This window comes from Amblyraja radiata, chromosome 32 (genome assembly GCF_010909765.2).
Source record: "Amblyraja radiata isolate CabotCenter1 chromosome 32, sAmbRad1.1.pri, whole genome shotgun sequence".
In the NCBI taxonomy this organism is placed as follows: Eukaryota; Metazoa; Chordata; class Chondrichthyes; order Rajiformes; family Rajidae; genus Amblyraja; species Amblyraja radiata.
The window spans coordinates 17531395-17603483 of record NC_045987.1 but is presented as its reverse complement, the minus strand read 5'-3'; the positions used below and the strand labels follow the sequence as shown (position 1 = coordinate 17603483).

At 45.4% G+C, this 72089-nt stretch overlaps 2 protein-coding genes across 2 annotated transcripts; one reads left to right on the top strand and one right to left on the bottom strand.

Annotated features, from left to right (window-relative positions):
• Positions 1-31409: 31409 nt before the first annotated feature.
• LOC116990704 (V-type proton ATPase subunit G 1-like) lies at positions 31410-36961 on the bottom strand. The gene is made up of 3 exons (XM_033048632.1): positions 36837-36961; positions 34585-34685; positions 31410-32604 (listed from the first exon to the last, which is right to left on the bottom strand). Exons 1-3 carry the CDS (start codon positions 36916-36918, stop codon positions 32431-32433), a joined length of 357 nt encoding a protein of 118 aa, XP_032904523.1. The 5' UTR covers positions 36919-36961; the 3' UTR covers positions 31410-32430.
• Positions 36962-42031: 5070 nt separating this feature from the next.
• LOC116990936 (1-acyl-sn-glycerol-3-phosphate acyltransferase alpha-like) lies at positions 42032-60596 on the top strand. Its single transcript, XM_033049106.1, has 6 exons — positions 42032-42358; positions 50787-50920; positions 54623-54798; positions 56865-56960; positions 57758-57830; positions 58903-60596. Exons 1-6 carry the CDS (start codon positions 42183-42185, stop codon positions 59052-59054), a joined length of 807 nt encoding a protein of 268 aa, XP_032904997.1. The 5' UTR covers positions 42032-42182; the 3' UTR covers positions 59055-60596.
• The last annotated feature ends 11493 nt before the right edge of the window (positions 60597-72089 follow it).

Sequence of the window (72089 nt, the reverse complement as noted above, 5' to 3'; positions counted from 1 at the left end):
TTTTTTTATTTTTATTTTCTCTTTTTCGTCTCTTTCTCCTTCTATTTCTTCTTCTTTCTTCTTTCTTCTTTTGGACTATCTTTCTATCTCACGCACCACTTATGTCTTCTTTTCTACTCCTTTCTTCCTTATTCCTGTTTTGCTATTAAATTAAAAAATAAGAAGTTGTATATGAAATGTAATATGTCAACAAGTATTAGGTACTGAGGTACCACAGTATTGTACTTACTTCTAACAGTTTGGAAACAGGCCTTTCGGCCACCGAGTCCATGCCAGCCAGCGATCCCCCGTACACTTGTTCTACACACTAGGGACAATATACAGAAGCTAATTAACCTACAAACCTGCTCATTTTTGGATTGCAGGAGGAAACCGAAGCACCCGGAGAAAACCCATGCAGTCACAGAGAGAATGTACAAACTCCACCCGAGGTCAGGATCGAACTCAGGTCTCTGGTGCTGTAATGCCCCTGTCCCACTTAGGAAACCTGAACGGAAACCTCTGGAGACTTTGCGCCCCACCCAAGGTTTCCGTGCAGTTCCCAGAGGTTGCAGGGGGTTGCCGGAGGTTACAGGTAGTGGAAGCAGGTAGGGAGACTGACAAAAACCTCTGGGAACCTCCGGGAACCGCACGGAAACCGTGGGTGGGGCGCAAAGTCTCCAGAGATTTCCGTTCAGGTTTCCTAAGTGGGACAGGGATATAATAAGGCAGCAACTCTACCGCTGTGCAGCCTCAAATGGCGCAAAGTCCGTCCTTTCTGTGGACTCCATTGTCCCTGAACTTTCACGTTACCAAACCAGGCCGTGATACAGCCAGTCTGTATACTCCCCATTGTACATCGGTGGAAGTTTTATAAAGTATTTGGCAACATATCGAATCTCCTCAAACTTCTGTCGATGTGTTGGTGAGGTTTCTTTATGATTGCATCAATATGCTGGACCCAGGGCAGATCTCCAGAGATATGCACGCCCAGGAACTTGAAGCTGTTGACTTTCTCCACCGACAAACCATCGATGAAGTCAGGTCCGTGGATCCTCAGCTTTCCCATTCTAAAGTTAACAATCAGCTACTTGATCTTGCTGAGGTTGAGAGCAAGATTGTTGCCCTGCCACTTGTCAACCACATTATCGATCTCCGTACTCATCATTACCCGTTATTGGGTCAATGATATCAACGGCAAATTTAAATATGTACTAGACCAAGTGCAGACCCGTTGGGTCTGCTCCCCCAACGCAGCCGTTCCATCCCCGTAGCCCCCACGGGAGACGTGGTCCTCCAACTGAAGATTCGAGCACTCAGCAGTGCGGCTGTTTTTAAATGGCGTCTTTGAGGCGAGAGGCGGGCGCCAGCAGCCGTTATGGTCGCTGGCCAGCAGGAGGCGACAAAATGAGTGAGTGGGGGGGGGGGGGGGAGAAGGATTTTATTAAAAATGTGTACATAAACACGACAAAATTTAATGAGGAGTGGATACGGAATGAAAAGCGAAATATCTACCGAAATGGAAGAAATCTGGGCGTTTGTGGGTCTGGTGTTGGCGTAGCAACGAATCAAAGGCAGACACCCACAGGCTGGCAACCACAAGACAGGCAGAAACACACACACACACACACACAGAGTTTTAAATATAGATAGATGACATGAAGATACAGTGGGGAATGGGTCTAAGGGTGAGCGAGGGGGGGGGGAGGGGGGGGGGAGGGGGGGGGGGGGGGAGTGCTCCCATCTGTGTCTGTAAGAAAGATGATGGTGACTGGAGATGAGATGTGAGCTGTCGTGTGGTCTAGATGATGAGCCTGTTCAGGATGTGGGGATGGGCTCCCAAGGATGGGCTTGAGGTGAAGTGGAGGGGGAGCTCATGGGGACTCTGGGACAAGTGGAGTTCAGGCAACATTTGATCTGGGCATTCCATGGTGTGATGTGGCCAGCTGGGGATTTGTTGGGCACAAGGTCTCTCAGACTTCAGTGTACCAGTCTGGTGTGCAAGGTTCCGTGGGACAATCAAAGTACTAGATATTGGGTGAAGGAAATCAATCTATCTGATGCCCCCCTACATGTGAGTCATAGGCCTCCTTCCTCTTGCCTGGTGGCTTTCATTAAATAGTTTCTTGTGAACCTTGGCCCTCTGCCAAAGTCTTCAACCTGCCTGACCACGTGGCCAACTCCTGACCAACCAACGTTGCTCACCACTCTGGACTCAAGCAGCAGCCCCATGCACAAAATCTACATTTTAAATTAGAAAGATTCTTGCCCAGAAGCTTTCCTTCCTTGTGGACACATGGAACTGCTGTTGCTGGAATCAGGCTATGACACAAAGTGTTAGAACACCTCAGCGGGTCAGGCAGCATCTATGCAAGACATAGATAGGTGACAATCCATGTCAGGACCCATCTTCAGACTGATTATAGTTGGGGAGAGAAAGCTGGAAAAAGAATGGAGTTGGGCCAAAGCCTGGCAAGTGATAGTTGGACAATAGGACACAAAGTGCTGGAGCAAATCAGCAGGTCTGGCAGTATCTCTGGAGAACTTGGAAAGGTAACATTTCGGGATGGGACCTTACACGCCCATGTCCTCCAGAGATGCCATCTGACCTGTTGAGTTAGTTTGTGTGTCCTTTTGTGTATTAACCAGCATCTGCAGTTCCTTGTTTCAACAAGTGATAGTCGGATACAGGTGAGGGAGTGTTTTGCTTGGCAGATGGGTGGACAGAGACTAGGGTGAAAGCGAGACAAAGGGGAACTAAAGGAGACAAAAAGGAGAAGTAGACAAAAGATTGTTGATAAGGAGAGAAGGGCTTTCCTTCCTTCATTAGTTGCTCCAGCAACAGACACTTGAAGATGCTCACCGTCAGATGTGGGACATGAGCCAGATTTACTGATGTTGACTCACACTTTATCTAACCAGCTTGCCCCAAAATCATTTAAGTCCAGATAAGTAATTTTCAAGCAGAACAACACAGCAAACTCCCAGAAGCAATAACGTGGGTCATTGATATCAGCAATCTGGAAGAGAATGTACAAGGTTTTGTTAGTATGTTTACAGATGGCATTAGAAAAGGTAGTATCATAGGCAGTGAAAATGGTTATCAACAAAGTCAATGAGGTATTGCTCATTTGGGCTTGAGTGGGCTGAGGAATGGCAAATGGATTTATTTCAGATACGTGTGAGATGTGGCATTGTGGCAACTCGAACCAGGACAGAACCTTCACAGTGAAGGTAGCTGAGGCATGTACGGAATCAAGGGATATGACCATTCAATATGATCATGGCTGATCATCCAACATCAGGAACGGGGTCTTTTAATTATGTTATTGTACCTGCTTCAAATGCCTCCTCTGGCAGTGCGATTTTGGGGGGGTGGTGTTAACTAAAACTGGAGAATTCAATGTTCATACCGTTGGGTTGTAAATGACCTTAGCGGAATATGAGGTGCTGTTCCTCCAGTTTGCATGTGGCCTGGCTCTGGCAATGCAGGAGGCCCAGGACAGAAAGGTTGGTATGGGAATGGGAGGTGGGTTAAAATGGTAAGCAAGGAGAGTATCAGGAGATCCGGCAGACCTTCATGGACCAAGCACAAGTGTTGAATGAATTGGTTGCCTGGTCTACGTTAGGCCTCGCCAATGTAAAGGAGATCTCATCGGGAACAGCAAATGCAGTAGATGAGGTTAATGAAGGTGCATGTGAGCCTCTGTCAACCATTTCTCCCACTACCCAGCCCTCCTTTTTCCCATTCTTTCCACCTATATCCCTTCCTCCGGCTTCACGTTTCACACCTCTTATTTCCTTATCTCATGGCCAATTTGTCTTATTTTCATCTCTGGCCTTTGTCCACCCACTTACCTGTACTCCGCTCACCTGTATCCACCTATCACTTGCCAGCCTTTGTCCCTCCACCATTTCTCTTCCAGCCTCGATACGATACGATAAGACTTACAGTATGTGTCCCAGGAGGGAAATTGATCTGCCAACAGTCATAAAAACACAAAATCCATGAAACATGAAATTAAAGTGTCGAGTGCAAAGGATTGGGGATGTGCAAAGATTGGGGAGAGGAGGGGAGGGGAGTCAGTCTCGGTCTACCCCACGACAGAAGGGGGAGGAGTTGTACAGTTTGATAGCCACAGGGAAGAAGGATCTCCTGTGGCGTTCTGTACTGCATCTTGGTGGAACCAGTCTGTTGCTGAAGGTGCTCCTCAGGTTTGTAGTCAGATCAGGCTCCACTGACACTTGTTCCTCCTATTACAATAGAAAGCAAGTCCACGATAATGCAGGAGGTGGTCTTTAGTGTTCTGTTGCTGAGATAGGACGAGGCTGAAATAGGGTCCTGACCCAAAGTGTCACCTACCCATGTCTTCCAGAGATGCTGCCTGACCTGCTCACCTTCTACAGCACTTTATATAGTTTTTCGTAAACCCAGCGCCTTCAGTTCCTTGTGCCTACTTAACCGACCATGCAACGATGATGTGCATTTTCGACAGGCAGGCAAGCTTTTCTCCAGCACTGGGTGAACCTGCAACCCATTGATCAACCTATGCTGATCAGTACACGGGCACCTCCGCACCCACTGAAATGTTGCATGTCTTGCACGAGTCAGCCAGTCTCACCCCGGCCATTCCCTCTTTTCCCCCTTCCCATTGGCAAAAAGGTATAGAAGTGTGCAAACGCACACCTCCAGATTCAGGGACAGTTTCTTCCTAGCTGTTATCAGGCAACAGAACCATCCTCCCACAACTAGAGAGCAGTCCTGAACTACTATCTACATCATTGGTGACCCTCGGACTATCTTTGATTGGACTTTACAGGCTTTATCTTGCAAGTTATTCACGTTGTTCCCTCTATCATGTGTCTGTACACCACAAATGGCTCGATTGTAATCATGCCATAGAGGGAGTACAGGGAAGGTTCACCAGACTGATTCCTGGCATGGCAGGATTTTCATATGAAGAAAGACTGGATAGACTCGGCTTGTACTCGCGAGAATTTAGAAGATTGAGGGGGGATCTTATAGAAACTTACAAAATTCTTAAGGGGTTGGACAGGCTAGATGCAGGAAGATTGTTCCCGATGTTGGGGAAGTCCAGAACAAGGGGTCACAGTTTAAGGATAAGGGGGGAAATCTTTTAGGACCGAGATGAGAAAATCATTTTTTACACAGAGAGTGGTGAATCTGTGAAATTCTCTGCCACAGAAGGTAGTTGAGGCCAGTTCATTGGCTATATTTAAGAGGGAGTTAGATGTGGCCCTTGTGGCCAAAGGGATCAGGGGGTATGGAGAGAAGGCAGGTACAGGATACTGAGTTGGATGATCAGCCATGATCATATTGAATGGCGGTGCAGGCTCGAAGGGCCAAATGGCCTACTCCTGCACCTATTTTCTATGTTTCTATGTTTCTATGTATAGTCTTTCCACTGACTGGTTAGTACGCAACAAAAGCTTTTCACTGTAACTCGGTACAAGTGACAATAAACTCAAGCTCAAACTTTGCTGGTACCACCTGTTTGGACGCTGTGTATGGCAAATATCTCTAATACAGATGTGCAGTGCTGGTTGCCCTTGAACCAGAAGTGGCTCCAGTGGTTTGTCGCCATTGTCAGGAGGGGTTGGTCGTCAGATCGGGTTCCACTGACACTCAGTTTCAATTCACCAGCCGGAAAGGGTATTGCCAACAATGTCAAAGTAACCGGACAGGTTTAGCAATCTCTGTGTTTCAGTCCCCGGTCAGCTTTATCTCTCAAGTACAGGGTTGCTGAGGTAACGAAGGTTGAGTCACTTCCTCCCAATAAAAACCTGTGAACCAGAAAGATCGGAGCGAGTGCAGGGTGTTTGCACCAAGGTAAGTGGGAGCAGCACTGGGGATGGTCTTTGGGGGAGTTGAGAGCATGCGTGTGGGAAGACCCAGTTCACAGCTACAGCTCGTGACATGGAGTTTTCACCTGTTTCTCTGTCCACAGATGCTGCCCGATCGGATGAGAATCGTCATGTTTTCTGTGTTATTATCCACATATTGAGTGCAGGGTGATCTTTTTGTTTTGGGGAATGTCTGATGTGATTCAGGAAGCTGCCACAGGCTCCGGTGTGTCTGCAGCTGAGGACAAAACTATGCTGCTGGTGTTGCTCTTGAGGCGTTTGTTGCGGGAGGTTTGTATAGTTATGAGGAGGCGTGACAGACTGCAGATGTTGCAACCTGGAGCAATAATCCACATCTGCAGGGGAATGGAATTGTTAATGTTCCTGGTCAAAAGTCAGCAACAGGACTGAGTGGAGATGGGAGATGGCCGGTGTAGAGAGGAGAGGGGGAGTGGTGCGACAAGGACGATAGGTGATTGGTGCACTGAGGTGACACAAGGGACTGCAGATGCTGGCTTTAAAAAAAGGACACAAAGTGCAGGAGTAGCATCTCTGGAGACCCTTCTTCACACCTGAACCAAAATGTCACCTATCCACGTTCTCCAGAGAAGCTGCCTGATCTGCTGAGTTAGGGTTGCTCCTCAGGTTCCTATAAAATTTGACGTGGCGCAGTGGTAGAGTTGCTGCCTTACAGTGCTTCCGGAGCCAGAGACGCGGGTTAGATCCTGGCTACGGGTGTTTGTCTGTACGGAGTTTGTACGTTCTAGCCCATGACCTGCATGGGTTTTCTCCGAGAACTTCGCTTCGGCTTCCTCCCACACTCGAGAGATGTACAGGTTTGTAGGTTAATTGGCTTGGTATAAATGTAAAAAGTGTCCCTAGTGTCAGATAGTATTAACGTACAGGGATTGCTGGTTGGTGCGGACTCGGTTGGCCGAAGGGCCTGTTTCCACACTGAATCTTTAAACTAAACTAAATGAAACTAAATGAAACTAAATGAAACTAAACTAAAACTAAACTAAACTAAACTGCTGGGAAGAAATTGTCCCTGAATCTGGAATATATTGAAGGTGGATATATATATATATATATATATATGTGTGTGAATATACTGAAGGTGGAGACTGACAGACATTGACACAGAAGTGTGGTGAGCAGGATAGAGTGGATCGGTTGTGATGTGATTGGGTGGAGGACTGACTTTCCCACTCCAGTTCCTGCCCCCTAGTTTTGTGTTGGATTAAACAACGCTGAGCTTATGTTGTGCTTCTGATTTCACGGCTGCAGCACAGGTGTAAGCATCACTGAGGAAGGGACGGACCACGCAGTGAAACCTTCATTATCTGTGAGTGAGAGGGTACTTTGGGGGCGTGTGTGACAGATCATTAATGGCAGCTTCTTTGCGTTTGAACTTTCCCATTCAGTCTGAGGCAGGACGGAGCTGAAGGGATTTCATGCAACTTGTCAGACGATATCCAGTCAGGTGCTGAGACACACAAAGAAGTTGTTCTATTCATAATTACACTCCCAGCTCTTTCTAACAAAGTGCTTCGAGCTCATTTCTTTAGTCAAACATTTAGATTAATTGATACAAATTTAGACTAATTCCTTTTGCCAGAGGGTGGTGAATCAGCGGAATTATTTGCCACTGAAGGCTGTGGAGGCCAAGTCAGTGGATATATTTAAGGCGGAGGTAGATAGAATCTTGATTAGTACGGGTGTCGGGGGTTATGGGGGGAAGGCAGGAGAATGGGGTTAGGAGGGAGAGATAGATCAGCCATGATTGAATGGCGTAGACCTGATGGACCGAATGGTCTAATTCTGCTCCTGTTAGTTATGAACTTTGGGTCAGTATGGTGTTGTTGTTCAAAGGTGTTGGCGTGGAATGTACCAAGCTGTTGATGCAATGATCAGTTCTGTGCAGTCACTGTGCTGACACCAGTATAGGTGCACTGGCCCAGAGGGAGTTGACACTGGCAGTGATATCTATTGTCCTGAATCATAGTCCCTGGCACAGCAATTGTTCATGTTAAAAACCAGACCTGAATTAACATGCTGTTCAGATGCTGATAACTCCACAGTAGCTAATTTGGTCATAGAGTCGTAGAGCTACACTGCACAGAAACCGGCCCTTAGGCCCAACTCACACCGGCACGATGGCAGCGTTGCTGCCTTACAGTGCCAGAGACCCGGGTTCGATCCTGACTACGGATACTGTCTGCTCGGAGTTTGTACGTTCTCCCTGTGACCTCAAGGGTTTTCTCCAGGTGTTCCGGTTTCCTCCCACATTCCACATTCCAAAGACATTTGCACGTTATAATTGGCTTTGGTAAAATTGTGAATTGTCCAGAGTGTGTAGGATAGTTCTAGTGTACGGGATGATGGCTGGTCGGCATGGACTCAGTGGGCCGAAGGGCCTGTTTCCGCACTGTATCTCTAAAGGATAAAGTAAAGTCTAATAGTCATCCATGCCTCTATCACTTCCTCTGTCAGCTCATTTCATACACCCATCACCCTCTGTACAGAATGTTGGCCTCTCAGGTTCCTATCCTTCTTTCCACTCTCGCCTTGAACAATGACTTCTAGTTTAGACTCCCCTAGCCTGGAGAAAAGCTGATCTACGCCCTTCATGATTTTATAAACCTCTATAAGCTCTCCCCTTAGCCTCCTACATTCCGTGGAAAACAGACCCAGTCTGTCCCACCTCTCTTTATGATTCAAACCCTGCACACCCAGTAACATCGTTTGGGACCCGTACCAATTTAGTAACATCTTTTCTATAGTAGGATGACCAGAACTGTACACTGTACTCCAAACCGTGTCCTTACCACCATCTTGTGCAGCCCTAACTTAACGTCCAGACTCCGGTACCAATGAAGGCCAGCGTGTGAAATAGCTCGGTCTACCTGTTTCTCCCCACCCTGTCTACCTGTGACACTACCTTCATGGAACCACGTATCTGAATCCCGAAATGTCTCTGTTTCACAACACTCCCCGGGGCACCACCATTTACTACGCAAGTCCTGCCCTGGTTTGTGCTCACAAAATGAAACACCTTGCATTATCCGATTTAAACTCCATTCCTCTGCCCATTTGGCCTCGTTGATTACAATCCCACTGCAATCCTAGATAGGTTTCACTGCTTACAATACCACCGGATTTAGTGTCATCTGCAAACTTACAAGCTTACACTCATTACAAGGCTCCTGTTAACCCCCTCTTTCCTCACCCCACCTAGATTTCTTCCCTCCCCGCCCCATTCCACCTACATTCCATCATCAAGCTTCAACTCTTGAATCCTTTTATCTCACCTTCTGTCTTTTCATCTCTGGCCTTTGTCCACCAAATGCGTATAGAAAACCCTCCGCACCTGTACCAACCAATTTAAAATTGTTACAGGCTTTGTCCTGCCCCCCACCCCTCTTCCAGTGATCCCCCCCCCCACCCCACAACAAACAGTCTGTAAATTGGTATCGACCTAAAAGATCACCTCTCCATGTTTTCCGGAGATGCTGTCTCCAGAGAGGCTGAGTTCCTCCAGCATTTTGTGTCTTTCCTTGATTACACTAGATCAGGTTCGAGGGATTTATCTGCCTTTCTGGATTGTAACACGCCAGACCGAGTGCACGACGACCATCGATCACCCGTACAGTAGTTCCATGTCCTATATTGGAATGTGTGAGGATACCTAAGGATCTGGAGAAAACCCACGCAGTCCCAGGGAGAACGTACAAACTCCGCACAGACAGCACCCGCAGTCGAGATCGAACCTGGGTCTCTGTTGCTGAGGCAGCAGCTATATTGCTCCCCACTAACACTGTCGTCCCCTGCCATGTCACCTGCCCTGTTTTGTTTCCCGAAAGGAGGTTGGATTTCTCTAGTCGAAACATCTATTTATAGATTGAGAATAATGTCCTGAATACACGTCACAAACTCCACCCCATCCAACCCAGGGGCACTCTGGCAGTCCCAGTCAACATTGGGAAGGTCAAATAACTTGCTGTGAAACGTGACGGAGCTCACATCCTCTTTTGATTTCAAAATAGATTTTATTCAAGTAAATAAATTTATACAATAAAAAATACAGGAACCGTGCAAAAAATTCATCCAACATTCTCGGAGGCTATACAAACATTCAATACTGCTTACCCAAACGCAATTTTACCCCCACACCTTTGCCACTCATGTGGTCCACTGGCGTGAAATCCCTTCCTTTATTTTGAGGGGCGTCTCCACCACACCCTGCCCTGCCCCCCATGTCCAGCAGCGGAAAGGGCCCTAGACTGTGCTCCTCCCCCACAGAGCCTTGGCGTTGGCTGCACCAAGCTTGCGTCCCTCGGCACGTACTCCTGCAGTCTGCAGCGGGCAAGTCGGCAACATTCCTGTTCACGGTGCCAACATCTGGCCATCTGCACCAGGAGCTCATTCCAGATGTTTGCTGCAGCTCCACGGTACTCACGGACATGGACTGCAGGGCACTGCCGTGGACTCACACACCAGGCGACGTGCCTGTTGGTGTCACATGCACAAGGCCAGGGACACAGTGGGTCCACCACCGTGAATAAGGTTTGTGGGGCTGCTTCAAACAGCGCTACTGAGCTTGGGTGGTTCCTGCGCTGAACTCACTGCAGGAGAGGGTGAGACTTCCCCTGTTGACTCAGTGTTCCCACCAACCATCCTGAGTGCCCCTGGTCCTTAACTTTCATCTCTGTGTGAGAATCACCATCCAAGACTCGTTCAAGGTGCACGGGCCTTGGGCTTGGTGGAACTCACTGCTGCCGGCAGTAGTTCTCTTGGCTCAGCTCAATCCAACCTTCCGGTGCTGTATGGTGCCCAGCCCAGCAAGGTTTACATCCGAGGAATATTTGTAGGGGTATGGAGAGAAGGCAGGTACAGGATACTGAGTTGGATGATCAGCCATGATCATATTGAATGGCGGTGCAGGCTCGAAGGGCCGAATAGCCTACTCCTGCACCTATTTTCTATGTTTCTATGTTTCTATAGAAACAAGGAACTGCAGGTGCTGGTTTACAAACAAAGACACATAGTGCTGGAACGTCTAGGCATCCAGACCCTCAGACTATCCTTGATCGGATTTTACTGGCTTTACCTTGCACTAAACGTTATTCCCTTTCCATGTATCTACACACTGTAAATGGATCGACTATAATCATGTATTGTCTTTCTGCTTAAGAAAGAACTGCAGATGCTGAAAAAAAATCGAAGGTAGACAAAAAATGCTGAAGAAACTCAGCGGGTGAGGCAGCATCTATGGAGCGAAGGAATAGGCGAGGTTTCGGGTCGAGACCCTTCTTCAGACTGATGACGGGGTGGTGGGGAAAAGAAAGGAAGTAGGCGGAGACAGTAGGGCGTGGGAGAACTGGGAAGTGGGAGGGGAAGGAGGGAGAAAGCAAGGGCTATCTAAAATTAGAGAAGTCAATGTTCACACCGCTGGGGTGTAAACTACCCAAGCAAAATACGAGGTGCTGTTATTCCAAGCGAGCTACCCACCCAGAATACGAGGAACATTTATAAATCTATGGTTCGGATAACTTGTGACACAAAACTGGTTGCGAGTTGCAGGCTATATCCCCTTTATAAGTTTACAAGTTCATGAGCAGAATAAGGCCATTTGGCCCATCAAGTCTACTCCGCCATTCAATCATGGCTGATCTATCTTTCCCTCTCAACCCCATTCTCTTGCCTTCACCCCATTCACCCACAGCCTTCCATGATCAGGCTTTGTTTGCGAAGCACACTCAATCAGCATCTGTTGTGCGGTGGATGAATGACATCAATATAGCTCCTACAATAATGTGCAAACCCATTTTTCTTTGATCTCATTCCCACAGGCACATGGGACAGAAGATCGGCGGGCTCTGTGGGGGGAAGGAGGACGATGGCGTGCCGTATGGGAAATCGTCAACTGGTGGGACCAAGTGTACGTACGCTGAGACCTTCATAAGTTCATGTGATAAGAGCAGAATTAGGCCATTTGGCCCATAAAGTCTACTCTGTCATTTAATCATGGCTGATCTATCACTCCTTCTCAAACCCATTCTCCCCATAACCCCTGACACCCGTACTAATCAAAAATCTAACAATCTCTGCCTTAAAAATATCCATTGACATCCACAGCCTTCTGTGGCAAAGAATTCCACAGATTCATCATCCTCCCACTACAGAAATCCCTCCTCATCTCCTTCCTAAAGGAACGTCCTTTAGTTCTGAGGCTAAGACCACTGGTCCTCGACTCTCCCACTAGTGGAATCATCCTCGCCTCTTGTCTCTCCTGCAGCTCTGAACATCTCCATGCCTGGTCCCATCCCACATCTCCCTCAACATCTCCCACCCCTCCGGATCTCCGCCCTGCCGACAGACAATTCAGCCACGGAGAGATTTGTTTTCCCAGTGAATTCTGAGCAAGGTCTCTCGAAATATTTCTTGGCCATGTTGTCAGCGTGACATTGCAGGTTCAGTCGCTGTTGACAAATTGCTGATTGATTGAAGAACAATGGTGGAGCCGGCGTGGGGGGAGAGAGAGAGAGAGGGAGGGGGAGAACAAAGGTGGACATGGCACGGGATACCTTGTAACATTGCCGGCGCTCTTTATGTGTTGACTATCAAAGATCCTATAGCGGAGCAAGATAGACCACTCCTGCTAAATGCAATGGGCTGACGTGTAGTGCGCAACGGAACGGAACGTGGGCCTTTTTTTCATCCATTTCCGTAACCGGACCCGACCCGACGCAACTCGCAGTGTAATCAACGTTACGGGGGAACAGTTTGTGTTCATAAATTTAAAATTCTGAAAATGAGGAGAAGAGTTTTACCAAATAACTTTGGTAAGCCGGTTACGGAAATGGGGCCTTAAATTACCCATGAATCTGCCCATGACCGTACTACGTCTTTTTCGTCGAGTAGACTATCGTGCTCGCTGTAGGATCTTTGGTGACTATTGTGTACTTTGGGTCTGCAAGCAAAGGATTTCACCGTGACTTGTCACATGTGGCAACAAAGTATACATAAAGTTAAATCATTTTATTTCCTCTTTTCGTTTTCTTTGGAACGGCGGCAAAATATGGTGACTGTGCATTCGTGGCTGTGCAAGAGAATGTCTCTGTGCTGTGCATAGGTGACAATTGAACCAATAGATTGGGTCAAAGAATCAGAATGAAAAGTGAGAGCTGGCATCACAAGAGGGGGGAATTGTCGGCAGTCTTCCCATATTCAATTCCTGCAATCAGTCTTGATTAAGGGGGGGGCTGTTCAGGAAGTCCAATGCAATTTTTAAAAAATTATTTACTTTTTGTGCGCGGAGCATCAGTGCTGGGGCCGGCATTCATTGCCCATCCCGACATCCCCTTGAGAAGGTGGAGGTATGTGCCACCTTGTACTGCCGCCGTCCCTCCAGTGAGGAAGCTCCCACAGTGTTGCTGGGCAGGGAGCACCAGGATTCAGACCCAGCTACCTTGAAGGAACGATGATATATTTCCAAATCAGGATGGCGTGCAACATGGTGGGGCCAGACCTACTGGGAGAGGTTGGGTAGGCTAGGACTTTGTTACTCACAGTGCAGGAGGCCGAGGGGTGATCTTATATATAATATCATGAGAGGAATAGATAGGATGGATGTACAGAGTCTTTTACCCAGAGTCGGGGAATCACGAACCAAAGGCTTGAAGGTGAGGTGGGAAAGGCTTAATGGGAAACTAAGAGGCAACCTTTTCACATGGAGAGTGATGGGTATATGGAATGAGCTGCAGAGGTAGCTAAGGCAGGGACACTATTAACATTCTAAAGACGTTCGGGCAGGTACATGGATAGGAAGGATTTTGTGTGGTTTGGGCCAAATGCAGGCAAATGGCATTGTCTTAGATGGGGCATCTTGGTCAACGTGGAAGAGTTGGGCCGCAGGCCCTGTCTCCGCGCTGTATGACTCCATGAGTCCAAAGGTTTGTTCAGGATTGGGTCACGTTGGGTTGGAGATGAAAAGATCTCATTGCCCAATGGTACCCGGACAAATACAGATGTGGATGTGTGAGATGTGATCACATTGGGAAAAGCCTAACTTGACTCTGCCTTTCACTTCTGTCTAGACCCCAACGGCAATGATGGGAGATCTGTAACCAAGCCTGTCCACAAGGACCCATCGCATAAGGCGCTGTGTGGGCCCTGAGGGTAGTGGGAGCACTGAGGGTGAGTGGGGGGGCTCCTCCTCTGCTCCTCCCTCAGTGCTGCCCGACCAACAATGAACCAACCTTTGCTTTGAGTCCAGGATCCATGACGACTTGTTCACAACCTCTCAGCGCAGAACCGAACTTGTCCGAAAGATTATTGCCTGCGGCACGGAAACAAAAGCAAAAACAAGGATTAGTCTGAAATTAAATGCGTCAGTGTATCTGTAACTGTACCAATAAATGTGTGCCTTCCATTCACTGGCTCGTTCGGTTTTATTTGTACATTGATCCTCTTTGTTTGCTCAGTGTCTTTACCGTTCACCAGCTGATGAATGACTGAGGTTCAATGGTGCCTCATTCTACCGACATCATACCATCCAACTCCCCTGGAATCACACCTCAGGCAGCAGCAACGATTTGTTTACTAATCAACACTATTTCCCCTTCCACCTTCTCTGACTTCACATTCGTGCCTCTTCTAATCTCACATAAGAGATAGGATTAGAATTAGGCCATTCGGCCCATCAATTCTACTCCGCCATTCAATTATGGCTGGTCCATCTCACCCTCCTAACCCCGTACTCCTGCCTTCTCCCCATAACCTCTATCACCTGTACTAATCAAGAATCTATCTATCTCTGCCTTAAATATATCCACTGACTTTGCCTCTAGAAATGATCGGCCAGTCTGCTTACCGCAGATTCAGCACCCTTCCTTCTTCTTATTCCCATCTCTGGCCTTTGTCCACCCATCTGCGAAGCAACCGTCTGAGCAACCCCCTACCTGTGCATCCACCTATCACTAGTCTGGGGATTTCAAGTCTGAAGAAGGGTCTCGACCCAGAACGTCACCCATTCCTTCTCTCCAGAGACGCTGCCTGTCCCACTGAGTTACTCCAGCTTTTAGTATCTATCACTTGTCAGGCTTGATTCCACCTCACCGCTCTTGTAGCTTTCTCCCCCACTTCTACGATCAGTCTGCAGAAGGGTATCAACTTGAAACGTTGCCCATCAAGGTCCTCCAGAGAGACCGTCTGATCCACTCAGTTACTCCAGCACTTTGAGGCTTTTTGTTTTGTAAACCAGCATGTGCAGTTGCTTTTGCTGAGCAAAGATTTTACCGCCTTTCTCTCCTCTTACAATCCTCCATTGGTCTGGCGGAAGCACATTGGAATGAGACGGAACTCGTTCCCATGGCCGCGCACAGTTTTGTATCGTCGCCTGAACTTCAATTCATTTCTAATTGATGTTCCGTGCTTTTGAGGGCTGTACTGTCACTGGCAGGGATTGGACCCGGCAGTTCTGTGAGCACCAGTGTTTCCGGTGAGCGAACAATTGCAGTTACTGAGCCCCAGCTCCTCGCTCCAGGTTTGCCCACTGTCTCACAACTTCAAAAAGTGCAGCAGGAAAGAACTGCAGATGCTGGATTAAATCGAAGCCCGTTCCTGTGCTGCACTGTTTCATCGAAGATAGACACAAAATGCTGGAGTAACTCAGCGGGACAGGCAGCGTCTCGGGAGAGAAGGAATGGGTGACATCTCCCCATAGATGCTGCCTGTCCCGCTGAGTTACTCCAGCATTTTGTGTCTATCTTCGATGAAACAGTGCAGCACAGGAACGGGCCCTTCGGCCCACAATGTCTGATGCCAAGTTCAACTGATCTCATCTGCCTGCATGTGATCCATGTCCCTCTACTCCCCGCATATCCATGTGCCTATCCAAAGGCACCTTAAACACCAGTGTCTGCCTCCACTACCACCCCAGGCAATGCAAACCAGGCTCCCACTACTGTCTGTGTAAAAAACTTCACCAGTGCATAGGCTGCAGAAACAAAAGATAGACATAAAAAGCTGGAGTAACTCAGCGAGACAGGCAGCATCTCTGGAGAGAAGGAATGGGTGACATTTCGGGTCGAGACCTTTCTTCAGACTGGTTAGGGATAAGGCAAACAAGAGATATAGACAATGATGTAGAGAGATAAAGAACAAGAATGAAAGAAATGCAAAAAAGTAACGATGATATAGGAAACAGGCCATTGTTAGCTGTTTGTTGGGTGAAAACGAGAAGCTGGTGTGACTTGGGTGAGGGAGGGATAGAGAGAGAGGGAATGCCGGGACTACTTGAAGTTAGCGAAATATGAGATGCTGTTCCTCCAATTTGCGTTTAGCCTCACTCTGACAATGGAGGAGACCTAGGGCAGAAAGTCAGTGTGGGATTGGGAAGGGGAATTAAAGTGTTTAGCAACTGGGAGATCAGGTGGGTTCAGGCGGACTGAACGAAGGTGTTCAGCGAAATGATCGCCCAGTCTAATGTGTGCACTGAATGCGGTCAGTCGCAACACCAGCAGCCTGGCTACACAGCATTGCCATACTGCCCCACCTGGGCCGAAGGGCCTGTTTTCATGCTGCATGACTCCGTGGAAGATGTCCATCCTCGAATAGCTGCCTCGTCAGACTCTGACAGAAATGAACAAAGTCTCTTCCCCACAAACTTCAGGGTTGGTTAGTTCAGTGCCCTGGAGAGACGGAGACACTGAGAGGGTTGATTTTACCGAATGTGTCAGGTACTATGGGACCATGTAGCAGCTCCAACCCTATCATCCATGACTATCTCCCTGATTTGATTCATGGACACCCCGTCTCAGGTCAGCCTTCACTGACGCCCAGTTTAAACTGTGTTGCAGGGTGTTGCCAAAATATCTCAAAGTAACCGGACAGGTTTAGCAATCGACGGAGGAGCTGTACCTCCCTGGGTCCCAGTCACTGCCGGCTCTATCTCTCACGTACAGGGTTGCTGGGGTAACGAAGGATGAGTCACTGCCTCCCAATAAAATCCGGCAACTCGGAAAATCGGAGTGAGTTTGGGTGTTTGCATCAAGGTAAGTGGGAGCAGCACTGGGGGTGTTCTTTGGGGGAGTTGAGAGCAGGCGTGTGGGGCTCCTGCAGGTTTCCTGTTCTCCAGCTTGTGACAAGGAGCCTTCGTCCGTTTCTCTATCCAGAGATGCTGCCCGACCAGCTGAGAATCATTACGTTTTCTGTGTTATTATCCACATATTTTGTGCAGGTTGATCGTTTTGTTTTGGGGAATGTCTGATGCGATTCAGGAAGCTGCCAGAGCCTAAAGTGTGTCTGCAGCTGGAGTTGCTCGTGAGGCTTTTGATTGTGAGAAGCTTGTATAGTTATGAGGAGACGTGAAAGACTGCAGATGCTATAATTTGGAGCAATAATCCACAGGAGGAATTTAGAGAGGCGAGCAACATCTATGCAGTGTTGCGAAAGGAATAGTCAATGTTTCTGGTCAAAAGCCTGCAATAGGATCGAGAATGGAGAAGGATGATGGCCGGTATAGAGAGGAGAGGGGGAGAGGTGAGACAGGGATCAGAGGTGATTGGTGCACTGAGGTGCCAAGAGGAACTGCAGGTGGTGGCTTACAAAAAAAAAGATACAAAGTACAGGAGTAACTCAGTGGGTCAGGCAACATCTCTGGCGAGAGGTCAAGCCAAATTGAGTTGAAATACTGTCATGGGCACACGTACAGTGAGGTTCTTGCAGCAGCATCACAAGCACATGGACTTAGACAACACTAAATATAGATTACACATAGATTACACGTAACATTTCTAAAAGAAAGTAGACTGCGCAAAACACAAGACATTACTTTAAAAACATAATTAGAAAAATAAACCAGTCCATAATGGTGCTAGAGGTGGTCCCTGGTCGTGATAGGATTAAGGGTGTGGACCAACAAGGAACTGCAGAAGGTACACAAAAATGCTGGAGAAACTCAGCGGGTGCAGCAGCATCTATGGAGCGAAGGAAATAGGCGACGTTTCGGGCCGAAACCCTTCTTCAGACCTTCTTCAGGAACTGCAGATGCTGGTTTGCATGGGAGGACACAAAGTGATGGAGTAACTCAACGGGTCTGGCAGCATCTCTGGAGAACATGGACAGGTGACGTTTCGGGTCATTTTGTGGAGGTTGGTTTGGGATCTTGATAGTAAATGGAAAATAGGTGATTGGTGGACCGAAGATGGATGAAAGATGATGGGTTTGCAAAGTCTTCGCCTGTTCCTCTCTCCACAGATGCTGCCTGATCTGCTGAGAATTTCCACATTTTCGGATTTCATCCACAAATTGAGTGCAGGGTGATAATGTTGTTTTGGGAACGTCCTATATGACCAATAGCTACCAGAGTCTCCAGTGTGTCTGTAGCTGATAATGAAACCACGGTGCTGGTGTCACTGACAGGGTTTTTCATTGTAGTACTACCGTATTTTTACGAAGTGCGTGCAGACAGACTGTTCTCAGGTAACGTGACGCTTTTTTTAATCTCCACCTTCCCACAAAGGATCAGAGGCTGTGGACATTGCCTGGGACACGGCAACTGAAACATTCGTTCTGTCTGAGTGGGGGAACAAAGATAACCATGGTGTGACTGATCATTAATGGTGAGTTTGAACTTTCTTATTTAGCCTGAGACAGGGTGAAGGTGCAGGGAGTTCGCTCAGTGTGAAACGTTAACCAGTCGGCTGCTGAGTCACCCAAGGAAGTCGATGTTTTATCAATACTCACACTCCTCTGCACTTTCTAATAAAGACGTAAGCTGTGCTTCTGACTTTGTGCAGCGATGTTGTTGATTGTAACAAGTTGTTATAGAAAACATAGAAAATAGGTGCAGGAGGAGGCCATTCAGCCCTTCGAGCCATCAGATCATGAACTGGTCCAGGAACGCTGAGGCCCTTTATAAGAAGGGATCAAGCCGGCTGTACTTTTTGAGAAGGCTCCTCTCCTTCAACATCTGCAGTAAGTTGCTGCAGATGTTCTTCCAATCGGTGGTAGCCAGTGCCATCTTCTTCATTGCCGTGTGCTAGGGTAAATTTAATTAAATTACATTTACACTGTGTTTTCTCAAGAAACCAAATTAGAACAAGTATCCGGAGACACAAGCGACTGCAGATGTTGGAATCTTCAGCAAAAAGCCTTGCCTGTCCATTTACCTCCACAGATGTTACCTGGTCTGTTGAGTTACTCCAGCACTTTGTTTCTTGCTGAACAAGTATCTGCCAGTGTGTAGTGGATGAATTACATCTTATTCTAGCTCCTAAAATGATGTGCAAACCCCATCTTTTTTTTGCTCTCAAGCCTGCAGGTACGTGGGACAGAAGATCGCCGCTCTCTGTGGGAGGAAGAGAAATGATGGAGCGGTGCCCACAAAACCTGCAGCTTCAGTCAGTCAGACTAAGTGTACGTACGCTGAGATCTTGACTCCCCTGCAGCTCTGCACACCTTCATGCCTGGCCGATCTCTCTCAATCCCCTTGATCCCTTCCCTGGGAGGTTCCCCGACAGGCAGTCGGTCACAGAAGGTCTGGTTTTCTCAGAAACCTCAGGGCAGGCTCTCATGGTCACCCAGCTATAGGATGGATCTCGTTAAGCTGGAAAGGGTAGAGAAGAGATTCACCATGTTACCTGGGCATGTGGGCTTCAGTTACCGGCTGATGTTATCTGAGCTGAGACTATTTACTTTAGAACGTAGGAGGTTGAAGGGTGTCTTTATAGAGTGTACAAGATCATGAGGGGCATGGATAAAGAGAACACTCACAGTGTGTTTCCCGGGGTAGTGGATACTAAAACTAGAGGGCATAAGTTTGTTTAGTTTAGTTTAGTTAGTTAAAGCGGGAGAGGAGAAAATTAAGAAGGACCTCAGGGGAAACCTTTACTCTCAGAGGGTAGTCCATATCTGGAATGAGCTGCCAGGCGAAAGTATAGAAGCAGACACAATTACGACTTTTAAAAGTCATTTGGATAGATGTATGAATAGGAAGGGTTTAGAGGCCCATCGGTCAAATGCAGGCAACAGGGACTAGCCCAGTATGCCAACTTGGTCGACATGGACAAGGAAGGGCTGTAGGGCCTGTTCCGTGCATTTCATCTCAATGACTCTCAGACCAATTTGGGAGCAGAAAAGGTAGAGTTGTGGAACTGGTTCTGCAATGCTGTTGTCAGCATGACTTAGCAAGTTCTGACACTATTGACAGATTGCAGCTTCGGGGAGGTTGAATGCTTCTGCTAGTGATATCATTATCTTTTAAATGCTGTTATTGCACCTCCCTCAACAGGTAGAGGCAGGTACAATAACAATATTTAAAGGATATTTAGACAGGTACATGGATAGGAAAGATTTTGAGTTATTTGGGTCAAACCTGTGTAAACAGGCGTAACTTACTGTAGATGAGGAATCTTGGTCGGAATGGAAGGAATGGGCCAGGGGGCCTGTTTCCATGCTGTGTCACTCCATGACTCGAAACGTTTCCTCATGGGTGGGTCACGTGGAGTTGGAGATGTAAACCTCTCACAGTTATCCGGACAAATAGAGAAGTGGATGAGAGAGAAGTGATCACATTGAGAAAAGCCTCACCTGACTCTGCCTTTCTCTTCTGTCTAGACCCCAACGGCATCAATGATGGGAGATCTGTAACCAAGCCTGTCCACAACGACACATCACGTGATGTGCAGTGTGGGCCCTGAGGGTAGAGGGGGCACTGAGGGTGAGGGGAGGGGGCTCCACTTCTGTCCCTCCCTCAGTGCTGCCCGTCCAACAATGAACCAACCTTTGTTTTGGGTCCAGGAACCATGACGACTTGTTCACAACCTCTCAGCGCAGAACCGAACTTGTCCGAAAATCTATTCCCTGCGACACAGAAACAAAATCAAAAGCAAGGAGCAATCCGAAATTAAACGCTTCAGTGTATCTGTAACTGACACTAGTAAACTGGTTATACTCCGTTCACTGGCTGGTTCTGCTTTATTTGTGTATTGTTCCTCTTTGTTTCAGCTGTGCTTTCCCCCGTTGACTACTTGCTGATTAATGGCGAGGTTCAGTGGTGCTTCATTCCCCTTGTGACCATGCCCTTTAACACCCCGACTGGTGGTCATAGGGTCATAGAGTGATACAGCATGGAAACAGGCCCTTATCCCCAATGTGCCCACACTCTGCCCACACCTACCAACATGTTCCAGCTACACTAGTCCCACCTGCCTGCGTTTGGTCCATATCCCTCCAAACCTGTCCTACCCATGTACCTGGAGAACCGCATGATGGTACACTGGGTCTCACTGCCTCACTAGTTTTCAAACTCCATTCCACGTTTTAACAAAGACCAGTCAAGCATAATCTCCCCACTCACCCCACCCCACCCCTAACACTGGCATTGGTGTAGGTCTGCTCACCTGGAACAGATCCTGTGGTCATTCCCTTGACTTGACATCTGCTAAGTCAGAGAGACGTGCATTTAGGAGGGTTTGTTATACTGTCACAGACTGCAAGGCACTCTCTGTCCTCCTAGGTTGGGTCATGGAGTCCTACAGCATGGAAACAGGCCTTTCGACCCAACTTGACCATGCTGACCAAGACGTCCCATCTACACTAGTCCCACCTGCCCACGTTATCTAAATCAACATGTAGAGGAACCAACGAGAGAGCAGGCTATTTTAGACTGGGTATTAAGTAATGAGGAAGGGTTAGTTAGCAGTCTTGTTGTACGTGCCCCTTTGGGCAAGAGTGACCATAATATGGTTGAGTTCTTCATTAGGATGGAGAGTGACATTGTTAATTCAGAAACAATGGTTCTGAACTTAAAGAAAGGTAACTTTGAGGGTATGAGACGTGAATTGGCCAAGATTGACTGGCAATTAATTCTAAAAGGGTTGACGGTGGATATGCAATGGAAGACATTTAAAGACTGCATGGATGAACTACAAAAACTGTTCATCCCAGTTTGGCAAAAGAATAAATCAGGGAAGGTAGTGCATCCGTGGATAACAAGGGAAATCAGGGATAGTATCAAAGCGAAGGATGATGCGTACAAATTAGCCAGAAAAAGCAGCATACCGGAGGACTGGGAGAAATTCAGAGACCAGCAGAGGAGGACAAAGGGCTTAATTAGGAAAGGAAAAATAGATTATGAAAGAAAACTGGCAGGGAACATAAAAACTGACTGCAAAAGTTTTTATAGATATGTGAAAAGAAAGAGATTAGCTAAAACAAATGTAGGTCCCTTGCAGTCAGAAACAGGTGAGTTGATCATGGGGAACAAGGATATGGCGGACCAATTGAATAACTACTTTGGTTCCGTCTTCACTAAGGAAGACATAAATAATCTGCCGGAAATAGCAGGGGACCGCGGGTCAAAGGAGTTGGAGGAATTGAGTGAAATCCAGGTTAGCCGGGAAGTGGTGTTGGGTAAATTAAATGGATTAAAGGCCGATAAATCCCCAGGGCCAGATAGGCTGCATCCCAGAGTACTTAAGGAAGTAGCTCCAGAAATAGTGGATGCATTAGTAATAATCTTTCAAAACTCTTTAGATTCTGGAGTAGTTCCTGAGGATTGGCGGGTAGCAAACGTAACCCCACTTTTTAAGAAGGGAGGGAGAGAGAAAACGGGGAATTACAGACCAGTTAGTCTAACATCGGTAGTGGGGAAACTGCTAGAGTCAGTTATTAAAGATGGGATAGCAGTACATTTGGAAAGTGGTGAAATCATTGGACAAAGTCAGCATGGATTTACAAAAGGTAAATCATGTCTGACGAATCTTATAGAATTTTTCGAGGATGTAACTAGTAGCGTGGATAGGGGAGAACCAGTGGATGTGGTGTATCTGGACTTCCAGAAGGCTTTCGACAAGGTCCCACATAAGAGATTAGTTTACAAACTTAAAGCACATGGCATTGGGGGTTCAGTATTGATGTGGATAGAGAACTGGCTGGCAAACAGGAAGCAAAGAGTAGGAGTAAACGGGTCCTTTTCACAATGGCAGGCAGTGACTAGTGGGGTACCGCAAGGCTCAGTGCTGGGACCCCAGCTATTTACAATATATATTAATGATCTGGATGAGGGAATTGAAGGCAACATCTCCAAGTTTGCGGATGACACTAAGCTGAGGGGCAGTGTTAGCTGTGAGGAGGATGCTAGGAGACTGCAAGGTGACTTGGATAGGCTGGGTGAGTGGGCAAATGTTTGGCAGATGCAGTATAATGTGGATAAATGTGAGGTTATCCATTTTGGTGGCAAAAACAGGAAAGCAGACTATTATCTAAATGGTGGCCGACTAGGAAAAGGGGAGATGCAGCGAGACCTGGGTGTCATGGTACACCCGTCATTGAAAGTGGGCATGCAGGTGCAGCAGGCAGTGAAGAAAGCGAATGGTATGTTAGCTTTCATAGCAAAAGGATTTGAGTATAGGAGCAGGGAGGTTCTACTGCAGTTGTACAGGGTCTTGGTGAGACCACACCTGGAGTATTGCGTACAGTTTTGGTCTCCAAATCTGAGGAAGGACATTATTGCCATAGAGGGAGTGCAGAGAAGGTTCACCAGACTGATTCCTGGGATGTCAGGACTGTCTTATGAAGAAAGACTGGATAGACTTGGTTTATACTCTCTAGAATTTAGGAGATTGAGAGGGGATCTTATAGAAACTTACAAAATTCTTAAGGGGTTGGACAGGCTAGATGCCGGAAGATTGCTCCCGATGTTGGGGAATTCCAGGACAAGGGGTCACAGCTTAAGGATAAGGGGGAAATCCTTTAAAACCGAGATGAGAAGAACTTTTTTCACACAGAGAGTGGTGAATCTCTGGAACTCCCTGCCACAAAGGGTAGTCGAGGCCAGTTCATTGGCTATATTTAAGAGGGAGTTAGATGTGGCCCTTGTGGCTAAGGGGATCAGAGGGTATGGAGAGAAGGCAGGTACAGGATACTGAGTTGGATGATCAGCCATGATCATATTGAATGGCGGTGCAGGCTCGAAGGGCCGAATGGCCTACTCCTGCACCTAATTTCTATGTTTCTATGTTTGGACCACACTCCTCTCAACCTTTCCTGCCCAAATGTCTCTTAACTTTTGTTATAGTATCTGTCTCAACTACCTCCTCTGGTAGCTCGCTCTATATACCCAGCAGCCTCTATCTGTAAAAGTTGACCCTCAGGTTCCTATTAAATCTTTCTCCTCTCACCTTAACCTTAGGTCCTCTGTTTCATGATTCCACTACTCTGCACATTCAACCCATCTATACTCCCCAGTCTCCTGTGCTCCAAGGAATAAAGCCCTAGCCTGCCCAACCTCTCCCAAGAGCTCAGGTCCTTGAGTTCTGGCAACACCTTCATGAGTCCTCTGCGTTCTTTCCAGCTTAATGATGTCCTTCCTGTAGCAGGATCACCTAAACTGACCACAATTTTCCAAATGCGACCTCACTATTTGTTGTACCACTGCAACTTAACATCTCAACTTCTTTACTAAGAACCCTGACCAATAAAAGCCTTCTTGACCACCCTGTCTGCCTGTGTTGCCACTTTCAGGGAACTGTACCTGTACTCCTAAATCCATCTCCTCAACAACAATTCCCTGTGCCCTACCATTCACTGTGAAAAAGATAGAAAATGTTGCACATTCCATGACTTTAGACTTTAGAGATACAGTGTAGAAACAGGCCCTTCGGTCCACCGAGCCCATGCCAAACTGCAATCACCCCGTGCACTAGCATTATCCTACACACTAGGGATCATTTACAATTTTTAACATGCAAACCTGTGGAGTGTGGAAGGAAACCGAAGCACCCAGAGAAATCCCACGCAGGTCACGGTGAGAACGTACACACTCCGTATGGACAGCACCTGTAATCAGGATCGAACCCGGGGCTCTTGCACTGTAATCAATGGAATGACCGCAGACTAATGTTCATAAAACACAATGTGTTTAACCCTTTCAATCCATGCCCATTGCAGATCACTGAACACTAGTCCAACTTCTTGCAAAGCAAAGGTGGGGAGTTGAAGCCCCTGAAGCTCCACGGCTTAGGTAGAAGTAAGGAACTGCAGACGCTGGTTTATATAAAGATAGACATAACGTGCTGGAGTAACTCAGCGGACAAGGCAGCATCTCTGGCGAAAAAGGACAGGTGACGTTTCAGGTTAAACATCCCTACCCGAAACGTCACCCAGAATCCAGAATGTGTGAAGATAAAGCTCTAGATGTAAAAGGGGCAAAAACGGAAAGGAAGGGTAGTAAAAATCATCTGAAAGTGCTTTATCTAAATGCACGGAGTATTCGAAATAAGATAAATGAATTAACGGTGCAATTAAGTATATATAGTTATGATATCGTGGCCATTACGGAGACATGGCTGCAAGGGGATCAGGACTGGGAGTTAAATATAGAGGGGTACTCGACAATTAGAAAAGATAGACAGGAAAGAAAGGGAGGAGGGGTGGCCCTTTTAATAAGGGAGGGAATAATGGCAATAGAGAGGAAGGATATTGCGTTGAAGGATCAGGATAGTGAAACAGCTTGGGTACAGATAGAGAATAACAAGGGGAAAAAAACACTAGTGGGTGTAATTTATAGACCTCCAAATAGCTGTGACGCTGTTAGTCAGAACATAAATCTGCAAATAGTTGACGCATGTAAAAAGGGAACTGCTGTAATCATGGGGGACTTCAATTTTCATATTAATTGGGCAAACCAAACTGGGCAGGGTAGACTAGAGGAAGAGTTTATAGAATGTATTAGAGACGGGTTCCTAGAACAGTATGTCACAGAACCGACAAGGGGGGAGGCAATCTTGGATCTGGTCCTGTGTAATGAAGCAGGATTAATTAAAAATGTCATAGTTAGGGACTCGTTGGGAACAAGTGACCACAATATGGTCGAATTCCATATTCAAATAGAAGGGGAGCAGGTTGAAACTCAGGCTAGGGTGCTTAGTCTAAATAAGGGGGATTATGAAGGTATGAGGACTGAGCTGATCAAAGTTGACTGGGATAGCAGACTCAAGAATAAGACGGTACATGAGCAGTGGTGTACGTTTAAGGATCTACTGTATAACCTTCAAGAAAAATTTATTCCTATGAAGAAAAAAAGGGGTAAGGGTAAGAACAGTCAGCCATGGCTCAGTAAAACTATAAAGGATAGTATTCGGCTGAAGGCAAGGGCATATAAGGTAGCCAGAGATAGTGGGAGGGTAGAGGATTGGGAAGCATTTAAAGGTCAGCAAAAAATAACTAAGAGATTAATTAAGACGGGGAAAATAGATTATGAAAGGAATTTAGCGAACAACATAAAAACTAATAGTAAGAGTTTTTATAGCTATATAAAAAGAAAAAGGGTGGCTAAGGTGAACGTTGGTCCATTGGAGGGTGAGACTGGAGAGTTGTTGGTGGGGAACATGGAAATGGCAAAGGCATTAAACGAGTATTTTGTATCAGTCTTCACCATAGAAGACACAAAAAATATTCCAACGCTGGATAAACAGGGGGCGGTAGGAATGGAGGAGCTAAATACTATTAAGATCACCAAGGAGGTGGTATTAGGGAAATTAATGAGACTGAAGGAGGATAAATCCCCTGGGCCTGATGGATTACATCCAAGGGTCTTGAGGGAGATAGCGGTGGGGATTGTGGATGCATTGGTGATAATTTTCCAAAACTCCCTGGAGGCAGGAACGGTCCCAGTGGATTGGAAAATGGCCAATGTAACACCTATATTTAAAAAAGGAAGTAAACAGAAGGCGGGTAACTATAGACCGGTTAGTCTAACATCGGTGGTGGGTAAAATGTTAGAGACAATTATTAAAGAAACACTAACGGGGCACTTGGATAAACATGACTTCATCGGACAGAACCAGCATGGTTTTGTGAAGGGGAAGTCCTGTTTAACGAATCTGCTCGAATTCTTTGAGGAAGTAACAACCCGGGTGGATAAAGGGGAACCGGTGGATGTGGTATACTTGGACTTCCAAAAGGCTTTTGACAAGGTGCCACATAAGAGACTGTTGCTAAAAATAAAAAATTATGGGATTGGGGGTAATATATTAGCATGGGTAGAGGATTGGCTAACAAATAGGAAGCAGAGAGTGGGGATAAATGGTTCATACTCGGGATGGCAACCGGTAACTAGCGGGGTTCCGCAAGGGTCGGTGCTGGGACCCCAGTTGTTCACAATTTATATAAATGATTTGGAGGAGGGAACCAAGTGTAATATATCAAAATTTGCGGACGATACAAAAATGGGAGGAAAAGTAGGGGATGAGGAGGATAGGAAGAGTCTGCAAAAGGATATAGATAAGCTAGGTGAGTGGGCAACAACTTGGCAGATGAAATTTAATACTAATAAATGTGAAGTCATTCACTTTGGGAAAAAAAATGATAGGGCAAGTTATTTTCTAAATGAGGAGGAGCTGCGTTGTAATGCAACGCAAAGGGATCTAGGGGTATTAGTACATGAATCACTAAAAGTTAGTATGCAGGTGCAGCAAGCAATCAGGAAGGCCAATGGAGTTTTGGCCTTTATTGCTAGGGGGATTGAGTATAAAAACACGGAGGTCTTGCTGCAGCTGTACACAGTATTAGTGAGACCACATTTGGAATACTGTGTACAGTTCTGGGGTCCATACTTAAGAAAGGATGTACTAGCCCTGGAGGCAGTGCAGCGAAGGTTTACAAGATTAATTCCTGCAATGAGGGGATTGACATATGAGGAAAGGTTAAGTAGGCTGGAACTCTACTCTTTGGAGTTTAGAAGAATGAGAGGCGATCTCATTGAAACATATAAGATCGTGAGGGGCCTTGATCGGGTGGATGCACCGAGGATGTTCCCAATGATCGGGGAAACTAGAACTAGGGGACATAGTTACAGAATAAGGGGGGGCTCTTTTAAAACTGAGATGAGGAAGAACTTCTTCACCCAGAGGGTGGTTAATTTATGGAATTCACTGCCCCAGGGAGCAGTGGAAGCAGAAACGTTAAATATATTTAAGTCTAAAATAGATGTTTTTTTAGCTGCCAAGGGGATAAGGGGCTACGGGGAGAGGGCAGGGATATGGACCTAGGTATGGTTAGTATAGTAAGACCTGAGTGATCTCCTGGACAAGTGTCGATCGCCTGGATTGGGGTCGGAGAGGAATTTCCCGGATTTTTTTCCCGAATTGGACCTGGGTTTTTATCCGGTTTTTTGCCTCCCCCAGGAGATCACGAGGTTCTTGGGGTGGAGAGGGGTGATAGCGGTATAAAGGGGAGGGTAGTGTCTTGTGTTCTGTGTCTTGTGTCTACTGTTTGTGGGTAAGTGTGTCTGTTTAGTGTTCAGCCATGAGCGAATGGCGGTGCGGGCTCGACGGACCTGGTGGTCTACTCTCGCACCTACTTTCTATGTTTCTATGTTTCTATGTTTCCATCCGTTTTGCAGTAGTACAACTCTCTCTTCCATTGCACGAGGCAAGTGTGTTTGAAGGGAGTGCAGGAAATGGAGCCAGGGTGAACCGAAAGGGAGTGCATGAAACAGACCAGGTGAATCAAATGCCATATCATTGGGATTTTTGAAGAATAGGATGGAATATTGCTGGAGTTTTATTGTAGAGATTCAGTCTTTTCAGTCAATTGGTGCGGTGGCGCCCTCTACTGGTCCATCTCCTCTACTGCCTGTTTGCTCCTTTCCTTTGTCCACTTGCTGAGGCAGTTTACTTTTACTTTAGAGATACAGCGTGGAAACAGGCCCTTTGGCCCACTGAGTCCGCGTAGACCAGCGATCACCCCGTACACTAGTACTATCCTACACAGTAGGGATAATTCGCAATTTTTACCAAAGCCAATGAACCTACAAACCTCTACGTCTTAGGAATGTGGGAGCAGCTACAGGCACATGGGAAAAAAAGGTGGTCTTAGGGAGAACGTACAAACTATGTTACGTGCTATACAGTCAGCAGACAGACAATACATGATTACAATCGAGCCACTTACAACGTATTGATACATGATAAGAGAATAACGTTTAGTGCAAGGTCTTACGAAAATACATCAAGATCACACTATACTTTACCTGTAAAGAGATGAGGCTAACTGTGTGGATAAGGAGGGCTAGAGGAGGTTTTTGTGCAAAGGTTTTGATGTATTAATAGGATGCCATGAGTTATGACAGGTGGTGCAGTGGCAGAGTTGTTGCCTTACAGCGCCAAAGACCCGGGTTTTATCCTGACTATGGGTGGTATTTCCACCATCATTATGTGCCTGACAAGTGCAGGGCGAATGTGGCGTGGTCCATATGTAACACCTCTGGCCTAAGAGAATGCAAAGGAGCAAGTAAGTTCCGAGCCAGGACAGCTTCAGTTCTATGTGAATTTAGGGCGGCATGGTGGCGCACAGAGGGCAAAATCAAACCTGGGACTGCGCCACCATGCCGCCCTAGATTCACCAGGCAAATTCCTGGAATGACTCATCACTGGCAGCTAAAGGTTTGATCTATACGCTTCAAAGTTTGGAAGAATGAGGAACTGAGTTAATCTGAGATTGGGTAGGCTGGTTCTATTTTATCTGGAGCAAAAGAGTCTGAGAGGTGACATGAGAGATGTCTATAAAATGTTGAAAGACATGGATTGGTTAGGTAGCTGGTATCTGCTTCCGTGTTAGAGACATACAAAACTAGTGGGTAAAGATTTAAGGTAGGAGTGAGGAGCTTCAAAGGTCTGAGGGGTAAATTTTCACATGATCAGTAGCATTTTTTGTCTGGAATGAGCTGCCGGAGGAAATGGTGGCGGATGGAACAGTAACAATGTGTAAGAGGCATCTGGAGAAATGAGCAGAGCGTTGAGGAATGTGGAATTCATGCAGGCAAAAGTAGGATCAGTAAAGATCGGCATGATGACACAAGAAACTGCAGGTGCTGGAATCTTGCATAGAACATGAAGTGCTGGAGTAACTCAACGGGTCAGGCAGCATCGCTGGAGGATGTAGATATTTCACAGTAGTGTTTGTCCGTGATGTAGGATGTGATCCTGAGGTAGGATTAATAATTTCAAGGAAGTATGAAGAACCACTGTGTGCAGACAAAAGCAGGGAAGGTAATGGGCTGCTCCAGTACTCACCAACACAAGGCAGGCAGCAGGCTGAGTCATGGCAACCTTTAGCAACTGTGAAGGAGAGATTTCACTCAATCTTCATAAGTACTTTCAAGTGAAATAGTCTGCCTGAATTTGATCCCAACACTAGACATAGAAGCAATTATCGAGACACTGCAAAAAGGCTCTGAATTCTTCATCTCCTCCACTGACAAGTTTTCACAGCCACCTTTGTGAAAATGTCTATCTGGTTTCATTAGTCACACTAAGTTGGCATGGAGGTACATTTAGTACAGCAAAGTGGCACAGCTGGTAGAGTTGCTGCCTTACAGTGCCAGAGACCCTGACCTCGAGTGCCTTCTATGTGGAGTTGGCACGTTCTCCCTGCGACCATGTAGGTTTCCTCCGTGTGTTCCAGTCTCTTCCCATGTTCCAGACATGCAGATTTGTCGATTAAAACGTTGGAATTTGTAAATGGTCCCCAGTATGTAGGGAGTGGATGCAAAAGTGGGATAATGTAGAACTAGTGTGAATCGGTGATCAATGGTCAGCGTGGACTCGGTGAACTGAGTTTCCATGCTGTATCTTTCAATAAATCAAGTCGGATGCAAACTTTTGACTATCACAAGAAAGTTTTATTAAACACCCTGTTTTTGATTCTATGTGTAGGGATGACAAATAACTTGCATTTACATACCATCCCGATATTGGGACACTTCAAGAACGGTGCGTTATAGCTAAAGGTTGAGGTGCAAGGGCAGAGGCAGCAATGTGCCCCATTGATTAGAATCGCTGCCAATGCTCTCCCCACATTCACATCTGCACACAGTGACGGGTCGGTGGGATATCATTGGATCTCTTACCTGTTCCTCTGGTTTGAGATTCAGAACAATACAGCACAGGAACAGATTGCTAGACCAACAAAGTCGGTTCAGCTTGTTGAATGCTTTACCAAAGGCCATGCGCACAATATCCACTGCCCTACTCTCATCAATCATCTTCACCTAAAAATACTCAATTAAGTTTGTAAGACGTTTTATACTAACTGATCCGTATCATCCTGCAGCTTAAGGCTAGTCTCCTTGCTCACCACTAATGTTCATGCCATCTATAAACTTACTAATCATACTGTCTACATTCATATCCAAACCATTAATGCATAAAGTTTCCCGACCCTAATCCAAAGTACATCATTGGTCACATGCTTCCAATTACAAAACCACGCCACACACCTCTCATCATCGTCGATTTTGGATCCAATTTGCCTGCTTGGCCTGGACCTATGGGCTCTCACCCCATGCAGGAAGCTGTCCTGATACTGATTGAATTCAGGTAATTAAAAGCAAGGCAACGCAGTTGATGCACCACATTAAGGCAACAAGGCAAGAGAACCAGACCGCCCTGAAAATGCATGATCATGTCCTGCTGTTTCTCACCAGACGCAGCCAGCAGCTTGTGAGTAAAATCCCATGAAACGCATGTGTAACAAAAAAAAACATGTACATGATGTGAAGGCAGCAACAGATTTATTACCAGATTAAGACAGAAGTATTATGGTGAACAGTAATGTTAACAAAAACAAAGATTTTTAATTGCCAGCAGTTTCAAGTAAAAGAATAGACTACTCTGTCGCACACTAGGATGGTACTACACAACACTAATTCAAACACCAAGCTGGAATCTCATTACAATAATCAGCTGTTACACAGCTTAGATTCTGAAAATAATCACTTAATTATCCAAGTTTCCTTTTTATATATTAGACTTTAATGGCACTCGGACATCTGTTCCAACAGGTGCATTTATACCAACCATGCAGAGTCTGAACTGTTTATAATTGCTCAAGGCCATTTTGTTACAATGGGATCCGAATCTAAGATGGATCCAATTGCCAATGTCCCATATTTCTATTTAGAACATTAATAAAGCATTTTCATCCCAAAATATTTTAAGTGGACAGAGTTCAGTGCATTCTTTGCCTCCCTCAATTATTCGCAGTTTGATAAAGATATCTTGGATCACTACATCAGTTTATATTGTCAGACTGACCACGTTTGTGCAACAACAACAAAAAATCAGTAATCACACAAGCTCCAATGATCTGAATGCAAGTATCTACTTGTGTCAAGCACAATTTTATATTTTAATTATGTCTACTGTTAAAATGCACCCTTAATTCAAAATATAATCTAAGCAATTGTTTTATTCGAGTGTGATTAATATTGCGCGCATTTATATCACTTAATATCTGAATTCCTCACTTTTAAAATGGAAAATCATTGTTGAAACACCTTCAGTTTTGCCTGGGAAAATCTAGTGGAAATCAGGAACATGTAAAAGTTTCAACATCAGAGGAAACTTCACAAGAGAAACTCAAACTGCCCTTTTTTTTTAAATTCATCTGATTTTTATTTTATTTGAAAGTAGAAATGTTGCACAAATAAGAGTTTGCATAAGCATAGTAATATCACAAAATATTGCTATCCCAGTGGTTCTTTGGTATTGTTCAATGCAAAACTACAATCCAGTTCTAACCATTAATGCGAAAGTTGACATGAATTTCTGGTTTGATGTCACAGATCAAGTTGAGGAGGTTATTCAAAACCATTTCCTTGTGCTGCTCATAGCTTGCCCCAATTATTTTGATTTTCTCAAGAGTGTCTTTGTCAACTTCAGTGGCCGAATTACCATGTGAACCAAGTGCCTGAAAAGGAATGTAAAATTGTCAACGGTGTGTTCAATTCTACACACGAATTATGCCTTTTGCACAACACCCACAGAAGCCTTTGTCCAGCATTTTAAACATTCATGTAGCGATACTGTTCATTAAATATTAAACCAGTAACCAAGCACTGGTCCGAATTCCATGCATACATTAAGACAAAAGAATCTCAAATGCACACTGGGTCATCGCTAGTTCCCTGCAAACATTCCTTCTATTTGCAACTTTTAAGAACTCAGGAATTGGCCTTACGGGCATGGCTTCACAGAGCATTACATTTTAACTCTTGCATATCCAGCTACAGCTCCATCATCAAAATTAATTTGTCACATTTTATTTCTGAACACAAATTCAGAACCATACTTTCCTGCCAAAAATCAGTGATGCCAATAGCCACCACACTCCCCACGGAAATGGTGAGCAGAGGGAGGCTGCTCGATTTACACGATATAAACTTAAAATGATGTCCATTTCTTTTCAAGCCATCATCATCTGACCACAAGAATCAATTACTGCCAATCTCCGACATTGACATTTCTTGCAAGCGAGTCAGCGTTCAGAGTTGAGCTATGGATTTCTAAGAAGGAGCCCTCATCATAATAATTTCAGCATTTATGTTACCTTGCCTTGCCCTCTCGCAATCCAGGCACGTTCTCTCCCTTGAGTAGGAAGGAACTGTAGATGCTGGTTGACACCAAAGACGGATACAAAATGCTGGAGTCAATCAGCGGGTCAGGCAGCATTTTCGGAATGGGTGACTTTTTGGGTCGAGACCTTTCTTCAGACGTCTCTTCCCTCGATTTCTTTATACAGACTCCTCTATTTCTTCAGTGCCTTAATTTCACATTTACTTCTCCATTTTAATTTACACTTCCTCTTCATGAGTTACACTTTTCTCCAATTTAATCTTTCAACCGTCGGCCACATCAATTTGATTATCATAACCTCACACTGAGCATAAAATATTCTCTGACAAAGAGAACCTACCAAGTCTAATCTATGCAGAGTGCCATAGATATTTAAAAAAGGTGAAAACTCCATGATTATTTGAAAGCTGCTGAATCAAGGATACTGCAGCTATTAGATGCACAAAATGACATAATGTTGAGATACTGGATCTACTAAAAACTGATGGAAATGTTAGCTGCACATAAAATGGACAAACCACGGATAGGGTGCATCGTCAGTGACAAGAGATGTAAAGGAAGGAAATTACAGGGAGGGGCTCCTTCCATTCGGACTGTAATTATCAATGGAATCATTCATCTAATCAGTTTTCCCAGCTCCATTGGCCTGTCTGCGCCATCCAGTCATCACCCGTACACTAGTTCTATCATTCACACTAAGGACAATTTACAGAAGCCAATTATCCTACAAACCTGCATGTCTTTGGAATGCGGGAGGAAACCAGAGCATCAGGAGAAAACCCACCCGGTCACAAGGAGAACGTACAAACTCCATACAGACAGCACTTATAGTAAGGATCAAACCCGAGTCTCTTGTGCTGTAACACAGTAACTTTACCACTGCGCCACCCTTCAGATTAGTTCTTCTGATTATCAATCACATTAGGGACAACGTCGGCACATTTTCAATTTTAAATCGACCTAAATTAACGCAGAACATCCACAAAAGGTAGGCACAAGGAAATCCAGACTAAAAGATAAAGTGCCGAGTTACTCCAGCACTTTGAATCAATTTTCCACAAAAAGTCACTGTTAAAAACAATCATTAACTGAAGATCAATGATCTGCTACTCTAGAGAGATCAGCAGCACTTAACAAGAAAGTTCCTGATTTCATAAAATCATCACTTCTAACGGGATTCCTGCAAACAGACCACGCACGGGTGCACATAAAATGCACAATCAGGAGCAACTCAATCCTCTAAGTATGTGTTTAAGACTGGAAGCCAAGCCTTTAAAGCATTCTCTGAGGTTTACTGTGCACTTTTACCACGTACAGCATCTTCCTTATTTTTGAACTCCTTCTCCCGCTGGAGGCGGTACTGCTCGATCTCAGCCTGGGCCTCCTCCTTCGCTTGCTTCAACCGACGATGCTTTCCTGCAAAGGAGAAAAGTCAGAGACATTCAGCAAAGCACATTTACAATATAAAGTCTGCATGTTTGCTATCAAACATCTATTTTAATCGAACCCGATGCCAGGTTTGCTTCCTCACAGTGTTTATCATTCTTGAAAGTGAACTCAGCAATATCGTTATTCATTAGATTAATAGGAAATGTAATGGCTCACTGAACTAAGAGGCACCCCCTCTCCCCACCCACCATTGTAAAATAAATGCACAGCACACAATATGGTTACAGAAATGGCTTCATTATAGGAAGCAGAGGGTGGTGGTGGAAGGTTGTTTTACGGACTGGAGACCTGTGCGTCAGGGATTGATGCTGGGCCTATTACTATTTGTCATTTATATCAATGATTTGGATGAGAATGTACATGTACAAGGCATGATTGGTAAGTACAAGGCATAAGTTTGCAAATGACACTGAAATAGGTGGTCTCGTACACAGTGAAGATGGTTATCAACAATTACAACAGGACATTTTAGTTTAAGACATTAGTCAGCTGGGCAAATGGGCCGAGGAGTGGCTAATAGGGTTAAATTCAGATAGGTGCGTAGGAAGGAACTGCAGATGCTGGTTTAAACCAAAGATAGACACAAAATGCTGGAGTAACTCAGCGAGACAGGCAGCATCTCTGGAGAGAAGGAATTATGTTTGTTTTGTTTAGAGTCAAGACCTTTTTTTCAGACGGTCTCTTCCCTTTATTTCTTCATACAGATCTCTCTATTTCTTCAGTGCCTTCATTTCACATTCACTTCTCCAATCTAATGGATCTGAAGAAGCGTCACGACCTGAAACATCACCCATTCCTTATCTCCAGACATGTGCTTTAACTGTAGGACCAGCTAACACAAATAAAATGAAAGTTAAGTAACTTCCCAAAATATTCTGCAATTTTTATAATGGATATCCATAGATCCGCAGACCAGTTTCAAAGGCGTAAATTCAAGAGCCATTGCACAATAACTTTAACCCTTTTACACAAAGCGCCCACATTGTTGTAAGCAATGCAGAAAAAGCAGAAATCAGATTTCAAATTCTGGAACAAAGTAAAACAGGAAATATTGAGCATACTCAGCAAGTCAACCCACATCCAGCAATTTCTGCTTTTGGTTTGGGGGGAAGGGAGGGGGGAAAAGGAGGAGAGAAGGGGAGAGGGAGGGGAGGGGAGGTGGAGAGTGGGGGGGGGGGGGGGGGGGGGGGAGGGAGGGGGGCGGAGAGTGGAGAATGGATGGGGGAGAGAGGAGTGGGGGAGGGTGGAGGAGGGAGGAGGGAGGGAGGGAGGGAGGGAGGGGGTGGAGGGAGGGAGGACGTGGGCGAGGGTGGAGAATGGAGGGGATGGAGAGTGAGGGAGGAGGGAGGGAGAAGGGGGGGAGGGGAGGGAGGAGTGGGGGAGGGTGGAGAATGGAGGGGGTGGAGATTGAGGGAGGGGGGGAGGGTGGAGAGTGAGGGAGGGGGTGGAGAGTGAGGGAGGTGAGGGGGAGGGTGGAGAATGGAGGGGGTGGAGAATGGAGAGGGAGGGAGGGAGGGGGAGAGGAGTGGGGGAGGGTGGAGAATGGAGGGGGTGGAGAGTGAGGGAGGGGGAGGGTGGTGAGGGGGAGGGGGGTGAGGGGGAGGGTGGAGAATGGAGGGGGTGGAGAGTGAGGGAGGGAGGGGGAGAGGAGTGGGGGAGGGTGGAGAGTGAGGGGGTGGAGACTGGAGGGGGTGGAGAGCGGGGGAGGGGGAGGGTGGAGAGTGAGGGGGTGGAGAGTGAGGGAGGGGGTGGGGGGGGTGGAGACTGGAGGGGTGGAGAGCGGGGGAGGGGGAGGGTGGAGAGTGAGGGAGGGGGTGAGGGGGGGGGGTGGAGAATGGAGAGGGAGGGAGGGAGGGGGAGAGGAGTGGGGGAGGGTGGAGAATGGAGGGGGTGGAGAGTGAGGGAGGGAGGGGGAGAGGAGTGGGGGAGGTTGGAGAGTGAGGGGGTGGAGAGTGAGGGAGGGGGTGAGGGGGGGGGGTGGAGAATGGAGGGGGTGGAGAGCGAGGGAGGGAGGGGGGGGGGGTGAGGGGGAGGGGAAATATGGGGGAGTCGGGAGGGTTGTCGCGGAGAGGACAGGCGGTGGGGATGGAGAGGCGGCTCCCCCGGATCCGCACTCACGTTTGCGGGCCTCGGTCACCCGCTCGGCCGCGCGTTTCTCCGCCTGCAGCAGCTGCTGGATCCCCTGCGACTGGCTCGCCATCGCCCTCCGTCCGCGCCTGCGCACCCCACTCGATTCCGCCCGCGCCTGCGCACCCCGCCGCCAGCACCGCCCTCTGCAGGCCGAACGCTGACGGTGCAGGGAGGACGGGACAGTGGGGAGCAGGGAGTGGGGATGGGACAGGGGGGATGGGGCAGTGGGGATTGGGCAGGGGGGATGGGGCAGGGGGGAGCAGAGAGGGATGGGACAGGGGGACGGGGCAGGGGGGATGGGGCAGGGGGGAGCAGAGAGTGGGGATGGGACAGGGGGGATGGGGCAGGGGGGGATGGGACGGGGGGGGTGGGACGGGGGGATGGGGCAGGGGGGGATGGGGCAGGGGGGGATGGGGCAGGGGGGGATGGGACGGGGGGGTGGGACGGGGAGATGGGGCAGGGGGGGATGGGGCAGGGGGGGATGGGGCAGGGGGGATGGGACGGGGAGATAGGGCATGTGAGGACGGGGCAGGTGAGCAGCTGGGGATGGGGAGGATTGAGCAAGTGAGGTTAGGCTATGGGGAAGGAGGGGTGGGAGTGGATCAGAGATTGTGTGTTGAGGGTAGAGAGGCAGATAGTGGGGAATGACATTACATAATTGCTCTGCACTTTACGGGCGACAGTTTCGTAGCTGGTAGTGCTGTTACATCACAGCTCCAGAGACCCTGGGTTCGATCCCGACCTCCAATGCTATCTGTGTGGAGTTTGCTCATTCTCTCTGTGACTGCATGGGTTTCCTCCCACATCCCAAAGATGTGTGCGTTTATAGCTTACTTAGTTTCTGTACATTTCCCGTGATGTGTAGGGAGTGGATGAGAAAGCGGGATAACATGGAAATAGAGTGAATGGATGATCGATGGTGGACATGGATTCAGTTAAGTGCACAGATGGAGCTGAGCATCAAGCACTTTGACAATGTAACCACTAATGAGAGATACCACCCCCTTCGCTATGTTTGACAGATTGCCATGCCAAACACAAAGAGTCCAATCTCACCTCTGAGCATACAACCCTCAGCTCACTCAGCAACAAACCCAACATTATTGTTCTACTCTGGCAGACTGACCTCTACCATGCTGAGGCCAGGCGTCAGCTCTCGGATACCTCCTCACACCTACCCCTCTCCTCCACAGCATCCAACCTTGTAGTTCCCCGAATCCACACTGCCCTTTCCTATCTCCTTCCCAAAGTCCACAAACAGGACTGGTAGATCCGTCGTCTCTGCCTGCTCTTGCCGCACAGAACTCCTTTCTTAATAACTTGATTCCATCATATTCCCGCTTGTCCGGGATACCTCACAAGCAACGGTAGAGTTGCCGCCTTACAGCGAACGCAGCGCCAGGCCCGGGTTTGATCCTGACTACGGGTGCTGTCTGAACGGAGATTGTACGTTCTCCCCGTGACCTGCGTGGGTTTTCTCTGAGATCTTTGGTTTCCTCCCACAATCCAAAGACGTCCAGGTATGTAGGTTAATTGGCTTGGTAAATGTAAATGTAAAAAAAAATTGTCCCTAGTGGGTATAGGATAGTATTAATGAGCGGGGATCACTGTATCTCTAAACTAAACTATGGGCCTCAATTACCCTACAAACAGCAAACAATGGCCTTGTTTCCTTTATCATCGTTACTTTTTTGCATATCTTTTATTCATTGTTCTTTATCTCCCATCGTGTATATCTCTCGTTTCCCTTATCCCTAATCAGTCTGAAGAAGGGTCTCGACCCGAAACGTCACCCATTCCTTCTCTCCAGAGATGCTTCCTGTCTTGCTGAGTTACTCCAGCTTTTTGTGTCTATCCTCAATTGCCTGATCTTTACCATAGACATTCAGCCTCTTTACACCTCCAATCCCCACCAGGAAGGTCTCATGGCCCTCCATCAGTTTCCCTCTACTAACACTCGCCACCGCCTGGCAAAAGTTGTCCTCACCCTTGACAACCTCTTCTGACTCCTCTCATTTTCTTCAGGCCAGGGGCAAACTATTTCGCCAAACACTTGCACACAGTCTGTCAGGATTTACTGGAACTCCCGGTTGCTAAATATTTTAACTCCTTATCCCATTCCCATTTTAACCTTTCCATTGCCAATCTGTGTGACATTCCTCCAGGCTAGATGCAAACTGGAAGAACAGCACATCATATTCTGTTTGAGAGACTGACAACCCAACGGTATGAACATTGAATTTTCCAACTTGCTGACTAACCTGCCCAAACATCCTCTTTTATCCCTCGCCCCCTTTTCAATACCCCCCTCCCCATTTATCTGTGCCCCACCTAGACTGGCATCCAATTCTCCCCTCCCCCCATTCCTTCCTCTGGCTTTGCAATTCGCACTTATATCATTATATCATTGCTATATTTAAGAGGGAGTTAGATGTGGCCCTTGTGGCTAAAGGGTCAGGGGGTATGGAGAGAAGGCAGGTACGGGATACTGAGTTGGATGATCAGCCATGAACATATTGAATGGCGGTGCAGGCTCGAAGGTGTATCTATTATCTCACTTCTTCTTTTCATCTTTGGCCTTTATCAAACCATAGAGCTACAGTGCCCTCCATAATGTTCGGGACAAAGATCCATCATTAATTTATTTGCCTCTGTACTCCACAATTTGAGATTTGTAATAGAAAAAAAATCTCATGTGGTTAAAGTGCACGTTGTCAGATTTTAATAAAGGCCACTTTTATACATTTTGGTTTCACCATGTAGAAATTAAGGCAGTGTTTATACATAGTCCCCCCACTTCAGGGCACCATAATGTGTGGGACACAGCAATGTCATGTAAATGAAAGTAGTCATGTTTAGTATTTTGTTACATATCCTTTGCATGCAATGACCACATGAAGTCTGCGATTCAAGGACATCACCAGTTGCTGGGTGGCTTCTTTGGTGATGCTCTGCCAGGCCTGTATTGCAGCCATATTTAGCTTATGCTTGTTTTGGGGGCTAGTACCCTTCAGTTTTCTCTTCAGCATATAAAAGGCATACTCAATTGGGTTCAGATCGGGTGATTGGCTTGGCCACTCAAGAATTGACAATTTTTTAGCTTGAAAAACTCATTTGTTGCTTTAGCAGTATGTTTGGGATTATTGTCTTGCTGTAGAATGAATCGCCGGCCAATGGGTTTTGAGGCATTGAGCAGATAGGATGTGTCTACACACTTCAGAATTCATTATGCTACTACCATCATGCTACTATCTTCATTGTATCATCAATGATGATAAGTGAGCCAGTACCTTCAGTACCTGAGCCCAGGCCATAACCCACCACTGTGTTTCACAGATGAGGTGATATGCTTTGCAACTTGGGCAGTTCCTTCTCTCCTCCATACTTTGCTCTTGCCATCACTCTGATATGCTAATCTTCATCTCATCTGTCCACAAGACCTTTTTTCAGAACTGTGGTTGATCTTTTAAGTACTTCTTGGCAAACTGTAACCCGACCATCCTATTTTTGTGGCTAGCCAGTGGTTTACATTGTGCAGTGTAGCCTCTGTATTTCTATTCATGAAGTCTTTTGCGGACAATGGTCACTGACAAATCCACACCTGATTACTGAAGAGTGTTTCTGATCTGTCAGACGGGTGTTAGAGGATTTTTCTTAATTATATAGAGAATTCTTCTGTCATCAGCTATGGAGGTCTTCCTTGGCATGGTAGTCCCTTTGCGATTAGTAAGCTCATTGGTCTCTTTCTTCTTAATGATGTTCCAAACAGTTGATTTTGATAAGCCTAAGGTTTGGCTGGTGTCTCTAAGTTTTATTCTTGTTTCTCAGTCTCATAATGGCTTCTTTGACTTTCATTGGCACAACTTTGGGCCTCATGTTGATAAACAATAATAAAAGTTTCCGAAGGTGATGGAAAGACTGGAGGAAAGACTAGGTACTGAGAGCTCTCTTATACCTGCATTAAGGAAGCATTTAAACACACCTGAGCAATTACACACACCTGTGAAGCCATGTGTTCCTAACATTATGGTGTCCTGAGATGGGGGACTATGTATAAACACTGCTGTAATTTTTACATGGTGAAACCAAAATGTATAAAAATGGCCTTTAATAACACCTGACAATGTGCACTTGAACCACATGTGATTTGTTCTATTACAAATCTCAAATTGTGGATTACAGGGGCAAATAAATAAATGATGGGTCCCCAACATTATGGAGGGCACTGTAGAAAACAAGCTCTCATCTGTATCCACCTATTACACATGGATTAGGATCTGTAATATGCAGCCCTGCCAACTCTCGGCATTGAGCGTGAGACTCACGCATTTCACGCAATTCTCACTCTCTCATGCTGATCACAGAATCTGACGTCTTCAGTTGTCGTTGACAGAGGTCGTAAGTTGCTGTAGGTGGACTTCCCAATACGCAAGGAATTGTGTCGCTGATCGACGTAGCTTGACGTTAACTAGGTGGTAGCTTGTCGTAGGCATTGTCGTTGGGTGAGTCCAGATTTCTCAATCTCAACTCTCACCCAATGTTGGCAGCCCTGAATATGTATATTAATGTCTGTAATTAATAGACATTAATGTTTGCACTCCACCTTTCTCCAGCAGACACCACAACCAGTGTGCAGGAGGGTCTCAACCGTAAATATCACCTATCCATGTTCTCCAGAGATGCTGCCTGACCTGTTGGGTTACTCCAGCACTTTGTGTCTTTTTGAGTATGAACCTGCAGTTCCTGGTGTGTGGAGCATCATCACGTGGTTGAGATAAGCCCCGCCCTCCTTCGCTGTGATCGACAGGAGTAGCAACGGCGGTGGCGCTGTCATCACGTGGGTGCGAGGAGCCCCGCCCCCTCACTGGAGCAAAGTCCATGGGGCACTGACGGTCACGTGATGGATCACGTGACTGGTTGGTGCCTACGCCCCTCCTCCCCCCGCCCCAGTGATGGACAGGTGGATCGTGAGAAGCTCCGCCTCTTCCCACTGAGGAGCACTTGATTGACGACGGGCCCCGCCCCGTCCTGTGATGGACAGGCGGGGCAGATCTTTGGGCGGGGCAGCGGCGCTTGGGTCACGTGGGCGGAGATGACCCCGCCCCTTCGCTATGATCGGCCGCTGAGGCGACGCTGGAGGAAGCAGCGCCAGTGTAGACCAAAGATCTTATAGCGGTTCTTTGGTGTAGACGGTGACCGCGGGCAGCTGAACACGCAGCGCCGCACAGCACAGCACAGCGCAGCGGCTGGGAGGTGTGTAGGAGGCGAGTGGAGTCGGGGCCGCAGGGCGGAAGGAGTAGTTCCCCCCACCCGGCGGAGGCGCAGGCCCCGAGCATGGCCCCGCTCTGGCTACTACTGGCCGTCCCGCTGCTGCTGCTCCCCCTCTGGCTGCTGAGCGTCAACTTCCGCTACTACTGCAAGATGGCCTTCTACTATTCGTGGATCATGGCGCTGGCCGTGCCCGTCATCCCCCTCTGCCTGTGGAGGGGCCGCGATGTGGACAACATGAGGTGGGGCCCTTTGCCATGAGGGAGAGGGCGAGGGGGCGACGGGGGAACTAGCCGGGCTGGAGGGAGGGAGACGGTGTGAGGGGATGGAGCAATTGGGGCGCAGGCATGTCGTCCGGGGGGGGGGGGGGGGGGGGGGTGTGGGGTGACTAGGAGTGATGGGATGAAGCAATTGGGATGCACATCTGTCGACGGGGGAGTGAGATGGCATGGGGCGTCTCGGGAGGGAGAATGGGGGGATGGAGCAATTGGAGAGGGGGGGGGCAGGTATGAGCATTGAGATGAAACAACTGGGGTGCAAATGATGGGGATGTGGAGGAGAATGAATGGGTAAGGATAGGTGGAGGGGGTTGAGAATGGGGGGGGGGGGATAACAACGAAGGCAGGGGGTGGATAATTGGATGGAGGAAGGTGGACCTTGGGTGAGCTATGTGGGGTGGGGGTAGTAGGAGGAGAGACTGGTCTGATGGAGGGTGTGTTTCTTTGTGTGGGAAAGCAACTAGTATATCTCCAAGGAGGTGAATTGAGCAAAGCAAATTAGAGACAGTAATTGGATGGGTATGTTTAATCGGGTCATGTTGGATTGTTAATGTCTTTAGGGCAAATAGGTATGCATAATAACTTCGGTGATGTACTGGAGGATGGTGATCAGAAATGTTAATAGAATCATCTGGGAGTGAATAGAATGACAGAAAATAAAGTTAGTGAAGCCAGGCACCACCTGTGTGGAGAAAAACAATGAAGCAGCATTGACTTGAAACTAACTCTGATCTGCTCCCAACTGATATGACTGACCTGCTGAGTATTTTAAGCATTCAAAAAGGAACTGCAGATGCTGGAATATCGAAGGTACACAAAATTGCTGGGGAAACTCAGCGGGTGCAGCAGCATCTATGGAGCGAAGGAAATAGGCGATGTTTCGGGCTGAACCCCTTCTTAAGCAGCCTGCTTCAGATTTCTGACGGTTAGATTTGAATCCACATTCAGAAATGGTTATGCGAAGGGTGAGCAATAATTATGAATCTAGTGAGGCACAGGGACAGTATTGTGCCATTCTTTTGGCTGTGATGTGAAGGTTTATCTTACGTTTTCTTTGACAATGGCAAAGAAGGATGGGCAAAGAATACTTTTTGTTTAGATTTATAATCTAGAAAGTACATTTGCATTAATGAATATCCGATGAAGGGTGGAGTGTGGTGTAGTGTTTTACTCATATTTGATTGTCTATAATTTAAGGCAGGTTTTTAAGGCAACTTCCGATGCTCCAGAGAAAACTCTCCAAGTTTGTCCAACCTCTCCTTATAGCTAATACCCTCTAATCCAGACAGTAACCTGAAACACCCCTTTTGCACCTTCTACAAAGCCACTGCATCCTTCCTCTAATGGGGTGACTGGAACTGCACTAGATACTCCAAATGTGGTAATGTTGCAGCTTAAAATAAAAAAAAGTTTTATAATGCTGCAACTTGACATCCTGACTCTTGTACTCGATGCCTATCTCCCAGTGCTGCCACTTGCATGAAGATATGGCCTTGAACCCAAGATCCTTTTGTACAACAATGCCGTTAAGGGTCTTGACATTAACTGTATACCTACCCTTTGTATTCGACCTCCCAAAGTGCAACTTCTCACACTTGCTCAGATTATACTCTCATCTGCCATTTCTCAGCCCATATCCATAACTGATCTACGTCCTGCTGTATCCTTTGGCAGCCTACCTTATTGCCTGCAATTTTAATGTCGAGTGCAAACTTGCATCAAATCCATCAGCATTTATGGCCAAATCGTTGGTATCACGTACGCCAGCAGTCCCAGCACCGTTTTCTGCCGATCTCCACTGGTCACAGACCTCCAACCAACTCAACACCTTTCCACTACTATCTTTAATGGATAAGGCAGTTGTGAACCCAAAATACCAAGTCGCAGTCATTTCCCTGCATCTTAATCTTCTGCCTTAGCTTACACTGAGAGACTTGATCAAATGCCTTATTTAAATCCATGTATACAACCACAGCCCGGGCCTCATCAGATGCCTTCTTTCACCACCTTAAAAATCATTTGTGTTAGTGCCACGGACTCAAGAGACTAGGAACTGCAAATTGTGGGATCTTGAGTAAAAGCACTGCTGGATGAATTTGGCTGGTCAAACAGTATCTGTGGGTGGAATGGATACGTTTTTAGATAGATTATTTATTCAGATCATGCCATTCCCTGATCTGGATGATGGATTTGTGGTCAAGTTTGCAGATGATACAAAGATAGGTGGAGGGCAGGTAGTGTTGAGGAAGCAGGAAATCTGCATAAGGAATTGAACAGGCTCGGAGAGTGGGCAAAGAAGTGGCAAATGGTTTATAGCGTAGCCAAGTGTACGGTCATGCACTTTGGTCTAAGGAATAACGGCATTGGCTAATTGATAAATAGGGAGAGGATTCCAAAATCTGAGGTGCAAAGGTTTTTGGGAGTGCTGATGTAGGATTCCCAAAGGGTTAATGTGCAGGTTGAGTCAGTGATAAGGAAGGCCAAAGCAATTCGAGCATTCATCTTGAGGGGACCACAATATAAAAACGAGGATGTCATGCTGAGGCTTTATAAGATAAGGACACATTTTGAATATTGTGAGTAGTTTTGGGCCCCATATCTGAGCAAGGATGTGCCGAGGGTCCAGAGGATGTTTACAAGAATGATCCTGGGGATGTTTCAGTTTACAAAGAGGAGCGGTTGAAGGTTCTGGGCCTGTACACGCATGTTTCCACTAGTGGGAGAGTAGAACTAGAAGGCACTGTCTTAGAATTATAAGGGCGTACCTTTAGAATTAAGAGGAAATTCTTTAGCCAGAGAGTGGTGAATCTGTGGAATTAATTGCCACAGACAGCTGTGGAGGCCAAGATATCGGGAGTTTTTAAAGCAGAAGTTGATAGGTTCTTAATTATTCTGTTGGAAGGAACTGCAGATACTGGTTTAAACCGAAGATAGACATAACAAGCTGGAGTAACTCAATGGGTCAGGCAGCACCTGGAGAAAAGGAATAGGTGACGTTTTGGATCGAGACCCGAGATGTATGGGCATCAAAGGTTAAGGGGAGAAGCCAGGAGAATGGAGTTGAGAAGGAAAAATAAATCAGCCATGTTTGAATGGTGGAGTAGACTCCCAATGGGCTGAATGGCCTGATCCTGCCCCTATATCTTATGTTCCACAAATGCTGCCTGTCCTGCTGAGTTCACCCAGCATTCTCTTTATTGACAAAGCCATGATGACTGTCCCTAATTATCACATTGATTTGTAAATAAGTTTTGTCACTTCCTTTCATTTTCATCATATTTCAGCTATAGAAATGACGGTAAAGAATGATTGTGATAATTTCCATCTTAGCAATGATTGTAACTGAAAAATGTAAGGAGATTATGCTTAATGTCAACTCTGTTCTGGTGGTAAAGTAGGAATTAAATTATTTTTGCAAGATGTTTGCATTGCAATTGTTTTTAATTACAATATTTTAGAAGCAAGCACTTTTAAAGACATGTTTCGTCACTTGGCAAGGGGCTGTGTTCTATGTTGCTCTCGAAAGTGCCAACTGCAGATAAGATTGAGACAGTCCTTTGAATACATGCAAAGTGTTGCGATTCTTCATTGATATTGCATTTATTTGGCATTGTTGTGCTTGTCAGTTTGAACACAAAAGATGATCTGTCTTGTAGCATCTGTGTGCATTGTGAATAGTGCTACTGGACGGCTACTTGTGGGATTCAGAACAAAACACTTTTTTTGGAAACACACGAGACTGCAGATGCTGGAATCTTGAGCAAAAAGCTAATTCCTGTCGGGATAATTCAGGCTGATTTGAGTAAGGGTTTGAAAGCTGGAAAAGAGGCAGGGGTGGGACAAAGTCTGGCAAGTGGCAGCTGGATTCAGCTAAGGGGGTTTGGTTGGCAGATGAGTGGATGTAAGTGCCCCTACAGTGGAGCAAGTAACAAAGGCTAGAAGTGAAAAGGAGACAAAAGGGTGCTGGAGAAGGAAAGAGGAGCAGTGAAACGTAAGGCAGGAGGGTGGGAGATGAATGGAAGTGGACAGGGGGAGGGAAAAGAGAGGAGATAAAGGGAACTGTGGGACACAGGGGAGATGACCATATGAAGGAGGCGGATGGAGCAGGGTGAATGGTGTTGGGGAATGATGGGAGGATGTGTGCACCAGGTGGGGAAAACTGTGGCAAGATGGACATTGTTACTTGAAATTGGAGAATTCAAATGTTCATACCTTTTGGGTTGTAAACCCAGGCAGAATATGAGATGCTTTTGTTCCAATTTAGTGTGGCCTCATCTGGGGATGGAGGAGGCTCGGGACAGAGGTTAGTCATACAGCATGGAAACAAGCCCTTTGGCCCAACTTAACGATGCTGACCAAGATGCCCCATCTACACTGGTCCTTCTGCTTGCATTTGAGCTATATCCCTCTAAACCTTTCCAGTCCATGACCCTGTCCAAATGTCTTTTAAATGTTGTTATTGTACCTGCCACAACTACCTCTTCTGGCAGCTGGTTCCATATGTTCTTCACCCTCTGTGGAAAAAGTTCCCCTTAAATCTTTCTAATCTTACCTTGAACAAGTCCTCCAGTTTTTAATTCTCCAGTTCTAGGTAAAAGACTGTTAATTTATCCTATCTATTCCCTTCATATTCTCCATTCCTATAAGATCACCTCCGATTGTCCTGCGCTCCAAGGAATAATGTCTTAACCTGCCCAATCTCTCCCTATACCTTGGTCCCTCAAGTTCTTGGTAACATTCTCGTAAATCTTCATTGCACTCTTTCTAGCTTAGCAACATCCTTCATATAGCAGGGTGACCTAAACAGAATGCAATATTCCAAATGCGACCTCACCAATGTGTTGTAAAACTATAACATAACATCCCAACTTCTATGCTCAATGCCTTGGCTGATGAAGGCCAATATTCAGAAAGCTTCCTTGACCACTCCATCCACCTGTGACACCACTTTATTTACTTCATTTCTCAAACAAAGGAACATCCTTGGCCGCTCTCCAGTCCTCTGGGACCTTACCTGTGCCTAGAGATGAAACAAAGATCCTCGTCGTGGCCCTTGCAATCTCTTCTTTTGCCTTGCACAATAACCTAGGATAAATCCTATCAGGACCTAGGCATTTATGCACCTTAATGTTCCTCGTGAGCCTCAGCACCACCTCCATCTAAAACTCCCCTAGCATATTTATGATTCTCCACAACAAGCCCTTCTTGGAGAATACAGATGTAAAATACTCGTTCAGTACCTCACCTACATCCTCTGACTCCATTGCCTGCTTTATTTTTCAGCAGTCCTATCTTCTCCCTGGTCACTCTTATTTTTAACAGGGGTATTAAAAGCCTGGAGATTTTCCTTAATCCGACCTGCCAATGACATTTCAAGGCCCCCTTTGGCCCTTCTAATCGCCTGCATGCTTTCCTACTCGCTGTATACTCCATGTCTGATGTCACTTTAAACCTAACACATGCTTCCTTGCCTTGCTGTCCCTTCCCCTTACTAGAACATGCGGATACTGGACTTTGACTGTTACGTGTTATGTGTGCACTTGCCCAATAACAACTGCTCCCAATCTACCCTCGTTAACTCCCATCTAATGACATTGTAATCTTCCTTGCCCCAATTAAGTACCTTCCCCCAATATCTAGACTTGTCCATATTCAAAACAATCTTAACATTTGTGGAGCTGTAATTACTATTTCCATTTTTTTCTTTCACCTCAAAACCAGTCACCTGGCTAGGCTAGTTTTCCAATACAAGATCCAGTATGGTCTCTCCTCAAGTCGGCCTATCCAAATACTGTTTTAAGTCTGAAGAAGGGTCCTGACCCAAAATGTCACCTATCCCTGTTCTCCGGAGATGCTGCCTAACCTGCCGAGTTACTCCAGCACTTTATCTTCTGTTTAATGAATGAATGAATAAGTTTATTGGCCAACTGTTCACGTTCAGGAATTTGCCTTGGTGCTCCGCCCGCAAGTGACAACATGACATACAGTGACAGTTAGGAATGACACATAAAACATTAATAATAAAATGTTATTGATTAAATGTGAATTAAATAAAATACCAGGAGGCTACAGACTTTTGGTTATTGAGTGGAGCTACTGTGGGGGGAAAAAAAGCAGTTTTTATGTCTGGCTGCGGCAGCTTTGACATTAGACTAATTGCTTCTTTCTTGTGCTCAAACCACAATGCCTCAGTAGATGTACACTCCAGTATGTCCTCTGAGTGATGTTCTCCCTGATTAGTAAAGCAACTCCATCCTTTTTACCCCCCCCGCATCTCGCTGAAACATCGAAATCCAGGCACGTTGAGCTGCCAGTCGTCCCTCTCACAACCAAGTTTCTGTAACTGTCAAAACATCATAATTCCAAGCACTGATCCAGGATCTAAGTTTATCAAATTTACCTACAATACTACTTGCATTGAAGTAAACACACTTCAGCCCTTCATTATCTCCATATTCATGAACCTCTCCCTGTCTGACATTCCTTTGAAACTTGCATGTCCTAACCACTTTCTCATCAGCCCTTTCGTTTGCTGACCTGCTACTCTGATTCCCACCCACCTGCCATTCTAGTTTAAACTTTCCCGAGTAGCACTAGCAGACGCCCCTGCAAGAATGTTGGTGCCCCTCCAATTCAAGTGCAACCCGTCCCTCTTGTGCAGGTCACCTCTGCCTCAGAAGAGATCCCAATGTTCCAAAAATCTCAAACCCTGTCCCCTGCACCAACTCCTTAGCCACACATTCATCTGTCTTATTCTCCTGTTGCTACCCTTATTAGTACAAGGCATCAGAAGTAATCCAGATATTCCCACCCTTGAGATCCTGCATTTTAACCTTTTGCTTAACTCCCTGTATTTACTCCACAGGACCAGATCCTTTTTCCTACCCATGTCATTTGGGGTGATGTGCGCAATGACTTCTGGCTGCTCTCCCTCCCCCTTAAGAATGTTCTGCAGCCATTACGAGACATCCCAGACCTTGGCAACAGACTATTCTGGAGTCCTTTTTACCTCCGCAGAATCTTCTGTCTGTCCCCTTAACTAGAGTCTCCTATCAATAATACTCTCCCTATCTTCACCCTACTGTTTATGTCTATCTACTGTTTAAGGAAATCTCATTGGATACACCTAACAATTTCTGCCCCGTCTAATCCTCTTGCCTTGCGTGAGTCCCAATCAATATTGGGGAAGTTAAACTCACTCGTTACAGCAACCCGTGGTTCTTGCATCCGATCCGTAATCGATCTACATGTCTGATGCTCTATCTTCCTCTGGCTATTGGGTGGCCTATAATATCATCCCATTAGAGTAATTGCTTCTGTCTTATTTTTTGTGTCCAAACCACAATACCTCAGTAGACGTACGCTCCAGTATGTCCTCTCTCAGTTACACCGTGAAATTCTCCCTGATTAGCAAAGCACTTCCTCCATCTCTTTTACCCACCCCCTACCCCCACATCTCATCTGCAACATCGAAACGCAGACGCGTTGAGCTGCCATTCGTGTCCCTCTCACAACCAAGTTTCTCTAATGGCCACATCATAATTCCAAGCACTGATCCAGGATTTAAGTTCATCAAATGTACCTACAATACTCCTTGCATTGAAGTAAACACACTGAACTAACACCTAACTCCCTATATTTACTCCGCAGGATCTCATCCTTTCTCCCACCGATGTCATTTGGGCTAAAGTGCGCAACGACTTCTGGATGCTCTCCCTCCCCCTTGAGAATATTCTGCAGCCCAGACCCTGGTACCAGAGAGTGAACAGACTATTCTGGAGTTCCTTTTACTGCCACAGAATCTCCTGCCTGTCCCCCTAACTAGTCTGAAGAAGGGTTTCGGCCCGAACCGTTACCTATCTCCTTCGCTCCATAGATGCTGCTGCACCCGCTGAGTTTCTCCAGCATTTTTGTGTACCCCCTAACTACCAAGTCTACTTACATTATCACTCTACCCGACTTCATCCTGTGCATCTGAGCGAGCCCTGGTGCCACAGACCTGGCTGCTACTGTTCTCCCCTGAACGGTCATCCCCCTGAACAGTATCCAAAAGGGTACCTGTTCTGCAAGGGAATGACCACAGGGATTCCTGAACTCTCTGCCTATTCCCTCTCTTGGTGGATCACAATGGGCCATCGGGCCTGTTTCCGTACTGTATGTCTCTGACTGATTACATCTCGTCAAAATAATTGTTTTGTGTACAAATCACTATTCATGGTGTTCATTACCATGACAAATTCCTGTTGCTTGTGAAAAGATATGTCTTCTGTTGAGCTATGAACTGTTTAAGCATGACAAATGTGCTCGGCTTCTTTCCCCACCCATCCAAATTTGATTGTATGCAGAGTGACTCTAACTATCTCATGCATTCCATGGTTTTGTTCCGCTCCAGGATAGTCCGTAGCGCGTTGCAGCACGTCAAGAATTTGTACGGAATTAAGATTGAAGTGAAAGGGTTGGAGAATCTGAATATCAAGGGTCCATATGTCATCATCTCCAATCACCAGAGCTCTCTGGACTTAATGGGTAAGGATGGGCTGCCAGTGTGTTGCCTTTCTCCTTTGTAGAGTCTTGTTATTTACAGTCTCGTGTGGACAGTGGGTGCTGTGGAACAGGTAGAGTGGGAATAGAACTGTGACCATTTACTTTATCTATGCCACTGATTTTACAAATGAATGAATAAGTTTATTGGCCAAGTATTCACATACAAGGAATTTGCCTTGGTGCTCTGCCCGTATGCAGTCACACCTCATGTCGCCCTTTGGCCCAATTGGCCATGCCAGTCAAGATGCCAATCTAAGCTAGTCCCATTTGAGAAGACTCATTTTAATGAACTGTAATACTTGTTGTACAATATAGTCGGGCCTACCTGTCACACGAGGGGGGGGAGCTGTGAGTTGGTTACTGCACAACTTCCTATCATCACTCCCTTGATCGATTTGGCTTTCATAGCATACACTCCTGCGCTGGCAGATCTTCAGGTTTGGACGGCCCCACATTTGAATCTAAACCTGCCAACGGATAGGTTATTTGAGAGAACACTGGATACATTTCAAGCACAGTTCAGTTGAGCAAATTGTACTGTCTGGGTGACACTCCTCTATAGATCTACCACCAGAGATCAACCTGCTGGCTAATAATGAAAGGATTCCTCCTTGGGCCAGCCTATCAGTATAACTCCCGAATCATTCATTTTTGCTGTGAAGCATTCAGAGTGCTTCTGGATTTCTCCTCTTAAATGAAATTCCAATATCTTTTGGGTGGGGGGTGGCTAATTGGTTTGTTCTTCAAAAGATTATACTTGCCATACGAGCCAAAATGGCCAGCTGCTTCATGAGTGATATTGGGAGTAAAACTTCAAATTTTACTGCAAATGCTACTTCCATCATTCCTCAGGCCAGAAATGTCTATTGCCTAGAAAGCAAATATACTAGAAATGTGGGAGCAACGCCTCAGCAGGTTCCTCTCTGAATCCCACCTTGTCGTCATCACCTTGTGAATAAGGGACGAGTGTGATATTGTACCAGTCTTCACAGAACATCTTTTGATGAAGAGCCACATATAAAAGTACAAAAACAGAAGACGTTTATTCAATAGAATGAAACTGTCTAGTTAGAGGGAGATCCAGAGGGGTTACATCATAGTCAGCCAAAGTGCTCATCTAAGATGGTCCAATTTGCCTGTGTCTGGCCCATATCTTTCCACTTTTGCCATCTATATATGCTGTCCAAATGATTTTTGTACATTATGATTCTACCCACCACTAGAGATTTTTTTTTTGACACCTCATTCCATATACACGCCATGGTCTGTGTGAAAACTTGCCCTTCAGATATGCTTTAAATCTTTCTCCTCTCTTCTTAGATCTATGCCCTCTAGTTTTAGACTACCTACCCTGGGAATAGAACTGTGACCATTTACTTTATGCCACTGATTTTACGAATGAATGAATAAGTTTATTGGCCAAGTATTCACATAGAAGGAATTTGTCTTGGTGCTCCGCCCGTATGCGGTCGCACCTCATGTCGTCCTTTGGCCCAATTGGTCATGCCAGTCAAGATGCCAATCTAAGCTAGTCCTATTTGACCCATAATCCTATAAACCTCTCCCATCCATGTACCTACCCAAATGTCTTAAATGCTATTATTGTAATGCACTTCTTTCTCAGGTAGCCTGTTCCATATACCCACATGTATTAATAAGTTGCTCCCCAGGTCACTTTTAAATCTTTCTCCTTTCGCGTTAAACCTATGCCATCTAGTTGTTGATTCCCCTTACCTCAGAAAAAGACTGTAGGCATTCAGTTATCTATGCCCCTCTTGATTTTATGCACCTTTATAAAGTCTCCCTTAAGCTCCAAGGAATAAAGTGCTAGCCTGACGAATATCTCCCTATGACATTGACCCTGAGTTCTGAAAATATTCTCATAAATTATATGATGTTTTTCCAATGGCTTCATAAGTAAAACTACACAATGGTGACCAGAACTGCACATAATACTCCAAGTAAGGCTTCATTAGTTTCTTGTATAACTATAGCATAAGTCCTGCACTCAATGCTGTGACTTGACAAGGCCAAGCTTGCCAAACACTGCCTTCACCACCTGTTTGACTACTTTCCGAAAACTATGTAGTTGTACCCCAAGGTGTCTTTGCTCTATACTGTGTCTTTGCTCTATACTGCTCCGCAGGGTCTTGTATTTATCCTGCCCTCGATTAACTTCCCAAAATGCATCCCACTTTCCCCAGTTAAAGTCATAGAGCTGTGCAGCCTGCAAAAAAAGGCCTTTGAGCCCACCTTGTCCATACTGACTAAGTTGACATTCTGGGCTACTGCCATTTGGTCATTACCTTACCTATCCTATTTGTATCTGTCCACATGTCTTTGTCATAATTGTATCAGATTCTGCAGCTTCCTCTGGGAGCACATTCCAGATAAAGACTACCCCCAAGTGAAAACAATGCCCCTGAGGTTTCTCTTGAATCTCTCACCTTAAGTTTATGCCCTCTAGTTTTGGAGTTGCCTACCCTGGGGGAAAAAAACGGAGTCTTCATTTTATCCATGCCCTCTCGATCATCTTTATAAGATTACCCTTCAGCCCCCAAACTCCAAAGAAAAAAAATCCCAGCCTATTTCGCCTCTCCCTTTCATTCGAGCCGACAAGCAGGTAACATTCTGGTGAATCTCTTCTGCACCCTTTACAACTTAATAACATCCTTCCTGTAGCTGGGCAAACAGAACTGCTTCATACTGCAAGTCTGGTTTCGCCAACAACTTGTACAGCTGCTTCATGATGTCCCAACATTGGCACTAAGGCAAGTGCGGTAAACGCCTTATTCACCATTGTCCACCTGACTCGCCACTTTGAGCGAACTGTGCTCCAAGATCTCTCTGTTCCACAACACTCTTCAGAGCTCTACCATTTACTATGCAAGTCGTGGCCAAAGATGTTCAAAAGTGCACTTGCCAATTCAGTTGTGTTCTGATTAGATCATGTTATAAGCATTGATATCCTTCAGCAATGTCGCTAATTTTCGTGTCATCTGTAAATTTACTAACAAAAAAATAGACAAGAGTTTGCCCATCTCCTGTGACTCCACACATAGCAGATCAGGCAGGTCATTAAGGGAATCTACTCTTCCTAATTATCTCCGTATTCTTTATGTGCCTGGATTCTCTTTTATCTTTCTTGCCACCAGTGGGGGAATGTTTTTTAAGGCTGCCGGTCACCTGCTTTGGCCACTTTCGTTTCCAGTTTTTACAAATTTGTGTAAGAGTATCGATCTGCTAGTGATTTTGAGGACTAATAAATTGGCGAACAATGCTGAGATTGCTAGTGAAAAATGAACTCTTTCAGCCAGTAAAAGTGAAAGGGAGACTACGTGTGATGTTGTGATATGTTGAGGATGATGGCTATGCATTCATCCTTGTGTAAAAACCATCCTATTGAGGACTACAGTCATAGCAATGAAACGATGGTGAATTTGTAGTCTGCTGACAACATTTATTTTGCACCGTGACTTGAGGCAAATCTATTTGCTGCCTGTGGAGCTTTTACATCTTTTCCTTTGATCCACCCTCTTTCTCCCCTCTTGATGGGATTGCTGAGTACTTTCCTGTTGCAATTTGTGCAATTAATGTTTATTTGATTTTGCTGGACAATAAAATGTCACCGTGACCTTCAGTCTCCTGATGCAAGGGCCATTATGATAACTCTTGTTTTGCAAGGGATGATGGAAATCCTTCCTGATCGCTGTGTGGCAATTGCAAAGAAGGAACTGATGTACACTGGCACGGTGGGGTTGGCTTGCTGGCTTGCTGGCATCGTCTTCATCAACCGCCAGAAAAAAAGTGATGCAAAGAGTGTGATGACAGAAGCTGCTCAGACCATGCTGAAAGAGAATGTGAGTACATGTTACAAGACCATCATGTCTCTGTATCCATTTGCCTCACTTGACATTAAGAACCTGTGAAACACATTAAACATGTCTGTGCTTCAAATAAAGATTTGCACAGTTGGCAATATTCAAGGATCAATATGTAGGGCAAAATAATATCTCAAGACAAGTCAAGAGTGTTTATTGTCATATGTCCCAAACAGAACAATGAAATTCTTACTTGCAGCAGCACAACAGAATATGTAAACCTAGTACTCTGTGAACGATATATAGGAAGAAAAGTTAAGTGCATTCACACGCATCTAAGTAGTTCCCAGCTAATTTGGATGTTGTACTGCTTCATGGTCTGATGGCTGTAGGGAAGAAGCTGTTCCTGAACCTGGACATTAGTTTTCAGGCTTTGTTTCAATCTTTGTTTCAATGACCTGCTTGAGCGATTGCAGCAAAAGATTAGATATCTCAATTACCACAGAATGATAGGGATTATTGCATTAAACATGTGAATGATCTCAAAGTTATTCTGACCACCCCATGCAATTTCAGTGCATTCTGTAAAGTATAATACATTCCTCACAAGATGGCTCAAGGTGGACTTCATCCTCATGACTAAGACCAAGCACATTGGTTTTCTTCTCTCACCTGCCCCCTCATTGAAACTCATTGGAAGGGAATTTCATTGAAGGGTGCGGGTGATGTAAGAACTATTGCAACATATTACATCATCAATTCGCTCAACCTTCCCCTTGTATTTTCTTTTGCACCTTGTATCCTTTAAAACTGGATTTATTTAATTATTTGTTCAAATTCCTTGGTTGCTGTGAGATTTAACTGTTCTCTGCATCAACAGTCCAGTTTTTTAAAAAGAAGTCACCGAGTGGCTTGAGAGCAGGGCAGGGCAGGACAGTGGACTCTTTGGATTGCAACAGGGCCTTTGACAAGATCCCGCATGGTAGGCTGGCCTGATTAGATTCATGGAATCCAAGCTGAGCTTGCCAGTGAATTCAAAATTTGATTGGAGGAAGGAGTCGGAGGGTAGTTGTGGAGGGCTAGTTGTTGGACTGCCGCAGGGGTAGTCGCTGGGTCTGCTGATGTCTGTGGTGTACATCGTGTAGAAAGGAACTGCAGATGCTGGTTTATACCGGAGATAGACACACGATACTGGAGTAACTCAGCGGGTCAGGCAGCATTTACACGAGGGGTGACTGTAAGTTATCCCTAGTGTAGATAGTTGGCAGTTGAATCTGAGTTGGTGTACGTGTGAAAGGACAGGTAACGGCGATAACTTGGAGTAGTGCTATAGACTTGAAGGACCAAATCGCCTTTAGGTGTCAGAAGAGATAAGTACTGATATGAAATGCTGCTATGACTAACAAATTATCTTGGTTTCCCAATATTTCATTGCCAGCAGTTTCTTGCACAACTTCCTCCTTACTTTAGCTTCTTTCTTTACCCCACTCCCACCTGCTCAGCGTGTTGCTCAGCATCACCACTCAGCTACTATTTGATTATCTTCCTCTGCAATATTCAAAAGCAAAACCGAGAAACCCAACTGCTTTAAGTCTCCAAACAAGAAAGGAATCAGCTAAGCAACTGTCTTCAGCTACATTCTGTTAAGCTAATGTGTCTTGCAGTCACTGCTCACTGCTTAAAGACCACCGTATAAGCAAATAAATAGCAACACTCTTTTTTAATTAGCCTTTCTGCTTAAAGTTCTACCTTTTTAATCCTGCCTTTTTTCTCATTTGTCTCGGAGGCTAATTGGCCCTCTGAAAATTGTGTTGAGGCCATTTTCCTGCTTCTGAAAAGAGCGATATATATTAAAATTGCTCCAAGCACTTGTTTTGTTTTTAATATGGTGAAGCTTTGAATTGCATTGAGCAAAATGTGTTTGTATGTATCGTAAAGGTCTGATTGTGGATACAGTTTCTGCATTACACCTGCTGGGGAACTTAACTTCTTCTGTCATTGTAAGAGCTATTGTTTTGCATGCATGTTTGGTTGTAAATTGAAATTGAGAGTTATACTGTCAATGCTGAGGTTGACGGTGCACTGAGGCTGTGATATCCTTCCAGATTAGGTTGTGGGTGTTTCCCGAAGGGACCAGGAACCACGATGGGAACATGCTGCCATTTAAGCGAGGAGCTTTCCACTTAGCCGTGCAGGCACAGGTAAAATGAGTCCTCATTTTGAAGATGTTATTCACTGAATGTAGAGAAGTGTGCAGATGGCGGTGCAATGTGTGAGAGTTGTAGAGCAGATGAAATTTCTGACGAGGGGAGTGGGGGGGATGCTGTTTCAACCTATCCATCAGAAGCCCAAGCTCTTGCACACCCAGAATTGAGGAGGGAGTGCCAGGAAAAAGACACAGAGCAAATCTCCACGATGGCACTGGGAGGTAACTGGGTCCTGCAGAGAACTTTCCTGTTGATCAAAGCCATCCAGAATGGAGTAGACCAAACAAGAGTGTTTAATCATATGCACTGGGAACAAAATAAAGTTCTCACTTGCTACGGCTTTACAGGCACATGACACGCAACAACACAACATTTATTGTACTGTTTATTGTATATTTATCATTTATACTCAGACCAAAATAGTGCCAGCCAATGTTTTGAAACCTATACAAAATCCATAATTTAGTGCTGAGGTGGATAATCCATGAACCCAAGGGATTGCCTGAAAAGAAGAAACAAAGCAGTGTTTCCTAAAGGTAGATGGGATGAGACTGAACATCACATTGATTTTGCAGAGCCCTTCCCAATCTGAGCCGTGTCATGACGGCTTAATTGGGTTCCATCTAGGAGTGGCTTAAATGCCATCAGTTTTGCTAACAGCAATTGCCTTTTCCCACTTGCTACGACCTGATGGTCTGAAATGCTAATCCCTCTTTTTTAATTTCTGGCAGTGTACAACTATCATGTTGGTGTGTGTTTCTATTTCACATGAATGTACTGTTATGTTTCAGGTTCCAATTATTCCAGTGGTCTTCTCCTCTTACAATGACTTCTACAACAGGGCAGAGAAAAGGTTTACCTCTGGTATGTATTGTGCAGGAGCTCTGACATACTTGAGAAACAGGATGATTCAATTTTTTCGGAGTATATAATGGAAATAGGCTCTTCGGCCCACTGAATCCAGTATCCATGCCAACCATCAGTCACCCACTTTCTAGCCCACTCCCTATACATTAAGGGATATTTTCTTGAAGCTGATTGACCTACAAGCACAAATGCCTTTGGGTTCTATACCTGCTCTCGTGGTCAAACGTTTGTTCCTTCTAATGACCCTAAGCCTGTTAGCTGATCTGTCTTGGAGTGCAGACTGTATCTTTGCATGGACTTCGCCCATAAAAATCGTGCTCGCCAAACCTTTTGTTCAGCACAATGTTTCTTCATCTGCGTTATGGCTTGAATAAATTTAGTGAACCCTCAAAATTTCCTCTCAAATCACCAATTCAGCTCCTTATAACCATCTTCCAATTCTCTCCATGATTATCCTCTTATCTCTTTTGGTCTGTCTGCTTCCATGAATAACGCCAACTATTTGATGCTAACATTTTACACGGGGTTATTTCCAGCTAATGTCTAATTATTACGGCCTGTAAGGTACTGCCTGAACTTAAAATGAATGCCAATTCCACAATTTCTGAAAAGATTATTACATAAATTCTTAAGGGAAAAGAAAATATTGTTGGGTGTTGCATGCAGAACAATTGGAATAAGAATAATTAACCAGCTTTTTCAAGGAGCAAAGGGCAAATAAAATAAAATGCTGGAGTAACTCAGCAGATTAGGCAATGTCTCTGGAGGCCATGGTTAGGCAATGTTTTGGATTGGGCCTTTCAGACTAATTGTACTGGAGTTGAGAAAGGGGCAATGGGCTGCTCCACTACCCTCGGGAGTAAAATTCTCGCCCCAATGGAACGTTGTAGGGTTTGGCAAACGGGCTCTGAACGTGGAAAAGATTATGCAACCTTTGCAGTTAAGTAAGGATTGAACGGGCTTTTGAGTGGTGAATGAGGAAGATAAGCTTTACTCCAAGCAGTGCAGAGAGCTGGGGAATATCTCCTTGCCCAGAGCCACAGTTATCCATTTGTTTCTCCATTTGCAGGCAAGTGCACAGTTCAGATTCTTCCTCCCATGGAGACTCGTGGGCTGACAACAGATGATGTGCCAGACCTAACAGAGAAATCACGGGATCTGCTCATATCCACGTGGGATGAAATCTCCGCTCCTTTGCTCAAAGCGAGTGGAAAGCACTAAAAAAAAAAGTTATCCTTTCACTGATCTCTTCGTGGAGTGTTTGCGTCAGTGATGTTTATGCTGAGGTCCAATGGTTCAGATTGTGCAAGAGTTTTACACTAAAGGAATTTTCATGGGACATTAGGAATTCTTCATTGATCAGCAAGATGCAGTCACTTGGGCTATGAGATAGTCTCTTGCTGGGCTGTATAGGCAGGAGATCCCAGCCGATGGATTTGGAGCCCGAGGTGGGATCTCTTGCTTGTAACTAATAGGAAAAGGGCAGACGCTCTGTGAGCTGTTTAACTGCTGTCATTTCTACTACCCAGGTGCTCCCTCCCTCTCTCCCACCCTCACTCAGGCTGTTTTACTTTGTGAGTTCCATTGTCTTCCTGTAGTGTACCTAAGTTCCAACATATAACGTTGGATACGTTCGAACACGCAAGTTAAGGCACTAGGCTGGAATCTATGGCTGCCATTCACAATTATTAACCATGATTAAATGCCATCGCATTCATTAAAATAACAGCAGCAAGCTGTCCATTAGATTGCAGTACGTAACAATTTTATGTTTTAATGTACAGAGCGGGATAATCGTTGGGTCGTCACGGATCCCATTATTACATTCCATGTCCTTTCTTGATCAGGCCTCTGTTTCCTTGCCTAAATCATTTACCTGGGATGTTGGTGCCAACCCTCCCTCCCGTAAGTGAGTCAGAGATACTGTTCCGGTATGCACTATTGACTTGTTCAAATGCTTTCATCCAAAATGTATTTCACTTGTTGAGTTAGCTACTGTGTATTTATTGAGGCAGATATGTCTTAAGCTTCGAGGGGGGCAATTCCCGCGAATGAGGTAGTCACTGCCTGCATTGGCGATGAGCTAAAGCCGCAGTGAGTTTGCGCACATAGGTCAGGGAGCTGGTGTAAATTACAAGTCTCAGTATTCACGGCATACTAGATGTACACAATTTAACCTGCAGTTAAATGTATGTGCAAATGTGACTGTACTATATTTATGGCACCAGAAACGAATTGTGTCCATCCCCAGAATTTAGTCTAGCATTGTTCATTGGGTCAGATAATGTGGAAGCTTCCTTGCCTGTCACGGCCTCTTCCCAAGTATCTTTGTTTAGAGCCATAGATATATAGGTTCTGCAGCTATTATTTGCTCTTGCTTTTGAATGTCCATTTCTCGACCATTTGCAGTTGTCCTGGTAAAATATTAAATAATGTTGCATGCAAATGTAATTTGATTGTTTTAGGCTTGTGTGAAGGCATTCAAACCTTTTAAAAGTTATTTTCAATCAACTTTTGAATAAATATTTAGCTGCAAGTCTGTCTTTGTACCTTTTCCCTCCTTCCCATTCCTTTGAAAATTGACAATTGGTTCTGTCTTAATTGGGTGTGACAACAGCATTTTAGTGAACAATAAAGCGATTTGGGCCATGATATTTCAGGGGTCAGGTGTAATTGCAGAATACTTGAAAGGTATTAGCACAGATTGCTTGAAATGTTGCCATACTTATTGCAAAATAAAATACCAGCAATGCTTAAATGACACATTGGCTTCTCTTCCGCCTCCTGCACCATCTGCTGCCACTTGACTACCGACATTAATACTGTGTCTACACTCTACAAGAACAGGTCAGGGGAATTATACCCTGCCCGACAAAGTGTTTGAGGAGTATGTTAGAATGAACTCCATGATTAGCTGTGTCTACAAAGCCTTCAGATAAATGCGGATGGGAAGTACCAGTCGACGGACACTGAGTTAATTCTGACGATAGTTGACGATAGACACAAAAAGCTGGAGACGCAGCTAATCATGGAGTAACTGCGGGTCAGGCAGCATCTCTGGAGAAAAGGAATAGATGACAATTCGGGTCGAGACCCTTTTTCAAACAGAGTCGGGAACGGGAACCAAGATATGTGGAAGGTGCATAAGACAAATGACTGAAAGATATGCAAAAAGCAATGATGATCAAGGAAATGTGGAGTCCACAATGGTCAGGTTGATGTCCTTTCATGAGGTGGGCAAGTGTTTCAAGGTGTAGTAAAGGGGGAGGGAAGGAGCAAACTGGGGTAGGTACATGTAGAGATGGTGCCAGTGCCATCTTGTGTAGAAAGCTTGGAATGTGTGTGTGTGTGCACTCGGTCTTGAGATAGAAATAAAAGATGAATGAGAGCAGGGAAAATCAAAATGAATTAACATTACGGCTGGATCTGTTAACAGGCCCAGCCAGGTAGAAACAATAAGGCAATTGCAGATCTGAAATAAAAAGTGAACATCTACAGATTCTTAGAGGGTCTGCTGCATCTGTGACAAGCGAAATGGATTTTGAATCAATAGACCTGTGGTGAAGTCGGAAACAAATGCCAGCGATATATTGTTTTTCAGTTCTTTGAATTTGGTAGCATAGAACAGTACAGCACAGAAATAGGCAATTCAGCCCACAATATCTGTAGAACATGATGCCAAGATTAACTGATCTCATTTGCCAGCGCATGATCCATGTCCCTCCATTTCCTGCATATGCATCTGCCCATCTAAAAACTACAAACACCCCTACTTCAGACAGAATGCTGATAAACCTAGTTTACATCCTCTCCAATGCCTCCACGACCTGTATTGGGGTGACCAAAACTGTGCCAAATGTGGCCGAGCCAAAGTCCTTAAAGATGCATCATGACTTCTGCACTCTTGTACTAAGCGCCCTGACCAATGAAGGCAGTATATTTTCCTTTTACATTCGACCTCCCAAAGTGCAACATCTCACTCTTCCTCTGACTAAAACCCATCTGCCACTTCTCCACCTATTTCTATGTATCCAAACTTCCCCACAGTCTGCAACTCCAGCAACCTGGGTGTTGCCTGCAAACTTATTAAACAACCTGTCTATATTTATGTCCCAAGTAATTTATAAATATCACGAACAACAGAGGTCCCAGCACAGATCTCCATCATGTGCCTTCTATGAGTGAGCATGTTCTGAATACTTTTGACCAAATCACTGAATCCCATGCATCGCAATCTACTGAATAGCCTGCCATGGAAGACTTCGTCAAATGCATTTTGAAAATCTGCATTTGATTCTCTGGCATTAAATGATTATTGGCAGTGCATCTGCAATTCCTCCCTTTACTCAAAATCCAATTGTTTTGGAAGACTTGCCTGTTTTAGTCACACCACATGGAAAGAGGACCTTCAGCCCAATCCTGTTCTGCTGCTCAAGATGCCCCATCCAAGTTAGTCCTGTTTTACTAGACCAGCTAGTCTTTTCTCGTGTGCTCTCTTTGCCTTTTAATTTTCCACATTTTCAGAAAGGTATGGTTTGGACTTGTGGGCCCCTATGATCAAGCCTTGATTTGGAGAATGTGAGTGGAATTAACACAGTTGCCCAATGTGAGAGCTAGGTCATCTGGGCTAAAGATGGTGGTGTAACAAGAGAACTAATTGGGCCTCTGTTGAAAGAAGAAACTGGCTGTGTGGGGTTGGAAGACGGTATGGGAGCTCTGGAGAGGTCCTTGATTTGGAATCACTTGGCCTCTCACAGCTTCCTCTGTATATTGTTGATCAAATTGATGCAAATTCCTGGGCGTGAACGTAACTTGAAAGTGGCGCCGCAGTAGAGTTGCTGCCTTACAGTGCCAGAGACCCGGGTTCAGTCCTGGCCACAGGTGCTGTCTGCAAGGAGTTTGTATGTTCTCCCTGTGACCATGTAGGTATGTTGCAAAGCCTACCTGAAGCGTCGTTGAAGATCTGCTGCTGAGGGTGTGCGCGATTTTGGCGCCGTTTAGAGGGGGCGGGTTTAAAACGCGATTTTCTCTAAGCTGTTCCAATCGAAAATGTTCAGCCTAGTTAATTATTAACGAAAAATCGCTGGAAGACCCCGTCGCAAAAGCTATTATTAGGTTTAAAGGCCTTGAATAATAGTTATAGTAGTTTAAAAATCAATCTCTAAACCCGCGACCGCCAGCAACCGCAGGGTCTCATAAAGCAAATAGCAGAAGTTAGGTTGTATATTTTTACATTAAAAAGGGCTTCTAAAGATCCCTTTATACTAAGTTTAATATTGCGAGTAGCTCAATTTGGGCCCATTATATCGCGCAGTATTTTTCTCGGCATTTGGGGCACAAATCTACCGCAATGTGAACGTTCTAAACCAGCGCGTTCCACAGGGACCCACTGGAAAGCTGATTTAAATGGGCATTTATTTACAGCAATTAAACACTAAATTCCTTCCATTTGGCCTATAAATTAATGTAAATGAGATTTTAAAATCATGTTTTATTGTGAATTATTTGTGAATATTATTTGGACATTTAGGCTATTTAAAAATGTTAATCATTTATTAAGAAATGGATAGATGTTTAGATCTAGTAATTGAAGTCTGAAATTAGCTACAATTAGGTAACTAACTAATTATATGCTTTAATTTCAGGTCATCCAAGTAAGATTATTTTATATTTGTTTCAGAATGCTTCAATCTATGATAACTGAAAATTTCATTCAGTTCTCTTAATTTTTAAGAAAGTTATGGGCTTTTGACTGTTCACGATCACAGCTTTTTTGTTATGTCCATAGAAAATCAATAGGGAACAAGATGCTCATTTCCCAGTATGAAAATGGCCATAACTTTTTAAATACTTGAGATATGAAAGTGAATTAGGTGTCAAATTAAACTTATTTTTATGTTTTATCTGATGGGATAAATTACAGACTTGATTTTTAAAGTCTCAAAATTTTGTAACATTGCTAGACCATGTACCCCCATAAATATTGTACTGCCCCTTTTATTTGCACCCGTCATTTGTTGATTTGCACCCTTTCCTACTTCCCAAAGATTTAAAAGAGACGGCATTGGAAGTCGTCAAAGCTCTGGTTATCATTTTCCAAAAGATTATTTTGATTCTGTGTGTGTTCCTGTGGAATGGGGCGGGGTATAAATGTGGCCCCATTATTTAAGAAATGACGGAGAGATAAGATGGAGAATTCGAGATCTGTTAACCATGGTCGGGAAAATACTGGACTAGTGGAGAATTGACACCTTCTGGAACTGTGCAGCAACTACACTGATTTATAAAGAGAAAATCATGCTTGTCTATTTGCTGGCGTTCTTTGAAGATATGATCAGAATTGGTGGGAGAGAACTGGTGGATGCAGGTTAGAATTTTTGGGAGGCTTTTGATGAGGTCCAATATAACAGTAAGTTAATTAACAAGTATAGATCAAGCAGTTGGGGATAATATACTGAAATTGGTTGGGAGTTGGTAATAGGACAGAAGACAAAAACTTGGGAACCAACAGATCCTTCCCAGGTTGGCAGTCTCTAACTATTGGGGTGTCTTCAAATTGGAGATTGGTCTCCTGCTCCTCACAATCTATGTCAATGATTTGGCTGAGGAGATGAAATGTTCTATTGCCAAGTTTGCTGGCAATACTAAACTACAAGGGATGAGACAGGTGCTTCAAGGGGATGTGGACTCAGTAAGTGAGTAAAACAAAAAAAGCTGGAAGAATTTAGCTAGTTAAGCAGCATCTGTGGAAGGAGAAACTGGTCAACATTTTGATTCTGACTATTCCTCAGATGAACTGAATGGGAAATGAGAATTGTCAGAATGGGAGAAGTGTCAGAGATATAAGTGGGAAGGAAGTGGGCCAGAGAGCATAGGACCGAGTTGCAATAGGAAGGAATAAGTTCAGTAGGTTAAGAACAGCCTGAAACAATATGTCTGACATGACAGAACTGTTTGTGGATCTTGGGTAGGATGTAGAAGTGGGCAGTGTGGGTAGGGGCACTGCCAGCTTGGAGTTTGTTGATGGAAGATCTGTTGATACAATGGTCCATGATCCAGGAGATATTGACCTGATGTTGATCTGTCTGGCCATGGTCCTAAGGGAGGTACAAGGACGTGTCTGAGCGCTGACGTATGTACTCTGTAAGATGCTCAAAGAGATAAATAAAGATGATGCGTGACATTCCACCCTTTGTGATGAGTAGATCAGGGTAGGTAAGGGGCCAGGGGAGGGGTTCATAAGTTCATGTTCATAAGTGATAGGAGCAGAACTAGGCCATTCGGCCCTTCGTCTAAGCCATTCCATCATGGTTGATCTATCTCACCCTCCTAACCCTATTCTCCTGCCTTCTCCCCATAACCTCTGACACCAGTTGCTCTCCAGGAACGGAAATGTTGCGGACAGGAGGATGGATCTTGGGAAGACACAAAGTGCTGGAGTAACTCAGCTGGCCAGGCAGCATCCCCGGGGGAAATGGATCGGTGATGTTTTGGGTTGGGACCATTCGTCAGATTCCAATGGGACTTGGATCTGGTGGAGGAGTCGGCTGAAGTTCGACATCATATCTTGCCTTAAGTCATTGAGGTAGGGGCGTAAGGGTAGAAAGCTGAGGCCTCAGCTGAGCACTGATCATGCACAGTCAGTGAGGAGGAGACCAAGAGGCAGGGATTGGGGACGTGGCAAATAGAATATAATGTGGAGAAATGTAATGTCATCCACTTTGATGCACAATAAAAAAATGAGGATTGGTTATTACAGTGACAGTACTGTATAAATCCATGACTAATACTCTTAATAATGTCATGGTTCAGACTATCAATGTACCCATTCCGAAACTCATTATCTTCCACCTTTTTCTTCCTGGTGAATACAGGTGAGAAATATTAATTTATGACCTTGTCCACACTCCAGACTAAACCATATTTTCCTTTCATCCCAGAACATGCCGGCCCTGAACTCTTCGTAACTCTCTTTTAAAAGACTCCCACCTGTCTGACCATTTCACCTGCTCCCAAACTACTTTTACCAGGTGGTCTTATATGCTGCTATCGTCAGTTTTCTCCCAATTTGAGAACCAACTGTAACCCTTTCTATAACTATTCTAAAGCATAGAATTTTGGTCACTGTTTTCTTTCCACCGACACTTCCACCACCTATAGTTTAGTTTAGAGTTACAGCGCGGAAACAGGCCCTTCGGCCCACCGAATCCGCACCGACCAGCGATCCCCGCACACTGCCACTCCCCACACACACGGGACAATTTTTCATTTATACCAAGCCAATTAACCTACAAACACGTACGTCTTTGGAGTGTGGGAGGAAACCGATGATCTCGGAAAAACCCATTCAGGTCACGGGGAGAACATACAAACTCCGTATGGACAAGCACCCGTAGTCGGGTCCTGTCCAGTTTTATTTCCTATGATAAGCATGGACATGGTGTGTCAAAGGAATACAACTCGAATGTCAGGTGCTGCCTCGACTCTAGTTGGACGACCTTTATGCTGCGTCAAGGACCTCTCTTGGAAGCACTCAACAAATTCCACCCCATTCATGTCTCTTGCACTGAGACAATCCTAGTCAATATGGTGGAAGTTAAACCCAACCCCACTAGTTCTATGTGTAGGAAAGAACTGCAGATGCTGGTTTAAATCGAAGGTAGACACAAAATGCTGGAGTAACTCAGCGGGACAGGCAGCATCCCGCTGAGTTACTCCCACATGTGTCTACCCACCAGTTCTATGTTATCCTACTTTTGCACACACGTGGCCAACTGACCTGCAAAACCGCACGTCTTTTGAGATGTGGGAGGAACCCGGTGCACCCAGAGGAAACCCACGGTGTCACAGGGTAAACTTGCAAACTCCGCACAGATAGCACCCAAAGTCAGGATCTCTTGAATGCCATAAAGCTGTCTACCTCCCTTTGTGCTCACACCCGTGCTGCCTTTGAACTCTTGTCACTGCAAAATGCTTCTAGATTTCTAAAAATGTCTGTCATTTAGATCTTGCTGTTGCAGTTTGGAGAATTTCCCTGCAGGGTCAGTAAGATTGACAGCTATTTCCAGCTCCACTCAGCATGGATCAGTTTTATTCGATAATGTGAGAGGCAGTGAGGTTGGAGCAGTTACAAACCTTTTGTTTACAGCAACGGTAACTGAAATGGATCATCAGGTCACACATTCTATGTGGCTAGCTTACGTGAATACAATCCATTTATTTTGAAATTTAAATGCATGTAATGCTTGTGTTGATCCTAGAAAAAACTCATATCAATTCACTTGAAAACAAGAGAGGGCTGAGAGGTAAATATAGGGGCGGTGGGGGAAGGAGAGGTGGAGGGCGTTGGAGGAGAGGTGGAGGGAGTTGGGGGAAGGTAGATGAAGGGGTGCGGAGAAAGCGAGGGATAGAGGAGGTTGTGGAAGGTGTGACGGAGAGGCAAAGATAGGGGGTTGAGAAGAGAGAGGTGCAGAGGGCTGGGCAGAGAAGATAGAGAGGACTGAGGGAGGAAGAGGTGCAGTGGGTTGGGAAGGGGTGGAGATGGAGAAGTGGAGAGGGTGAGGAAGGGGCAGATGAAGGATTGGGGGAGAGAGGTGGAGGTGGTTGGGGTGGGAGAGGTGGAGAGGGTGAGGAAGGGGCAGATGGAGGGGATTGGGGTTCGGCAATACATTCCTGGGATGACAGGACTTTCATATGAAGAAAGACTGGATAGACTCTTCTTGTACACGCTAGAATTCAGAAGATTGAGGGGGGATCTTATAGAAACGTACAAAATTCTTAAGGGGTTGGACAGGCTAGATGCAGGAAGATTATTCCCGATGTTGGGGAAGTCCAGAACAAGGGGTCACAGTTTGATGAGAGGGAAGTCTTTTAGGACCGAGATGAGAAAATCATTTTTTACACAGAGAGTGGTGAATCTGTGGAATTCTCTGCCACAGAAGGTAGTTGAGGCCAGTTCACTGACTATATTTAAGAGGGAGTTAGATGTGGCCCTTGTGGCTAAAGGGATCAGGGGGTATGGAGAGAAGGCAGGTATGGGATACTGAGTTGGATGATCAACCATGATCATATTGAATGGCGGTGCAGGCTCGAAGGGCTGAATGGCCTACTCCTGCACCTATTTTCTATGTTTCCAAAATCATCTGAAATCGAACAACAGAAATATAAATCTTAATGTCTTCCCTTAACGTACAGAACCATTATCAATGTTTTTTTTAGATCTTGTAACGTGGCGGAATTTCTGTGGAGAAATAGTTAGCAGAGCTCGCTGAAGGCCCCATTTTACAAGTCCATACAAAATGTGGTGTGTGCAGCCTCTTCCTTCAACCACACCAGCTTTAAGACCAGATAGGAATTGTTAAAGAGAGCATTATTTTCCAAGCATTTCTGTACCCACATTAAATATTGCCTGGTAAGATATTCACAAATGGTTGTCTTCGGGGAGATAAAAAGTGTTTTGTAAACTTTATGAATATATAACAGTCATCTGCTTGCTAATTCTAGAGAAAATCCCCGCAGGTAAATTGTAAAAAGTGTATTAATGCAAGGAATTAACACCATAACCGGCAATTAATTTGCCTGTTCATGTCATCTCTCTGTAGAAGAAGTGGCTTGATCTTCGTAATAATTATGCAACATTTATTTCACAACGAGTTGAACAGCAGCAAAGACAAAAAGAAAACAAGCTTAGAATTTAACTCAGTTTTTGACACCCTCGTGATATTTTGTTAAAGAGGAGCTCAGAATCGCAATTATCCTCTGCCTTCCTTGTGTGATTTCATGTAGGTGTTGCGAAAATTAGCAAAGAGAGTGTTGTCGCTGAGTTGAAACCTGGAAGCAGTCTCTTTGAGTATAATATTTCAGTGAGATGACTGTACGGTGAGACTGTCAGCCACTGTGCATTATTACTCACGGTACGAGTTTGAAGTGTCACAGCGCGTACCAAAAGTAATAATGAACCGTCACTGACGTACAAGTTGTTATCCAGTTGTTATATTCTCAGGCGAGACTGATCTGGGCCACTTTTTAAAATAGACTGGCCATGTTTTCTGAAATCTGCCAGGGAATAATGACTTTGGTGTCTTCTTCAGTCACTGCTTCAGAAACCCCAACCTGTTCTCCTCCGCCAGATGATGCGGGCGCAAGTGGACCCGATCTGTATAGACCTGTGGGAATCCATCGGACGGATGCTGCATGTGATGGGCAACGGCTCTTCGCTCCGTCCACCTCTTGTTCTGCGGATGTTTGCCAACGCCGTGTCAGCCGAAGGCTCCGACTCCCAGGCCAACCAACCCAAACCAGGGCTCCAAAGTTACCGGTGAAGATGGTGGTTGTTCTGATTCTCCGACTGTCATAAAGTCACAATGTCATAAGTGATAAGAGTAGAATTAGGCCATTCGCCCCATCAAGTCTGCTCCACCTTTCAATCCTGGCTGATCTATCTCTCCCTCCGAACCCCATTCTCCTGCCTTCTCCCCATAACCCCTGACACTGTACTAATCAAAAATCTATCTATCTCTGCCGTAAAAATATCCACTGATTTGGCCTCCACAGCCTTCTGTGGCAACGAATTCCACAGATTCACCACCCTCTGACTAAAGACATTTCTCCTCATCTCCTTCCTAAAAGAACATCTATGGCCATGACCTCTAGTCCTAGACTCTCCCACTAATGGAAACATCCTCTCCACATCCACTCTATCCAAGCGTGTCCTGGGCAACCTCCTTAAACTGTGATGCTGAGAGCTATATGAAGTCATACAGCACAGCAACGAGTCATTTGGCCCACAATACCCACCTGCGCGCCCATCTACACTAATCCCATTTGCCTGCATTAGCACTGTATTCTTCTATGCCCTGCTTATTTAAATGTCCTGTCTAAATGCCTCAGAAATTGTATCTCATTCCGCCCCCTCCTTCACCTCCAGTGACAGCAGTGGATATTTATGGCAGGGATAGACAAATTCTTGATTAGAACGGGTGTCATGGCTTATGGGGGAGAAGGCAGGAAAATGTGATTTGTGAGGAGGCAGAGATCAGCCATCAATGGCGGAGTAGACTCAATGGGCCGAATGGTCTAATTCTATTCCTATAGCTTGTGAACATGTGACATCCAGATATCAACCACTCTGTGTGTAAAAACCTTTCTTCTCAAATCCCCTCTCATCTACTTATTTTTGATGGCGGTGAAGGTTTTGCCATTAATTTTGGAAGGCAGGGCCTTGACATGATGGCAATGGAGCAGTAGTGACCTCTGTCTCAGCACGATGAGAAAAGAAGTTCCAGCAACTGCAGTTCCTTCCTACACATTTCTATTTTCATTTATTGGTTTCATAGGATGTGGGATAATTACTGGATACACAAGCATTCATGCTGATCCTTTAAAACCACTGACCTCTAATGTTTCAAAGAGCAATTAAAAGTCAATTGCACCAATGACAAATGCCCTTCCCTGAAGGATATTTGTAAAATAGACGGGCTATTATGACAGAATGGCAGGCAGTGACTAGTGGGGTACCGCAAGGCTCAGTGCTGGGACCCCAGCTATTTACAATATATATTAATGATTTGGACTAGGGAATTGAATGCAACATCTCCAAGTTTGCGGATGACATTAAGCTGGGGGGCAGTGTTAGCTGTGAGGAGGATGCTAGGAGGCTGCAAGGTGACTTGGATAGGCTGGGTGAGTGGGCAAATGCATGGCATGTGCAGTATAATGTGGATAAATATGAGGTTATCCACTTTGGTGGCAAAAACAGGAAAGCAGACTATTATCTAAATGGTGGCCGATTAGGAAAAGGGGAGATGCAATGAGACCTGGGTGTCATGGTACACCAGTCATTGAAAGTAGGCATGCAGGTGCAGCAGGCAGTGAAGAAAGCGAATGGTATGTTAGCTTTCATAGCAAAAGGATTTGAGTATAGGAGCAGGGAGGTTCTACTGCAGTTGTACAGGGTCTTGGTGAGACCACACCTGGAGTATTGCGTACAGTTTTGGTCTCCAAATCTGAGGAAGGACATTATTGCCATAGAGGGAGTGCAGAGAAGGTTCACCAGACTGATTCCTGGGATGTCAGGACTTTCATATGAAGAAAGACTGGATAGACTCGGCTTGTACTCGCTAGAATTTAGAAGATTGAGGGGGGATCTTATAGAAACTTCTTAAGGGGTTGGACAGGCTAGATGCAGGAAGATTGTTCCAGATGTTGGGGAAGTCCAGGTCAAGGGGTCACAGTTTAAGGATAAGGGGGAAATCTTTTAGGACCGAGATGAGAAAAACATTTTTCACACAGAGAGTGGTGAATCTCTGGAATTCTCTGCCACAGAAGGTAGTTGAGGCCAGTTCATTGGCTATATTTAAGAGGGAGTTAGATGTGGCACTTGTGGCTAAAGGGATCAGGGGGTATGGAGAGAAGGCATGTACGGGATACTGAGTTGGATGATCAGCCATGATCATATTGAATGGCGGTGCAGGCTTGAAGGGCCGAATGGCCTAATCCTGCACCTATTTTCTATGTTTCTATGTTTTTATGACAGTAGAAACAAAGAACTGCAGATGCTGGTTTATACCAAAGACTGACACATAGTGCTGGAGTAACTCAGCAGGTCAGGCAGCATCTCTGGAGAAAAAGGATGGGTGACGTTTCAAGTCTGAAGTAGGACCCCGACACGAAACGTCACCCACCCTTTTACGCTAGAGATGCTGCCTGACCCGCTGAGTTACTCCAGCACTTTGAGTCTATCTCTGGGCTTTAATGACAGTCTGGCCATTAGGTATTCACCAATCATGAAACTGTCTTTCTTATTCTGGATTTAATTAATTATTGGAATATAAATTCTCCAGTAACTCCAATGAAATACAACTTCACATCCCCAGAGTAGTCCAGGTCAATGGATCCTGGCGCAATAACAAAAGCACCAAGTCTTTGCATTCCCGCAAGAGAGCACTGCCTTAGTTGGTGCAATCTCCTCAATTTAAATTTAAAAAGACAATTTAAATCAACTTTGAGTCTAGATCCTATTCCGATAAAGTTATTCTTATGCTCCATCCAAACCAGGTACATTCTATCTCAGATATGATGCCCCGAACTGACCTGCTGAGTTACTCCAGCATTCTGTGTCTATGCAACTGCATCGAATGTGATCTATTCAGGGGTTTTGATCACTGAAGAGATCTTCTTCCCTCTTAGAATATAAATTGAAGGACAGTACAACACAGAAACCGGCCCTTCAACTCTTAATGCCTGTGCCGAACATGA

Excerpts from the sequence above, each read along its gene's own strand:
- LOC116990936 (XM_033049106.1), top strand. The coding sequence starts at position 42,183 with ATGGCCCCGCTCTGGCTACTACTGGCCGTCCCGCTGCTGCTGCTCCCC. Across the intron at positions 50,921-54,622 it reads GAGCTCTCTGGACTTAATGG|GGATGATGGAAATCCTTCCT; the intron begins GTAAGGATGGGC and ends TTGTTTTGCAAG. Across the intron at positions 56,961-57,757 it reads ACTTAGCCGTGCAGGCACAG|GTTCCAATTATTCCAGTGGT; the intron begins GTAAAATGAGTC and ends GTTATGTTTCAG.
- LOC116990704 (XM_033048632.1), bottom strand. The coding sequence starts at position 36,918 with ATGGCGAGCCAGTCGCAGGGGATCCAGCAGCTGCTGCAGGCGGAGAAA. Across the intron at positions 34,686-36,836 it reads GGTGACCGAGGCCCGCAAAC|GAAAGCATCGTCGGTTGAAG; the intron begins GTGAGTGCGGAT and ends TCTCCTTTGCAG. Across the intron at positions 32,605-34,584 it reads TCAAAAATAAGGAAGATGCT|GCACTTGGTTCACATGGTAA; the intron begins GTACGTGGTAAA and ends ATTCCTTTTCAG.